This window comes from Mixophyes fleayi, chromosome 11, assembly GCF_038048845.1.
Source record: "Mixophyes fleayi isolate aMixFle1 chromosome 11, aMixFle1.hap1, whole genome shotgun sequence".
NCBI classification, from domain to species: domain Eukaryota; kingdom Metazoa; phylum Chordata; class Amphibia; order Anura; family Limnodynastidae; genus Mixophyes; species Mixophyes fleayi.
Genome location: NC_134412.1, coordinates 10,337,146 through 10,409,234, shown reverse-complemented (window position 1 = coordinate 10,409,234; position 72,089 = coordinate 10,337,146). Strand labels below are relative to the sequence as shown.

At 38.7% G+C, this 72,089-nt stretch overlaps 2 protein-coding genes across 3 annotated transcripts in view; one reads left to right on the top strand and one right to left on the bottom strand.

Moving 5' to 3' along the window:
* The window catches only part of LOC142108029 (B-cell receptor CD22-like), a 19,389-nt gene extending 10,172 nt beyond the window's left edge, over positions 1-9,217 (top strand). For both annotated transcript variants that reach the window (XM_075191719.1, XM_075191718.1), the window contains exons 6-11: positions 691-951; positions 1,844-1,937; positions 3,489-3,543; positions 4,067-4,149; positions 6,555-6,618; positions 7,665-9,217. In XM_075191719.1, the coding sequence (XP_075047820.1) occupies positions 691-951; positions 1,844-1,937; positions 3,489-3,543; positions 4,067-4,149; positions 6,555-6,618; positions 7,665-7,784 (677 nt within the window). In that variant the 3' untranslated portion in view covers positions 7,785-9,217. The remainder of the gene's footprint in view (positions 1-690; positions 952-1,843; positions 1,938-3,488; positions 3,544-4,066; positions 4,150-6,554; positions 6,619-7,664) is intronic.
* An 8,556-nt stretch (positions 9,218-17,773) lies between these two features.
* On the bottom strand, positions 17,774-55,298 carry LOC142107826 (phospholipase A2 inhibitor and Ly6/PLAUR domain-containing protein-like). Its single transcript, XM_075191449.1, has 5 exons — positions 54,604-55,298; positions 40,712-40,843; positions 39,408-39,554; positions 31,302-31,445; positions 17,774-20,883 (listed from the first exon to the last, which is right to left on the bottom strand). The coding sequence occupies exons 1-5, from the start codon at positions 54,644-54,646 to the stop codon at positions 20,696-20,698; spliced, it is 654 nt and encodes a 217-aa protein (XP_075047550.1). The 5' UTR covers positions 54,647-55,298; the 3' UTR covers positions 17,774-20,695.
* Positions 55,299-72,089: the final 16,791 nt, after the last annotated feature.

Here is a 72,089-nt window from a genome sequence, read left to right as displayed (position 1 = left end):
GCAGTGGACCAATGTATCCCACAGTGCTGTAAAGAGGACATAGCACTTACAGGGTCTTCTAAATATTTACCAGGCCTGGAGAAATAGTAAGAATAAGGAAACTGATCACAATAGCTTATAATCTGTATTTAAGATAATGGTATCTATGTCTTAATGGCAGGCTGATCGCTGTCAGGTACAATGGGCTCAGATGTTGCCTGCAGGAAGCCAGAAAAATTAGTCACCCAATAGCCCCAAGTAAAGAGCTTGTCATAGTAAATGCACATTACATATGGGAAGCTAGTTGTGCTGGAATGTTCACCTGATATTATGCCATCCGGCTGTAGCAGGGGCATGATGGGGTGGAAAGAGAGTCAGATATTATACTCCACTCTGGCAAATTTCTCATGCGTAGAGTCCAACAAAGTGGAAGGGAATTCCAGAGGAGTGATCCTCACTGTTCAGGCCATTTTTGCCCTTTAGTTCTAGAAAATTTCTGTCCCTAAACTTCTACTTTACAGGAATTAATTTGTCGGACAAGATTTTTATAGCCGTTTATTTAAATACTTGGTAAACGCACAACAAACCCTTTCAAACACCCTTATTAAAAACATTTATTTGCCCACTATCTATTTATATTTAAAAATAGATTCTCAGTTTATAAAATTTTGATGAAACACTGAACCTTCTAAAAGTATTGTCATCTAACAGATGGACCAAAGAACACCACTATATCAATAGTTGAGAACACAAAGACCAAGGAAGGAGATAATGTTACTTTACGGTGTACAAGTCAAGCTAATCCTCCGGTAACACATTACATATGGTACAAGATTGGAAAACCCAAAACTTTATTACCAGAACATGAAGACAAAATAACCGTGCGGAACGTGACCTCAGAGAAATATATCTGCTCTGCAAGTAATGGAATAGGAACAGCAGATTCCCAAATGTTTGAGTTTACCAATCAATGTGAGTACTAACATAGCTATGTGTGGCTAAGTAAAGTAGATTTTCAAGCATTGACAGATGTTGCTGTGTACAGTATAGGAATATATGATAACTCAAGAAATCAAGGAAATATATTTTTTTGAATAGAAGAGGAGGAATTGGATAAATTGTTAGTAGAGGAAGATGAGAGTAACAATTTGGCAAAGAGCAAAGTTCTTTGAATTTTTATGGATTCAGAGCCAGTTAATCACTCTGCCAAGTTCATGGTGACAAAAATTATGTATTGAGCGAAATTCTCTTTTGAAATGTCATAGCTGAACAAAATTGTGTTATTAGAAAGTTACATAAAAAATAACTTTTGTGTCCCTCAATCAACTTTTTGTGTAAATCATACATTTCTGAATCGATTAAGCAAAAATATAACTATGAGAAAACTATTAAAGCAGTCCTAATGGGAATGTGTCAGTTACTAATACAACAAATTATAGTGTGAAACCCTACTCAGCCCAACTGAAAAGAGTGCTTTTTATTTTTTAAAAAAATCCTATCTATCTACTAGAAACATACATAGCTTCATGTCCACATTCTTCTTTTGGGAATTACATCTCTAAAATAGACTTTGCATAACCATATTCTTCCTGATTAACCCAAACTCTATACTGTGTGCTCCGACCTTAAACCTTTGATAAATTGAGTGAAACAATAACAGAGCTAAACACTGCTTGATAAATAGACTCCTTTATCCCATTAATCTATAGTGTAATGATAACTATGGAGATATGTACAAGGTTTTGCTCAAAACATTTCCTACCATATTTATTTTATACAAACATAAATACCTTCGTATTTACCTGTTGAACGTTAGCACGTGCAATGCAATTACTAAAAAGAACTACCATATGTTGTATTACAGCTGGGAATGGAAATGACTACTTACCCGTGATTATTGGAAGTGCAGCTGGACTTGGTTTTATAACATTGGTGATCCTCATTTTCTGCATTTTTAGGTACAGTATATATATAGAAAATCCAGTAATAATAACAATAAAGTTATACACACTTTAATTGTAAGAAACACCAAAGAAGAATGCATGATGTAAACATTCTAAATCAGAAAATATATATAACATATCTCACTATAATAAATGATATGTGTAAACAGTTGTATTAACAAATGTGAAGCACGCCATGTCTCTGACATCACTGGTGATCAAAGATAATAATACACTACTGTGGCCACTTTAGGACATATCTCACCCATCCCAGATTGTGACGAAGATAATATACTTAACATTTGTTCATACATTGTGTTTGAACAATACTCTTAGGTTAACTACTTCCTGTCTTCCTCTATCAAGTTTACTTCCGCTAGATATGACATTGACAGTAATGCACACAGCTCCAATCCCATACCTAAACAAGTACTTGTTATATCTAGAGATGCTCGCTGACCCCCGTGAACTAGTTTTGGTTTTGGATCTGAATTAGCTTTGTGTTTTGGTTTTGGCTTTGGCAAAACCACCCTCATGGGTTTTGGTTTTGGTTTTGTATTTTTTAGAAAAATCCTAAAATATGCAAAAATTACATAATTTTGCTTTTTTTTTCCCCCTACATTATTATTAACCTCAATAACACTAATTTCAGTTTGCAGTCAGTTTTGACCACCTCACAGATCCTGATATTATTTTCATACACTTTCGAACAAATACTGCAACAACCTGAGTGGATCTTAAGCGACAGAGCAATGACACAAACACATGGCAGTTCATAGCACATCTAAGACCCATTGGCACATAGCAGTGGCAGAAAAGAAAAATGGTGCAAGATGGAAGTGTCCTTGGGACCCCCACCGTTATGTTGGATCTTAAAAAGGAATCCAAAAATCACGAGATCCGAGATCCGACGACGTAACAATGATGTTTGCCTCGCTTTCAAATCCGAAAAAGCACGAAGGGGCTCGGTACTCGGATCCCCTAAGTTCGGGTGTGTTCGGTTCTCGAGGAACTGAGCCTGAGCATCTCTAGTTATATCCATGTCAATCAAGTGTTTGGTTATTCCAGAGACATCTCAGCCTCTTCTGATGATGCACTTCTCTTCCAACATGGGATTGCTGATCTGTAACTGAGGGAGAATGGAATTCTTGGAGTAACTAACATCTATAGCTAGTAGTCAGATAGATAGCAGTCGGAGTCAGGAGTTCGGATCGGGTCATTCCCTTGTCACCCAAAGCACTACTGGAGAATCAAGTTTGTGGTCACAATGTGCGTAATCTTTTTTCTTTTTGCATCCTCAGAAAACCCAAATTGAAGTACAATTATTACACATACTATTTAGTGTATATATATATCGCGATTTTGGAAACCAAATATTTTAAGCAAACATCTCTACAACATTGCATCCGTGTAGCAGAAACATGTTTACCGAAAGGAAAGTTGCGTAGAAACTAAAAATCACTGGAGTAATTTGAATGTACTTTGGATAAATGTAAAAAAAAATAATTATTTTATATACTAATTAAAATAAACGTGTGTCCTAAAGCCTACAATCTGCTATTCTAGAAGGAAACAAAACTCGTCTGTTTCAAAAATAACGAAAACAGCGAAAAGCATTGAGGTAATTTCATACATATACTCTTAAATCTTTGAATGGGCGATAAGTTGGTTGACAATTATGGTAGTAGAATTTTACCAACCAAATTAACAATGTAAAGCACATAAATCTTAGTAATTCAGCAGTAGAATTAGAGTCAAGGTTTCTATCCCTTATTTGGCCAAGCATTCTTTGAAAGGTTACGTGGGTTCTACAAGGACTATGCATCATTAACCAATTATTTTATATTAATAAACCTGCATTGGCTTCCATGTGAGACTTAATTAAAATATGAATATTTAATAAAATGGTACAAATAGCACATATGTTCTGAGACATCAGACAGTATCTCCTTATTCTATATCATCCGTTGTTATTGAAAGCTAACATGTATCTGCATGTACCTGCGATTAGTGCTCAGTACAGAATCGTATTCTAATTATCAGAATGTTTTTGGAAAATATTAGTGATTTATTTTAATTGGTGGAGCACACTGTACAATGTTTTTTTAATTGTTCATTAATTATTGCACAATTTGATGGTCCAGGAGGAGATACCAATGAATGACCACTTCTATGGGAATGTGTGTATGCAGAACAACAAGGACATACCGGAAGAACTTTACACCAGGTCAGATTAAGTTTTAATAAAACAATGTTGTCTTCTTTTTGTCCATTGCTTATTTGTATCACTACACAGTACAGTCTTTAATATACCTCTCGATCTGAGCTTCATTAGCTTTATGTGAGTTCATCCTAAATTTACTCCTCTTACTTTTCAAATCCAGTTATCCTATCTCTATCCCCTCCAAGAGGAATCTCGAGCCTTGCTACAGAAATTACTTGGAGCTAGTTTATAATAGAAAGATTTGTGTACTGCTGTGTATAGGTGGCCCACTGCCAAAGAGGCTATGGTCACACAATGTTGGTGGCATGACTTTGTGTCTTTTGGGGTACCCAGCATGTGAGAAGTGCGAGAATGTCCCCTACTCCCCTACAAAAAAAATCTTCTCCCCCAGCCTTATCATGCCATCTCCAGCCAAATCATTCCATCCCCAGCCACAACATGCTCTTCAAAGCCACCTCAAGCCACCCCTAGCTACATAATGCCCTCTCCAGAAACATAATGTACTTCCCAGTCAAATAAAGCCATCCCAGTCAAATCATGCCACCTCCAGCCACATTATGCTTTCCCAAGTTACATAATGCCCTCCCCATCCACTAAGCATCATCATGCCCTCCCCAACTACATAATGGGAAACCCAGAGACCTAGGACCATCTTCTGTCCACACTAACAGGCCTAATGATACCAGGAGTGATCCTAAAGCTTGTGATGAGGGGCTAAACATGTGTATGTCATTCATTTTTTCCATCTCAACGTGGCCAAATTAGACACTAATCCTGACAGTTGGCACTGGCACCAGGTGGCAGGATTGCTCTGTATGTGACTAGTATTTTTGTTTCTATATTGCATCTGCATGTCACCTTAGGAAGACTGGCTATAATATAAAATAATAACACTTGCCTACTAAACGGAGATGAGCTTCTCCTCATAAGTGTACGGTATAGCGGCTTAGTAAACAGGAGTTTTAATCATATCATATCGTATTGCAGCAGGGTTACAGCTATCATAAGATAAACTGAACTGCTTGCATTAGTTAGATTTAGGCGGCGAAATGACAGGGGTGGCACAGACAGAGACACTTTTATGTTAATTCAGCATTGTAAGAGACTACATCTGTCACACCCCTTCATGATGGCTCTAGTGGTCAATCCACTTGTGACACTTCAACTCCCAAACAGCTAACAGCAAGTTCTATTACAGGTGTTGAAAATTTGGGCTCCTGTGTTGCACTGCACTCTGACTGACAGAGTTCAGTGTAGGATACGTAATAACTATATATATATTAGAAGGGGCACATATATGGTCATGCATATCAGACTGAGTACCATATATTAGTCCAGCTCTGCATGATATAGCTCTGCATGATATATCGCTCAAGCATTGCTTTGTATAGTAGGCTTGGTGCTAGATATGACTTAGCATTTTAGACTTGGCACAAGAATGACTCAACTTTGTATAATTGACATGAGATATGGCTCTACCATTGGTGCAGCAGATGCAGTGCACCGGGGCCCATGGAGACAATGGGGCCCGCTGCATTGCAGATGCAGACGGCCGGGGGCCCCAGTTCCCTCATCCCCGCCTCCCTGCATCGGTGCCCACAGCTCTCTAGTTCCGCATCTAGGCTCAACATTCCGTAGGTGGCAACAGGCATTGCTCAGCACATTACACTTGGCAATAGATACGGTCTGGTTTCGTACACTTGGTCTCAGATATAGCCCACTGCCTTAGATCTAATAGCAGGTAGGGCTCAACATGTGGCAGCTTCTATTTGTACTGGCTCCTAGATTTTGGACATATTTGTTGAGACCTGCTCTTACCCTAAGTGCCTTCATAGCCTGTTATACTAGTTGTTTACTGACCTGGTGCTAAACCAGTAAGATTCCGGGGAAGCATTTGCAGTCAGCTTCAGTTCAGTGAACATACAGAAAGGACGGCTCCGAGACGTGCAGATGTGAGCTGTAGCAGTGATTGCTGATCACTGTTTTCATGCAGTAAACTGCAGTAATCCCCCTACATAAATAACAATGGAGTTCTGAGCATTGGGTGGTCTGTGCAGGGGATCTGTATAATGTAGCTGGCAGTATGAAACTGCACCTGGATCTGGCAATCACCAAATATTTGTCTTGCAAAACAACCTTATTTTACATGGCGCCTGACGTCAGATGTCGGCCCAAACTTTAATGACACACCTTGTGCACCAATTCAATAAAAAAATTTAAAAAGCACACATATGACACATGAAATCTTGTCTGCTGTCCCCGTTCTCCAATAACTTATTTAGTACATGAATGAGGCTCCAATGATCAGTATTTTATAGTATTTTTAAAAAAAATTGTAATAAACTATAATTGTAGACATGGAATAGCCCTGAAAACTATGATCTATGTGTAACATTCATATGTTATAGGGATTCTTCCCATGGAATCTATGATAATGAAATAGAACGAGCCAAAAATACGAGACAGACCAAGGTAAGTATAATTTTGTGATTATTGGAGCTGTATTTAAACACTTGCACGTATAGGTATTTTACACACCTACAAAGTCTGTATTTAAACAGAGACGACTGCACTGTTATAATATTATTAATGTACAACTGATTATGGGGGCATCCTATCATTGCTTAGCCCCATTACCACTGCACCCACTATTGTTAAGCCCCTGCTTGTAAACATTTTAAGATAGGAGGGTTATAGGCTGTAAACACATGCCTTTTTTGTGCATATTAAGGAGTTTTTGCTTGTATTGTTGCTAATATACACATAAACTCCTGCCAATAATATCTGTATATATGATGACTTCTAATGCCATTGCTTATAATTGAGCAGTTATGCTCTTAGCATTTCAGTGTTCATTAGAAAAAGTTGTGTATTAGAAGAAGCAACACACCCCATCTACAAAATCTTACAGAGAGGAAAAGTTCCCTTGAATATCTTTGTCCTTTATAAAACCACCTGGCCTACAGCCTTAAGCCTTTAAATAGTGGCTAGATTCTTTGGAGATGGCTAATATGCTTGGGAATGTCCGTAGGGGAAATATTATCATATATATATATATATATATATATGATAACATTTCCCCTTACGGTCATTCCCGAGCATAATATATATATATATATATATATATATATATATATATATATGAATCATGATGTTCATTATATGAATGACAAATATGATACTATGCTACATTTGTATGGTGTCTTTGGACCTTATCAAGTGTCAGTTTTCAATATTTTTTAAATGGCTTGAACCCTACCCCAACCAAGAAAAACCAAATAAGTTATCTAGCGTATAGGTTGAACTGTGAATGACATTGGTGTAAAATAAACTATTGGCTTAATCAAAAGACATACACAGATTAGCAAATGGTGCTAAGGTCCTAGATTAATATATGGTAAAACAAACCAGTGGACATTCGCTCACCTCTATCCCAGCAACACAGGGACAGGTACAACTCTCTGTTGTTTTTCTATGAATTAGAGATTCCTATTCAGCATTTTTTTTTATTTTTACAGGATAATCAAGATGAGTCAGATGGCATTTTATATACTTTAGTCGAACTTCCTCCACCAAGTCAAGGTCCGAAACAGGCAAAAAAGTTTGAGGAAATGGAATACTCAGTTGTAAAGTATTAGATTGTTGTTTTATATATATATATATATATATATATATATATATATATATTTATAGAATGGTCGGGCCTGTTTATAGGCACCTTTCATCCTTTTAATCCCTAAACATCTATGGAACTGGGCTGCAGATAGGTGTTCAACGTGCCTCTGCTAACCTCCCAGAGCGCAGTCTGTCGTCTGGTTTGCTCAATTGTTTTGAGGTTGTGGTAGCTTTTTCTTACCAGCAGAGGCAGTAGACCTCTTGGAATACTGGAACAAAACCCACCTCACATTAATTGGTATATAAATTCCTCCAATCAGAAGCATTGACACTTGTATATGTCTTCCTGATTGATTCAAAGCTTTGACCAATTAGTGCTGAAAGGATAATTCTGCAACTTTATATTTAATACACTTTTGAACCTCATCTGCCAGAAATGCATTAGGATTATAGCTGGAAACCAACTTGCTTTAGGACTGTGCTTCGTTCGATATATATCTTTGCTGTTTGCTAAAGAAACTCCTTCGTAAAAAAAAAAAAAGAAAAAATGACGTCAACATGTTGAAGACATTGAATTCTAAGTAGAAAATCAATTTTGGAAATAAATTCTAGAATTTATATATATTACATTACACATAGCACACACACATTTAAACATATGCGTTTGTAAATATAGTTTTCATTTCTATTGACACACAAAGCAAAAGCGTGTTTGGTATAAGTCTTATTTTTGTTGTTCATACTTGTTAGAATAATTATCATTCTCATTAAATTATGAAATTCTAGATTTGTATTGTGTATTGTTATAATAAATGCTGTTATTTATTGGCTCCACATTCCATATTATATTGTACTATCTTTCCTTTTGTACTACTGCCATCTACTGTACATCACGCACTCTTGCGCCAGGGAGATTTACCAACGTTTTATAAATGCTGCTAGACAAGCAAATGTTCTCTCTTGATTTTTCTAGGACTTAATAATAGACATCATTAAGCTGTGTTAGCAAAATCTAAATATTAATATTACTTGTATTGTATATGTATGCCCAGGCATACAAGTGGATCTTAGCATGTGGATATTTTAAATTGGATGCGTGCATAATGTAGATTTGCGTGTGAAAATTATTACACCTTCATAGGTGCAATCAGTGTGTCTCCATGGTACGTATCACTAGCCTCCATACTTTGTAATCAGAGAATGGGCTGTATAAATTAAACATGTCACCAGCGATGGGTTCCGTTTGTCACAATGACCAATGAGCACTGGGCTCTGTGTGTTACAAGGGCCACCAGTGACTGGTCTCTGTATATTACACTGACTACAAGTAAATGGGCTCTGTATATTACCAACAACCATGAATTTTTAAGACAAAAGGAAATTCCATTGTATAATTAATGTGTGAGTGACAAACTGTTGTTACATAAGAGAACAATAAAAGCCAGTTTTTAATGGATACCAGTTATGTTATGCTTTAAACTCACACCAACCGCTTCATGAACACCCCAAGTTGCTGGTGGCAGAGAATTTATAATACATTCCGAAATCAGGAATAGATCAAATCCATCATACATTGTACTCCAAACTGTTCTGCTTCATTTACAGTGTTGGGAATATGCGTAGCTTTCAAACCGATCTTAAAACAAAATAAAAAGCGTTTCTACAATTTGTTAACACAAAGTCATTTCAAGATAGGCAATTGTCTGCAAACACTTGTTATTAGCTGAGACCGGTGAAGATAATGGTAACCTTCCCAACCAGTCATCCTATAATCAGTGGGTTCCTTCTGCGGAATAACTAGACAATGGTCTATTTTGATTTGGGTGGATAATTTCTAAATTACTGGACTGGAATGCATGAATGGAGATCTAATTACATTCATGGGATTGTGGTATGTTAAACATATGACTTAAACGCCGTCTCTATTTTTTCCTCTTTCATTATTTTATTGAAGCAATTAGCGCTGCACCATTCAAAGTTCAGATAAGAAAACATAAAACAGTCAATTACAGACATTTCATAGCAAAGCCACAAAGTCAGGAAACATTTTAAAAGAAAATATTATTGTTTGGCTGCTTGTGCGCACGCGATCAAACGTCTCCCAGAACCTAGGCACGACCAAATCCCCAAGAGATTACAAACACTTTGCAGTTAGTACAATAAGAGCAAAATATAGCTGTGAGCCTGCACTGGAATATTTCCAAGTAGGAGGAAGGTACACTTAGTCCCTTGGCGTATAAAAATAGTACACACACCATGTGAGCCAGAATCTGTCCCCGGCTTTCCACTCAGAGAACATATTGAGTGTAAAGAAAAAAAACCTGTATCCGGATAAAATTTCTCGCCCCCTAGCACAGATGCTAAACTGCACCCTATACTATCCAACCTTGGCATGATCAAATTCATCCTGCATGTCAATGCTATGAAGCACAAAACACATCCCCCTGTATCATCCGATGACCGCTAAAACATCTAACTAGGTAATGAAAAGCTGTGAATAGCAGAATATTTGAAGCTAAAACCAGGCCTGTGACGCTGTTCTACTGTAGTAAGAAAGAAACTGATGGCATTTAGAGCCCAACACAGTTAGTCTAAAATTAATGGTCAGCAGTGATCAGGTCCTTTCAAAAGTATAAACATAAGAAATGTGAAGGAAAAGTATGATTAAAACTCAGGGCCTGATTCATTAAGGATCTTAACTTAAGAAACTTCTTATTTCAGTCTCCTGGACAAAACCATGTTACAATGCAAGGGGTGCAAATTAGCATTCTGTTTTGCACGTAAGTTAAATACTGACTGTTTATTCATGTAGTACACAAATACTTGATAGCTTATTTGTACACTGAAATTTAAAGTTGATATTTGTGTGCTACATGAAAAAACAGTCAGTATTTAACTTATGTGCAAAACAGAATGCTAATTTGCACCCCTTGCATTGTAACATGGTTTTGTCCAGGAGACTGAAATACAAAGTTTCTTAAGTTAAGATCCTTAATGAATCAGGCCCTCAGTCTTTATTAACGTTACTTTCTATTGGAATGCATTGGACAGTTGTTCGGTGACATTGTAGGTTGTCCAAGGTTTTAAATCATTCATTTTATTCATTCAATAGATATAGTTACAGTCTCGCTATACAGGGCCATCTTAACAACATTATGGGCCCCCGGGCAAAGGAGTGCTCCGGGGCCCCTAGATATTGATATAGATATATAGATGTATACAGATACAGATATAGATATATAGAGATAGATAGATTTTTTTCTTTTGCAGTATTATTTATTCTCATTAAGAGCTGTGCCTATGGAGCCCCCTTGCCTGTGGGGCCCCCGGGCAGCTGCCCATCGTGCCCAATGGAAAAGATGGCCCTGTCGCTATACTACCATCTATATGGCCTATTTATCAATAACATTATTCATTCAAATCAGCTGCTTTCGAGGGACAGACGCATATTTAAGTGTCCTGATAATTTATGACTGGGGCATTGCAGCAGATATTGAAAATGATTGCTGCTGTCGCTGTCTCTTTGAATTCAAAAGCAATCACCATAGTGTTCTATGGGGTTCGCTATTCTGCTCCATTTAAAAATCAATCAAAGATTTTTCGAAACTTGTGCCCTATAGCTAACGCCATCTGGAGAGAACATTGCGGGAGAGGGATCTTCGGATTCCTCACCGCATGTTACCTGCTCTCTCCTCTGGTCACTATTGCAAAGTGCCAGATTTGCGATAGTGACCGTAGAAAGACATAGGACATAGCTAAAATGTGTGTTCGCCGGGACAGGCGGTTAACGTGACTGCTGTCCCTCTAGAACACTGTCCCGGTAGAACACTTTTAATAAATGCTCACGATCTATCATTCCTTATCATTGTGATACAGAATGAAAATGATTCCAAAGAGAATTCCGCACAACTCCTTGGCAGTTTTGCGCAGTGATGGACTACAATGGGGGCATTGGGTGTGGCCCAGGACTTAAAGCCTCTTCCCTCAAATATAGTGATGTAAATATGACATTGACAAGAGTAACTGAGCTGTATTTTCTGATCAATTTAAGGAGATATTTTTGCTATTTTTTTGTAAGATCCTTGGACTACTCGGCTTACAGTAATAGATTTGTGGTTGAGGGCTTGCTGTATATTCTCACGAAAACTCAAAAGCCGGGGTCTGTTTACTTAATTGGAGCCTACAAGTTAAAAACACATCCTTTTGCTTTGTTACATATGTTTTAGATGGCATGTTCCACAGCTTCACTGGTCCTGTCACACAACAGAAGGTACTGAATCTACCCCCTTCAACAATTTAAATTAAATTGTTATTATTATTATTATTATTACTATTATTATTTCAGAGAATGCTTAGACATGGTATAAATATACATAATAGAGATCAATGACTTCAGCGCTGCTATTGGTAATGTGGCTGGTTATGTAGCCAGTCATAATTCATCTCTGCCTGCAGAAATGGAATTACTGGGTTATAAATTTTAGTACATTTTAGAGACTAAAACAAATAAATAAATTGGTCATGGTTCACCTTTACAGACATAAATGTTGTGGATATAAAATGTAATATTCTTGTAAATCTAACCATGTGAATAAAAGTTCCATTAACCTTAAAGAACAAGTCAGTTCAAGAATTAACAGCTGTGCCCACACTGGAGCGATGCCCGGTGTCTACGTGCTCAAAAACCTCACACCCCATAATAAATCAAGGTTTATGTACATCTTTCAACACGTCTGTTCCTCTAACTGTGGAGATTTGTTCCCATTCACATTATAACAGAAGCAAAGTGGACCTAACATTTTCTGAGTAAATGGTGCATTGCAAATATCACCTATACAAACATTTAATAATTATTTTCCAATTAAGACCTATTTTTTCATGGGGGATTTGGGCCTGACTCAGCATCTTGCCTAAGGGTCCCACAAGGTCTCAAATTCACAGCTTAGTTTAGGTATCATCTGGCCTTGCGACTTGTACCGTGCACAGCTTGTTAGATCAGACTGATGCCCCCCTGCCAGGCTCACTTGTCTAATTAAATTTAAGTAAAGTCAGAAAAAAAATATCCAAACTCTTCAGCATTGGTCTGTGTAGCACTGGGCCCTTCCCGGAACCCTTAGCTGCTGGGTAAGAGGGTAAAATTGACAAAATAGAGTGCAACTTATTGTGGTACTACTAGTGTCAGCAGGCACTGACTGTCCATGAGAGTTATTGCGTGCTAGAACTTGTAGAACTACAAGCACAAGCATGCACATGACTGCAACTGCATGTGTACACTTGTAGTGCCGTAAGTGTGCACTCTAACAGATGTCCCTTTAATTAAATAATGTTTGCTGCCCCTCAATTAACAAATCAATGTTGCCTCATAAGTAATAAATAAATATTCTCCCACGAGTAATAAATTATATATTGGCCCATAATTAATAATTAAACAATGTCCTATAAATTATAAAAAAAATAATGCCCCTATAAGAACAAATACATTTGCTCCCATAATTAATAATTACATGCGCACATAACGCAAATGTTAGCATTATATTTTAGGATTTTTAGACAAAATGATGGACACACGAGGTGAGTCTGGCTAGTTAAGAGGCAGGCAGCTAATCGGGAGCAGTTTCAGGGTTCGTGGAATGAAGGGATATAGGAAGTTGGGAGGTGGACTTACAGGGGAGAATGGTGGGTTTATTAGGGTTACAGAAATGGCTACATTTGATTTATCATGTTATGACATATGCAGTGCAGGTTTGATATCTTACTTTTTCAAACCAGCAGTTTAGTAAATATACCCCTTAGTGTCAGAGTGTGCATGAGCAAGGAGATAGTCGGGTGGAAGCTAGAAGGATCTCCTGAATTTTATCAATGCCAGACCACGGGTAAGGACAATTTAACAGGGTGAACTCTGGGCGAAGGATTATAGCTGGGAGGGAGGATAGGGTACAGGAATAAGCAGTTAGCTTCCTTTTACCGTCTGTCAACCGATAAGCGGATTAGTAAATCATCTGCCTAGGGGGGTCCAGAAAAGGTCCCCAGGAGTAAAGTTGCATATTGAAAATAATTGTACACAAATTAGCCATTATAAACATTACAATATTTAAAATACTACATTTTTGTGCTCTTTCCTTGTTATGCTTTATACCTAATAGGTGGATGTTTGGTGTGGTTGGACAGGGATTGAGCAGTAAGGTCAAATAAGAAACGCACACAACAAGAATTTTATGTATGCATTTATGGTCATTTACTCTACGTATAACTGATTGTTTGTGAGTGTAAAGCTTTTTATTCCATTGCTTGGCGTGTGCCTACAAATGTGACTCTCTGAAGAAGTCCAAGTGCAAAGTGCAAATACTTCTCTCAGACTCTGCAAACTTCTTGAAAACCACAGTTCTGTTCTGAAAATTGATCTGTATTCAAGGAAGATCAGGGAATGCTCTGTCAATTTTACTTTTTGGAAATGTCCACATCAGTGTATATGGAAGTGAAGGACCAGGCTTTTGTCCAGAGTGATCAATTCCATTAACAAACGTTTTCTCTATAAGGCGATAGACATGAGGCCCTCCATCTATTTCAAGTCGCCCATCACTGTTCTAGAATGTACTAAATAAATGATAGCTAGACTATGACTGGTTGCTATGGGCAACACCTCTAATTTTCCTTTTTTGACGTTTTAGTAAATCTACTCCGTCTTTTAGTTTGTTTTCTTTTGTTTTTAATAGAAATATGATTAATGTACAGAAGGTCATTTACCTGGAACTGACTGTTTTCTGCACTATAAATATATGCATCAGGAATTGAAAGTTAGTTGGTCTATTTCCTCTTGTGCATACACAGACCAGAAAAGAGGAACTTGTTGTTCTCAGTGAGGAAATCACATTGATCAGTGAAATAGATGCTAGGATGGGCGCAGTTAAATACTTCTGTGAGCATGTTTCTTTAGAAAGATTTTAAAGGTCTGATTAAATCAAATGAGCATTATTGCCACCGTGGGCTCTACTACCAACACATATCGTAACAATGTGTCTTTGCTATCCTAGATCACAGTCTGCGTAAAACTAAAAAGCAAAGCTAAGTTCTCCCAAATGTGAAGATTCCCACGTCTCTCCAAATCTGGAGAAAAGATAAACTTGCATAAAGAGATTTCTTATGTTTTCAAAATAAATTGTGCATTTTTTCACCCTCTCTTTATAAGAAGTTTTCATCTTTAGAGACCACTCAACCCAAAAAGTGACCTCCCAAGTATTGCAGGCAAGAATTGTGCATCCGTTATGAACCTCCATTTTGCTTAAAGGATTTCACCAAAAACTAAAAATACTCTTTAGGTTCCAATTCTCTTTGGGTTCCAATAAAATAGGTAATGCCTGATTGGCTGGACTCCCGTCCCATTCCACCCAGCAAAGTTAACTCTTGCTATACCCAGTACTTTTTTTACGTGCACCCTCAGTGTTTATGTTACTTCGGGCTAATCATCAGCCCTCTGTTATCCTTCTTGGTTTTAAGCAAACACAACATGGTGCTACCTCTAGCAGCTGCCAGTGATTCTAAATTTTAAGATAAGCTTTCATGAATTTTAGTAATGTATGAGTTTGTATCAGCAGAATATTAAACTTACATTTGCATATTGCACCATGAAGTAGTGTCTGGGTTATATCTCAAATGATTAACTGGGACCAGTTGTCGAAGTGGGCTGGTATCTGGTGATGTGCCATACCACCACTTCTCCTACTGCTTTAATTGTAAAACTATAAAATTCCTTCACTCATATTTTTCATGCTGCCATTTCTACATTTCAATACAGCCACTTCTAAACTACACCATTTCTAAATTTCTATTTCGACCACTAGCCGGGATCATATCCTGGCTGACTGTAAAGCTCTTGTATCATTGCATCAAATAGCTCTATCAAATATGAATTAAATGCACACAAATTAGTTATTTTAAGCATGACATTTGTAAAATACTAATTGCATTATTTTTTTGTTTTAATTTATATTTTAAATGAATTATAAGAATATATCAGAACTTTATTATATGTGTTTTTTTAAACATCTTCATTCTTGGTCTGATCTTTGAATTTTGTAAGTGAGCCTTAATGTATTTAATACTAACGTTTCGGTAAGGTTTATGTTAATTTATAATGAATGCTTGTAAATGTTTTCAGGGAGGGGCCGGCAAATTTTAGCCTCGGGGACAAGACTCGATTCAGAAGCCTATTAGGAATATTTTAAAGGAGAAAAATGCAGGTGGCCCAGTGATCCAGCCCAAGGTAGCCCACTATGAGACCGGCTCGGGGAGCAGATGCCCCCCTGCCATCCAGCCCACCCTGCCCCTACATGTTTTATTGTCAAGATGAGTAAAAAAATCATTTTTCCGTATTTACTCGAATATTCTGCTTAAAGTCTGCCAACTTGTGTGTCAGCTGGAAGTTAACCTCATTATCATTGGTAAGAGGTTTTTAAATATTTTCTGTAAAACCAAAAGTAAGGTTGGTAATTTATTTTATTAGGTGATACTGCTAGTTGTTTCTAATATATATTATTTTAATTAATCTATGTGCGATTTATGATGTTGTTCATGTCTTGTATAGCCTACAGGTGTCACTATTGTAACTACAATCAAAGGAAATTGCAAGTTATATAACACGATTAAATTTTAAAGTTGTACAGGAAATCCCTATGTAATCATCTGACCTTTTTTCAGGATAAGGTTAATGCGCAGGTGGTGCAGAAATTTCTACTTATTGACTTCAGTTATATTAGCTTAAATCGGGAGATTATTTTACCTGAATCTTCCTTTCTTCTCAGTCTTTGCAACATTCTATGAACTTTGTAAGTAAACTAAGGGCTAGATTTACTAAGCTGCAGGTTTGAAAAAGTGGGGATGTTGCCTATAGCAACCAATCAGATTCTAGCTTTCATGTATTTAGTACTTTCTACAAAATGACAGCTAGAATCTGATTGGTTGCTATAGGCAACATCCCCACTTTTTCAAACCCGCAGCTTAGTAAATCTAGCCCTAAAAGTTTTCCAACAGGTGCATAAAAAATGTCAAGCAGCCTCTACTAAGGCCATAACAAACTGGGTCAAGGAAGAACTTCAAGCAGAATAGTTCATTCATGAACAGAGCATTTTGCTAAGTGAGGGGCCGTTGATGATTTTACATGTCAGTGTGTTATGATTCAGATTGTTTATTTCGGTGTAAACACTGTCAGTGTTAAAGCACCATTAATAGGTACTACACCCGTAAAAGTAAATTATGGTAAGACTTTGATTATAATTTTTCAGGCTTTTCTATATCACTTAATTTAACCAAGGTCAATTTAATGGGAAACCAAGTATGGAAATCAGAAGTTAAAAAAAACCACATTGGAGGGAATTATCATAAATGAATTAAATTCACAGGATGGCCATGTGTTTTACTAAGTTTTACTATGTTAACCATTTCTTTTTCCCGGTTGCAGAGGAGCACAGTTAGGCGGGAGAGCTCTTGCAGTTGGCGACAAATTCATACGGTGCTATCGCTGATTGGCCGAATGTCACTGCCCCCTTCGAAGCCCCCACGTTCTTGGTCCCTTCGTGTGGGGGTCCCTTTGACCAGCATTGTATGGCACATCATCGTCGTGAGACCAGAGGGGGAGTACTCACAATTACGCAAGATTTGGCCTATTGTAGGGGACTATGTCCTGGTACCAGTGGTAGTGCCTGTGGCTGTACGCTGTTTGGTTCAGCTTTTAGTTGTTAGCTGACTCCCAAGTTGCTCTCGCGGCCGTCAAGTTTATATAATCATTAATATTATTATATATATATGATATATATTATATTATTATTATTATTATTATACCAAACTAGTAGTTGTCAGTGTGTTTATTTCATTAGAGGTTAAGAGAATTTTGATGATGACTGTTGAGAGTTTTTTGTGCGTGGAAGAAGTGAATCTTCAATATGAAGTTTATGTGCTTGAATCTTTGGCAAGTAATTATACCCTGTAGTACTGATCATGAAATAATTAATAAACACTATAACAAGGATTATTATTTTACTGAAATAAATAGGTCAGACAAAAAAAATAGATATAATAAGTACAAAATTATCACATTTCAGTTTTAATGTTCCACAGAGACTGGATATAAATAAACAATATCATTGTCAGTACATCTATATAGTACAGGCATTGACTATGTGACTTGTGCACTCACTAAAAGTAAATAAGTTTGTGTGCTGCCGTTAATTGTTTTACAGTTATTCTAGCTGTAGCTATACCATTACATTGATGTGTACACCAGAATTACAATAGTCATACTTTATTAATGAGCAAACTAATATGGATATGTTTTAAATTGGTACAACTCTACAGATGTAACAGAGGTTCAAGTATGGGTTAATGTTGAACAATTATTTGGTCATTTTCTATGACATCCAACAGGAAATTGTGAACTAGATTTCCTATACATGCTGTGAATGTTTGTATAGTATGTGTATTCAGCTTAACTCTTGTAAATAGAAAATATTTGAATTATAGATTGAAAGGAAACCAAGATCATTGCTTAGGTAACCTGAAAATCACTCTGTATTTCTACAAAGCAAGTCTGCTAAATTGTCAGTCATTCTCTGTCTGTTCAGTTTGCAAAGCAACGGCTTTCTAACATTGCAAGTTGTGGTAGAAAAGTGAGAGAGAGCATGGTGCTAGATTTAGTTTCAGCTCTTCAATTATTTTATGTTCAGTATTCAACTCGGTAGTATACAACATTTCTTACAAATATAAATGTGAAATAGTGGATTTATTTGCTATTTTGGAAGAAGGAAGTATCTAGTGATGCTGAAAATTGTTTCAAATTGCTTTGTGAAATGTTCTGTCGAACTGGAGCTAAAATTTGAAAATGTACAATAAATTCTTTAACTTTAGACTACAACATTTAAATTCAAGCAAGGTGAACAGTTTTAACTATGTTCGAGCCGGTTTGAATATGTGCAAGCTTGTTTGAGCTTAAATGGCTACATTGTATGGTATTTTTAATGTTTTATTACCTGTTAATTCAAACTTCTAACTGGACCTTGAACACACAGTAATATCTGCTGTTTGAATTAAAAAACAAAAAAAAACAAAACCTAAAATGTTGTCATTTAAGCCCAAACAACTTTTAAAATGTTTAAACTGTCTCTAACATGGTTAAACCATTTTGTAGTTAATTTTAATGTCTTTTAAGTGCGAAATGCAAACTTTGAGTTTAAACTTCCAATTCAGGTTAACATGGTAGCTTCAATAAATTCCCACCAGGGTGGTCAGACCAAAAATTACTTTTAATCACAAGTTTAAGGTGGTCAAACTAGGCTGGTTGTATCAAATTTCAAAGTGACTTGAATAGTTCATTCATCTCTAGTGGTATCTTGTACATATGAACATTTCTGGTAGGAAATGCAATAATAATTGACACAGAGCAAGTGTAAGTGAAAGCCATGACTATAGTATTACATAGAGGTGGTGCAGGTAAGTATAACTGTGACAGTATTTTAAATTTGACTAGATAGAATGGTAAACATAGTTTATAGCATGGTAGATGACATATTACTTGTCCCATGAGAGGCATGATATTCCTTATGTACAAACAGCAACAGTGCCAAATAAACAGGGATGTAGTCAAAATATCGGCAAGGTAAATGTTGACATTCAGACAGTCGACATGTTCGTAAGGTTGACAGGGTTTAAAATCTTGACATTATGAGCACTGATAGGTTGTAAAGTCGATTGTCACTGTGTTGACATAAAGCAGTAAACTGGCAATACTGCTGACAATACAGACAAAAAAAAAAGGCAGTAAATATAAAAATAAAGTGTGCCCCCAAACAGTTTATCCAACCCTAGTGCTGCCAGCCTAGACTGGTACTATCAAAATCAGGGGGACAAAAGGCATGGAGTCCCCCCTGACTTTACTTCATTTGTCATATATCCAAAGGATCCTTGCGTGGCAGAATAAAAAAACCCAATTACATGACGCTAAACTAGTTCTAACAAAGTGAGATCTTAGACAAACTGGTTCTATTTATAACAAAGGGATTTGAAGTCAAGTGGCCATGGGAATTTCCCATGTTATAAATAGAACCAGTTCGGCTAAGTACTCACTTTGCGCAGGGAGCTCATTAGAGTTATTTTAGCTCTGTGTAATTTGTTTTTTTGTTTTGTCAAGCAATGATCCTTTGGATGTATGACAGATGAAGTAAAATCAGGGGTACCCCACGCTTTTTGTCCCCTCTATTTTGCTAGTACTAGCCTAGACTGGCAGCACTTGGTTTGGTTAAGCTGTTTGGGGGAAGGGAGCACACATTTTTTTATATTTACTTATGTTGCTTAATTTTTTTTCTTTACTGCAGGCAGTATTGCCAGTTTAAATTTAATGCCTTATGTCGACATTGTCAACTTTACAACCTGTCGACATTCACAATATCAACATTTTAACCCTATCGACCTTATAAACATGTCGGCATTCTGAATGTCGACATTTTCATACTCAACATTTCATACCCAACCCAATAAACATAATTATATTACATTGACACTTCAACCTGTTCCTACATACAGATATTCACATCCTTATTTATCTTGAATAAGGCATCTATCAGAGGTACGTTAAGAGAATTGAGTTGGAGTGATAACCTTGCCTCTGCCATCTAGAGTATTGTGCTGCCATGTTCTAACCTCTCCACAAGGGAGGAACAGACCAGGAACAAACTATGTAGATAGATTCTGTTGGGACAATGATGTTAGAATTTCAGTTCATGGGTCTAATGGGAAATTGTTCACCTAGTCATACAAGTGAGACTTTAAACTCTACTCTCATGTGCAGTAAATCTCTTTGTCCGGAGCTATATAGGTGTAGTATGTAAGGGCATAGACAAATACATTGCAAACATAAAGAGACACTTGGTATATAGAAAAGTCATTGTTTTCATTGTGCAAATATCCGGATGGTTATCACAGCCAGTGATGGTAGCAGGAATGGGTTGTGTCTCAGAGACTCTGCACCGTTTCTGTTCTGCATCCCTTTCACACTAATAGAGGATCCCTGAAAGGCAGCTCTCCCTTGAGACCTCTGCATGCTCTCCGAAGCGCAACCAGCCAGAGTGATGGTGGACCCTGCAAAGAAAAATAATAGACTACTATTCAGAACTTTATATTAATTGCATAGGTGTGTGGGAAAATATCCTGGCTGGGTTTTTATAGCGTTATTGGCAATGAACTTCTGTGAAAGAGAAAGGAATTGCCTAGAAGTTAAAGGTTTGGGGGGAGTCTGATAGAACATGGGAATGGTTTCCAAAGAGAGTGACAGTAAAACTCATTTAAGAAAGTGCAAAATCCCAATTGAAATGCTGATTTGAGACATTACACAACCATTTTCATGCAAATGAACCCATTTTTATGGTAAGTTCATGGATTTTCAAGCTAAAGATAACAGTGTCAACAGGGAAACAACATTTAGCATCTTCTGATGGGAGAAGCTGGATGCATTGTCACGTTCTGAGTGTGGACCTGGAATTTGGATTCACCTATTTATACACTTGTATGCAAAAATGCGATTTTATTTTGTGGGGCGGAGATTATTTAATAATAGCAAGATAATGGGGTGCAGAAGGTGGATTTATTGGACCAATCCCTGTTTCGTGGAAAGATACACAGTAAGTTTCTCTCCTCCCAAGTACTTTGGTTTTCTAGGTTGTGAAGTTTAGGCTGCATTCTGTATTTTGGATGGTGAACATTTTTCACCTTTTAGGTGTATTTCAACCAACACAACAAAACTTTGAAATATGCAATAGAACCATATGTAAGTAATACACCCTCCCTCCCATGATTCATGTAAAGACATACATTAGGTTAAGCGAAGCACTATTTTATGAGGGCAATGTTAGAGTTTAAATGATTGAATCAGAAGTGCCAAAGTGTTAGTAGGTTTCATTTTGAATCAATGTTTTTGCTCTTCAAATGTGAGTATTTTCAGTAGACCTGCAAAATTATGTCCCCCCCCCCCCCCACCCTTCCTTTTAGAAGGGAACATCTGAGGAGCAGGAAGTGGACATGCACTTTAAATTGCACTTGGTGAACAAACTGGTGCATTTGTGCAAATAGTAGTCAGCTCTGCCTTCTTGTGTTTGGTAAATGATCCTATGTTTGTTTCAGAGACTAAGGGAGATTTTAATGAAGGATATCTGCAATTTTCAAAGGCGAGGTGCACTTCTAAACTTGTCCATATCAGAGCGTATCATCTTTCCTTCTCCCAGAGTCACAACCTCTAATCAAATCTTCCTCCCTGTCAGTTTCCTCCCAAGTTTTGATGTTGCCCTTGACTCCACCATGTCCTTTACCCCTCATATGTAGTCTCTATCTCAGAGCTGTCTCCTTCATCATTGAAATATCGGTTGAAAACATCTTTACTTATCCAAAATTCTTAAACATTCTCTCATCATCTCCCATGTCAATCCCATCTATCCCCACTTCAAACAATCCTAAATGTCGCATCAAAACTAATTATCCTCTCCTGCACCCCTCTGTATATCCCATTACTGATTTCAAATATCCTCCAGAACCCAATTCAAAATACTCACCCTTACCTATAAAACCCTCAACAAAACCATCCTTTCAAACCTCATCTCAAAATACTCTGCCTATTGTCCTCTAACATCCGCCTCTGACCTGCGCCTCACCTTATCTCTGATAACCACTTATTACCCACCTATGTATTTACCCAATTCCCTACCACACCTTATCAGACTCTCATCAGCCTTAAACTCATTAAACACTTCTCTGAAAACCCAACTCTTCGCTATAGACAATTCTACTCGTAGTACTCATATTGGTACATCCTTACTGCTTCTCATTCTCCAATCTAACGACTCTTGTGCCAGTTCTGTCCTTTTACCAATGACGGAACAAGATGGTGAACTGCGAGAGTTTGCTGCATCAACGAAGATCGGGGAAGGGTTTGATAGTATAGTTTTAAAAATACAACTTGATACAATCAAGCTGAGTCATGTGCCATACATAAAGTATTGTATAATGTATTACATGTTATTATTATTTGTTTCCTACACTATCCAATAATGTTATTCAATTTGATTACATCCTGGAGATAAGTGGTTACTATTATGTCATTCCAGAGATCACCTTCATTCAGTGACTGGGAAGGATACATGTTTGGTTAAACTATGAACTTATGCTGGTAGCCTGGGTAACATGGAGACCTATTGAGACATGAACAGAAATAAAGCAGAAACACCAACCAATAAAGTACATGACAATATGTGTTGTTATACATGTTACTGACTTTCAATATATTATTTTGTCACAATTAAGAGACTCTTTTTGGGTACATGGTTAATTTGTGTTATTATTGTTCTCCAGTGATGTGAAGGGCGTACTTGGAAGACCTATGTAAAGACTCTTGTGAATTACCTTACTGTAGCTACGATTAAGGGCAAGCTTTGCCTGAAACACATAACCTGTTGTCAGTAAAGTGATTTAAAGATGTAAATGAAATAAAAAAGTAACTTTTTATCTTTTTCAACTATGCTGTTCATGTTCTGCTTTCTTGGAGACACGAACCCACATGGAATTCCTGGGGCACAATCCTGATTTTATTGCTAACAGATGGTGACTTAGAACAGTTTGTATGTTTATTTGGAGAGACTTGTTACCACTTGTATTCTTGCCCATGATAAGACTGCAAGTCAATGTGACGAAACCCAAATACAACCTCCTTATCTCAAACAACCTGGGATCTCCATTTAAGCACATGAATCCCAATATGACCATATACATTTTAAGTCAAATCTGCCAGACCCAGTAGTTTAGTCCTCTCTGATTAAATCCAATTTAATTGTAATATTTCAAAATAATCGTTTCGGGGACCACACACAAGCCAAGTAACTAAATTGACAAATAAAATAGCTATGTATAGCAAGCGTAAGGCTTATCAGCCCCACAGGACGCCCGGTCACATGAGAATTTTTACTTATATTCATTAGAGAGAATTAAATTAGACAATATGTGAACTTTGAAAACATTCAGTAAGTAATGTGCATCCTTCTAGAAACTATTTTGCATATACAATTGTTTAAAACAAGTATTGAGTAATCATGACCTACACACTTACATCACAGGCTTCGCATTGAGTTTGTATATGAATAACCTAGTAGATTTTCAGAGAAATCACTAGATATCAATGTACTAGTAAAGCTGGGTACACACTACACTGTTTTCGTCCAATAATTGGCTCAAACAGCCGACATACGACCGCTCGTACAAAAGTCGGGTCAGTGTGTGCAGTGACACAACAGTCGAAAGTCTGCCCAAATGGACGATTATCGCCTCATTTGGTTGGTCGTAGCGTTAAATATTTTCGTTCCACTCTCGTTTCCGCTGTGTAGTGTGTATAAACTTCCGACCGATCCACAACAATGAGTACGAAATTACAGTCATTGCTCACGACAATATGGCTGTAAAAAGTCACTAAAGGGACGTCCACTCTTCCCTTTATCGTCCTAAACAAGGCTAGTGTGTATGCAGTCCTTCCCCAGTTCCACCATTCACGACGTAGGCAGTCGGAAGTCATTTGTGTTTGGACATGAATTTTGTGTTTCATTTCTGAGCATCCGTCAGAATTACATTAATCTACTGCAGTCTTTAGGGTGTTAGAGGAAACCTGAACACTCTGAAGAAATCCACGCAGACACAGGTAGAGCGTGACCTCATGACCCCAGTGACGTGAGGCGGCAATGCTAATAACTGTGCTCACCTACAAACGCTATTACTAATGCAAATACCAGTTATACAAAACAGTAATAACATAGCAGCACATTTTAACATAACCAGATTGGACGTATAATTATAGTTATCATTAAACATATTTGTATATTGCATCATAGTAAGTCTATATATAAGCCCCAAGGAGATAACTTGTATTGTTTGAATGTGACCTCAGCCAGGGATTACATAATAAAAAGTTCATGTTCTCAAACAAAGCAAACAAAAGAGCAAAATTGCTTCGGGATAAACCACGTTCCAGTGCAAGGGGTTTATTCGCATTTGTTTATTCGCATGCATTTGCTTGTTGCACAAAAATACTGGGCAACTTAATCTTTACACTGCAACCTAGATATGAGCTAGGATATGCCCCCTTCATACTCTAAATCATACTTGTCAACTTTGGAGATCACCCCTCTGGGAGATCTCCAAAGTTAGCTGTGTTTTGAGGGTGTGACCACGCTAATCACCTCATTAGGCTCCACCCCCTGTGATACAATACCATCTTGGACCCATTACAGCAGAGGGTGGGGCCAGGATGATTCAATTAGCCCCGCCCCTGCCAGCTTCACCAATGAAGCAGCAGGATTCGGGAGGTTGTCCTGCTCTCTGGGGAGTCTAGGAGAGCTCCCCAAAATTTAGGAGTCTCCCAGACATTCCAGGAGAGTAGGCAACTATACCCTAAATATGTCCACACATTTTATTCCCCCCCCCCCCCACTGCAGTGCAACATGGTTTTGCCTAGTTGCAAATTTGCTCCTTTTTTTGTTTTGCTTCTAACTCTAAATTATGTCTCTTGAAATATGTTCCCTATTATTCATTTTCTGATCTCGATATACAAATATCATCATCATCATCATCATTTATTTATATAGCGCCACTAATTCCGCAGCGCTGTACAGAGAACTCATTCACATCAGTCCCTGCCCCACTGGAGCTTACAGTCTAAATTCCCTAATATAGACACACACTCACACACAGACACAGAGGGAGAGAGGGAGAGACTAGGGTCAATTTTGATAGCAGCCAATTAATCTACCAGTATGTTTTTGGAGTGTGGGAGGAAACCGGAGCCCCCGGAGGAACCCCACACAAACACGGGGAGAACATACAAACTCCACACAGATATTCATGCTTCTAAGAGGCTTCACAAATCAGAAAAGAATATAAAAACAAGGGTCAGCCGCTGTCACTTCTAGTCATCTCCTCGGAATAATATATCACATCCTTCTGTCTCTCTTCCCTGAACATACATATGTTGCAAAGAACAATATTAAAAGCTGTATCTGTTGTGTGATTAGAAGATAAGGCTTAGAAGTGGCTTAAGAAGACCTGCATTTTCTAACAGGACCGCCAAGTAAAAGTAATTACCCAGAAGTCGTACAGGGTGTATTGAAGCATGCACCTCTGGCTTAAAAAAATGTCTATCTGTAGGTAAATATTTTCTCTTGGCACGAACCATTGACTTGTTCTAAAAGATCAACAGAAACAAGGAACCATGTAACTGGCATTTCCCAGAATTCTATTCTTCTGGACAGGAATGGCTTTGGTGCCTGTTGATTTTAGGAAGTAGCTTAAAAATCTCCCTAACACTTCCCGTTGTTTCAGTGAGACTACATTTGGTTAACAATCCCGGTGTTTATCCAAGAAACAAACTCACTATATCTGCACTACTGACGAAAACAAAACAAAAAAATGATTCTACCAAAGCAATGTTGAAATAATACTTTCGTGTGGTGAAGATAATATTTTGCATGTAATGTTAAATCAATAATAACAGAGCAGAGCTTATAAATCAGGCTAATTGCTTGTTTCTTAATAGATGATACTGCAAGTTTAAACCTGGATATTTGAACATGTTTGCACATTGCATGTGAAGATAGGACTTTCCCAATCCGAGAATGTTAAATATGCTTAGTTCACATATGTGAAAAATTGTAATTTCTATTTTCTGTTCAAACAGACTTATTGGCATTATAAACAGCTTCACAAGAAGATCAATGGGTGCTAATGTTCATCATGATCAATCATGGCGTGGCAATGGTTTATGAGGACGACAGCCATACTTTACTTGCATTTAACATTTACTTTCTTATTTCCTTTTCATTGTATATAATGGGAGTTTTCTACTTACACAAAACGGTCTTGTTATATTATGGGGCTTGTGATGTATTTATTGCTGAAAGATTTGTTATGTATAGATATTATCTTTTGATAGATTGTGCTATGAAATGTGACACTTACTAGACATGTAGCTATTGCATATACCATTTATGGGTGATGAAAGTACAAGTGTTGAAATAGTCTCCTGGTTTGTGCATGACAGTTAGTGAATGTTTTATTGAAAAATAACTATTGCATATGAGACAGAAGGTCAATCTATAAGATTAATAACAGTCTCCATGTTAAGAACGGTTTCTGGCGTTTGGAGCATACAGTTTGAGAAATCCGTTCCTCTGGTGCAATAGCCAATTGGCAAAGAAACCCGTCAGGGCTGTTCCAATCAATTGTAAAATGCTGCGGAATTTGCTGGCGCTATATAAATAAATGTCAACAGCATGAAGATACCGATGATGTTGGATTCTGATGGTGAGTATATAACTACATACCTTAATGTAGATCTGCACCATTTTCTGGTGCCACAAAACCTTATAGAGGCGTGGGGTAAAGCCATTACCGCCTCAAAAGCGGCAATGGCACTATCATCAAGGGGAATGAAGTGCAGCACGGTGGCGTAGTGGTTAGCACTTCTGCCTTACTGCACTGGGGTTATGAGTTCATTTCCCGACCATGGCCCTATCTGTGTGGAGTTTGTATGTTCGCCCCGTGTTTGCGTGGGTTTCCTCCGGGTGCTCCGGTTTCCTCCCACACTCCAATAACATACTTGTACGTTAATTGGCTGCTATCAAAATTGACCCTAGTCTGTCTGTCTGTGTGTGTGTGTATGTTAGGGAATGTAGACAGTAAGGTCTAATGGGGCAGGGACTGATCTGAGTGAGTTCTTTGTACAGCGCTGCGGAATCAGTGGCGCTATATAAATAAATGGTGATGGTGATGATGATGATGTGCTTAACACACGCCAACTTGTCTTGCATCGCAATTCTCACATGCCGGCTACAAGAGTTACCGGAAATGGTGCAGATCTACATTAAGGTATGTAGTTATATACTTATCATCGGAATCCTTGTCATCGGTATCTTCATGTCGATGACATTGTTGTCAGTCTCAGAAGCATCGCATATGCGTTCCCCACCCAAATAAATGATGATGATGATCAATAGGATTTCCTTTTACAAGAACACGCCTGCAGTGCATTCTAGTCCAACTGCTTAAACTTTAATAACGATTACAACGGTGCAATTTACTAGTATACGTTCTCGATAAAATATGCTTGGGATGAGAATGGACTATTTCAGTTGCTGCCAGAGGCCACAGAAGAGCTAGGTCCACCCGATGCAAAATGTTCCTTGTATTTATTTCAACTGTGAGAATGCTTTCACATGAGAGAAGACTAGCTCTTATGGGTGGATTAGTATCAAGCTTGTAACTTTATCATGACACTCTCAGTGTTAATTTTTCCATTGTTCTTTTTAATTTAATGTCTGTGATGCATTTTCCATTGGAAAATCAGGAAAGGAAGTGAAGTCTCTTAGGGTAGTGTTACACGGGTACTTTAACGCACTCAAAGCAATTTCTAAACACTTCAAATTAGAATCATTTATTTATAGGAGCAACATGAGAGCAAAACACATAAGCAGTTTAATTGCTCAAGCGGTTTTTATAAGCACTTATTCTACGTTCTGGGCTGTACAAGATGGTACAAAAATGCTCTAAAATGCTCAAGTTTGTTTATTAGTTATATATACCCATGTTTATTTTTTATATAAACGTTTGAGTTGGTAGGCAGTTTAAGTCCTTTTAGTTTCTTTTATCTCCCCAATGATTTTTAGTTGGTAGAGCCAGTACATGAAACATTAGAGGGTAGATGTTTTCAGAGTTATCCATTTAGCTAATGTTTTAAATCATAGCTCTTATCATGTGCCAGAAATCTGGGCGCCCGCTCTTTAGAAGTGTTGTCTGTGGCCTTCAAAATATTAGAAGTGAAGAATGATAAATCTTTTGTCAAAACACAGGGTCGCATTATTAAGTGAACCTTCAAGTGACATTAGACCAGTGTCCGCCTTTTCCTATAAGACATCAACAGGACCGTTTTTGTGCATAAACACATTTCCTACTTGGCAATATTTGAAACCACATCTAAATTGCAAAGAACAGATTAGGCATTTAATAAATAAGCACGTAACACAACTTAAAAGCTGTAAACACTGTGGGGAATACTAGAAATATCAAAGAAAAGCTAAAAATAATGTGGATAGCGACAGCTCTTGTAAAAACACATTAGTTAAATATATATAAATATAGTATACTAAGAAATAACACTAATTAATGAAAGTTTAGGAAATCAATTAATAATGGAGGCTGTTAAATCACAGATATAATTTTTCCCAGATATATGTGCCCTAACTTACACAGTGTACACAAACTGTTCCATGGGGTATATTTTAAATATACTTGTATGTTGTAGCTGCTTAGGTCAATCGCTATGAATATAAAGAATCAGATTCATGAAGGAACACAGCTTGTGTTTAAAAACGTAATTTGCACGTCATTTTAAAAACATTCAGCAAGCAATGTGGGGCCTTCTAGAAATTCTATTTCATATACAATTGATTAAAACAAGTATTGAGTAATCATGATCTACACACTTACATTGCAGGGTTCAGATTGAGTTTGTATATGACTAACAAAGCAGATTTTCAATGATATCATTAGAAATCAATGGGGTTTTTACTTGTGTTATTCCAGAATGACAGGTTTGAGTAACTCAGTCTTGCTACACGCCTATTAGATACAATATGTATCTGTGTTGCAATTGTATCTTACAATATTTCTGTTTTTTTATATATCTAGACCAGGGTTTCCCAAACCCAGTCCTCAGGGTTCCCCAGCAGTGCAGGTTTTCCATATATCCTTGCTGGAGCACAGGTGTATTCATTACTGACTGACACATTGTAACAGATCCACAGGTAGTTCTATTTATGTCACATGTGATCTGGAAAACCTGCACTGTTGGGGAGCCCTGAGGACTGGGTTTGGGAAACCCTGATCTAGACTGTAAATAAATGTATTATGCATGTCTTGAGAAATGGCAAAGGGCCTGATTTGTTTTCAAACGCAATGTGAACGATACTGAGTTTAAAAAAAAACCGCAGTTAACTTGTGAACTCGGCAGTGTTTGCATAGATAGACTGCATACGATTGACGATGGTGGTGAGATGTAGCCATGGAGAAAAATTACTATATTTCATTAATGGATTTATTAAATAATAGTATAAATAGCACAACCATGTACAAATATTAGATACAGTAGAGTGATATGGATTTCAGCATGTGTGCAAATTAGGCTGTGAGCGATTAAAGGGGGATCTAACTTCAGACACATAACACAGAATGGATCAGCACAGAAATAATTATAATTGCATTATGGAAAGGGAATAGCAAAAATAGAGGTGGAGGTGGGAATTTCTAGCACACACATTTAGGGGAAGGTCTTTTATGTACAAATTTTTCTATAGCAAATTCAGCTATTCCAACCATTGCTTACTGGTGTATAAAATCAAGCAATACAACCATGGCATCTCCATAGACAGACATTGGCCGTTCTCAAAAGCTCAGTGACCGACATAGGATGCCACTTTTCCAACAAGTCATTTTTTAAAATTTGTGCCATGCTACAGCTGCCCCGGTCAACTTTAAGTACTGTTATTGTAAAATGGAAATGTCAAATTGTAGGGTACACAAGCTCAGAGAAAGGGATCACTGAGTGCATTAAAATCATCTGTCCTTGGTTTCAACATTTTTTCTCAAGTTCCAAACTACCTCTGCAAGCAATGGAAACCCTAGCTCTCTGGGACTTCACTAAATTGGTTTTCATGCAGGAGCAACTGCACACAGGCCTACGTTGGCCATGCGTAATGCCAAGCAGTCGCTGAAGTGGTATATGAGCTATGGAACAGTGAAAATACCGTCCCTGGAATGATTGATTTGATGGATGCAGTGGTGGATCTATGGGGGGGGGCGATATAGGCGATCGCCCCCCCCAGCAGGGGATTGCTGCTGGTGGCTGCACACACTATAGTGTGCAGGTCCGTTCGGCAGAGACAGGCAGAGAGAGTGTGCTCACCAGCCCCTGGATGGATGTCAGAAGAAAACTTCCAACCTGAATGCATAGTGCCAAACGTGAATTTCAGTAGAGGAGAAATAATGGTCTGGCGCTATTTTTCATGGTTGGGGCTAGACCCCGTTATTCCAGTGAAGGAACATCTTCGGGATAAATTGGAATAAGACTGGGACCAGACCTAATCGCCCAACATCAGAGCCCGACTTCACTAATGCTCTTGTGGCTGAATGGAAGCAAATCCCTGCATCAATTGTGCAACATCTAGCAAAAAGCCTTCCCAACACAGTGGAGGCTGTTATAGCAGTAATGCTATATAAGTACCCATGGTTCTATAATAAGATGTTAGATGAGCAGATGTCCCAATACTTTTACAAATGAATTTATTTCTGTATAACTTAAATAGATAAATCATATTGGAAAGCATTAAAAACTAGGTTATTGTGCCTTTAAGCAGCGAGTGCATTAACTATAGCCAAAGTAAGCCCTCGCTCTCACCCAAAACAAAGAAGTTTCTTACCTCCTTCTCTTGATGCTGAATACTGTACACAGTTAGTCTCATCTCCAGAACAATTCATAGGTACTTTCACATCACACGTTGCAGAATTTCTAGCAAAACAGGATTCACAGGTCACGCCATTAAGTGTAGAATTTGGTTGTTTCCCTGAAATGAAAAAGCAAAAAATATTTTAAGATAATTATAAAAACACATATACGTATACATATAGTGTAATGACATACTATATACCATCTAGCAATTCAAAGCCCAGTTTGACATTTTGACTTAATGGGCCTGAGTAATTAAGAAGAGAAAGGCACAAAAATGGAGTACATTTTCTCCGGGACAAACCATGTTACAATGCAAGGGGTGTAAATTAGTTTATTATTTTGCATGTAAGGAAAGTACTGTCTATTTTACATGTAGCATACAAATACTTGATAGCTTTTCTTTAAACTGAAATGTAAAGTTGATCTAGGACATGCCCTACCCTAACTATAAATCTATCCCCACATTTTAAATTTACCTCCCCCTCCAATGCAACATGGTTTTGCCATGGTGCAAAGTTACTCCTTTTTTATGCTTTGCTCTCCTTAATGACTCTGGCCCAATATGTCTGTAGTAAGTTGGTATCCTGTTCTGTGTTGATAAGACTACATAGTTTAGTATCATTTGCAAATATGGTCGTGGAGCGTTACAGTAATTGTACTGGTTACTTCAATAGGAAAAAACAGTGATAAAGTACAACTGGGAAGAAACTGATTATTGTCTACATACTGACAGATAAATGGAGCTGCCTAATGAGTATGATCTGTGAAGGAGTAACAATAGACTGTGGCTGTAGGTCACTGTAGGCTGTGGTTGTGGGTCACTGTAGGCTGTGGCTGTTGGTCACTGTATGCTATGGCTGTAGGTCACTGTAGGCTATGGCTGTAGGTCACTGTAGGCTGTGGCTGTTGGTTACTGTAGGCTATGGCTGTAGGTCACTGTAAGCTGTGGCTGTTGGTCACTGTAGGCTATGGCTGTAGGTCACTGTAGGCTGTGGCTGTAGGTCACTGTAGGCTATGAGTGTAGGTCACTGTATGCTGTTGCTGTAGGTCACTGTAGGCTGTTGCTTTTGGTTACTGTAGGCTATGGCTGTAGGTCACTGTAGGCTGTTGCTGTAGGTCACTGTAGGCTGTTGCTGTTGGTCACTGTAGGCTATGAGTGTAGGTCACTGTAGGCTGTGGCTGTTGGTCACTGTAGGCTATGAGTGTAGGTCACAGTAGGCTGTGGCTGTAGGTCACTGTAGGCTATGAGTGTAGGTCACTGTAGGCTGTGGCTGTATGACACTGTAGGCTGTGGCTATTGGTCACTGTAGGCTGTGGCTGTAGGTCACTTTAAAAACATGAGTCTATAGGACTTTACATCCCCCCCTCCCCCCCACACTCGGCCACATATGGAAGGTTCATACCACCAGGTGGCAAAACCACACAGACTACTGAATATTTTTGAGGAATGGAAATTAATGTCAAATCAGCAATTTGCTTCTATCATACTTGTTCGTGTTACACAATGAAAGCAAATGTTTGATTGGTCCCTATAGGTTTTTTCACAATTTTTTTTTTTTTTTTTTTTTTAATAAAATGAACTACATGTTATAGGCAAAAAAGTTGAGAATCCTTGCTGCTTAGTCAGAAAAGCTGATGTACAGCCAGGGACCAGCTTGGCTACTTCACTAAACAGTTGCTCAACTTCCTCTGTAATGCTAATTCCCTATCACCACAGAGATCCCACAGAGCCAGAGTTAGCAAACAATTGCTTATGTAACATTAAAGGCAATGCATATTTAATGGTATATTTATATATTTATAAAGTCAAAAAAAGAGCAACAGGATTAATAGTTGTGCATACCATTATCCACTGCTTGTTATAGACAAATAAACTAATCTAAAACTTTTATTAAACTTTAATAAAAATACACCTATAGTACTGTTGTTTGCCTATAAATAAAAATACCAAAATAAATGAAGAGTCCTTTAAAATCATACATGTGTCATCCAATAGATATGCACATATACAACACCAATGGGTGATAGAAGTATAGTAGGAAATCTTGCTCCCCGTATGAATCTCATCTGTTTACTCCAGCAGACACCAAATTATATTGCCACTATAAGTCCATCATTGAAATAAATTAATGAGCAAGGCAAAATGATGCCAGGCTATGTTAATACCTGATATACAGTGTCAGTAAAGAGGATTTTATTTGCAGGAAAACATTTGAGCCTAAGGAATGGACAGTGCATGCTGGGGGTAACCTTGCTCAAGAGAAAACAGAACTCATTGAGCAAAAATATGCAAAATACGGCACGCATCGGCATTTCCGCTCCTTAATAAATCAGGCCCCCTGTATTCAGAACCAGTAAATGTTTAGAAACATCTAGGAATCTTGGTAATAAATATTTCACTAATGAACAAAAACAACATTGTTGCGCTTGGGTCAGAACTTGCATTTGTGTTTGAAGCACAATCTGGAATTTGGAATTTGAAAACCAAACACAAATGTGTTTCATATTTAGTCCATTGTTGATGGCTTAGCCCTGATGTAAAGTTTGCATTGGACGAGATTGAACATTTTTTTTAAAATCAATGTTATTCCCAGCATTTCGGAGAAGAGAAACACAATAAATCATAAAGAGGAATTTGTGCTGAATCAAAGGGCATAAACCTTTCTTTTTCCAGATGCATCAGCATTCTGTTAATAAAATGCTGTGTTAACTGAACAATTGTTGTCAATATCTCACTTTTATATAAGAGAAAACTTTTTTCATAGTTTGTCTACACTTCGAACATGTGGAACCAAAAAGATCAAGTCGTCTATGCCTATGACATTAAACGGAACAGATGTGATTTATCGACACTGTATAGAAAGTGTTAATGTAATTTCGATTCTAATATGTTAAAGGGGTGGTGAGTCCACGGCTACTTTGGAACCCCCAGACCGGTACCAGTAGAGAATTCAGCCCAAGGTCCTTCAATGCCATTGGGAGATAGTTCTGTGGCTTGGGGTGGGGGGTAATGGAAAATACATAACCTATTTTAGTGTTGTGATGGATGCTCTGTCTAGCCCAACTCTAAATAGACGTTTTAAATAGAGCTGGTTGGTATCATTTAGAGTTAGGGGTAAATCCAGATGGAAGATTCAAATTTGCACCTAGACAGAATCATGTTTTGCTGTATAGGGGAAAAATGTACAGACAAATTTAGAGTTGGGAGGGATCGTGTTCTAGCTCAACTTTAAATTTATGTGTTGTGATAATGCTACCCAGTATTTGTGCAGAAATTTGTAGCATTCGAAAAAAATGTTTACTTTCGTAGCCCCCTGCAGTGCAAAATTGTTTACTCCGCTGCAAATTCTATACCTTGGCAAAATTTTCACATAACTCTAAATCAGTTTAATAAATTTTCATCAACAGGCTGAGACAGCTTGGTGCTGTTCACCAGGTTCTGGTACTAGCAGAAGCTGCAAATAAATTTGTGTTCGAAGCTAGTAATAACCCATATCCTGTATATTATTACCGTTACTACTTTTTAAGACTTTATACAGGGCTAAGGGTCATCTACAAGCAGGGGCACGGTTAAAATGTCCTGCAAGTGACAACTAAAAAGTCTATTTGTGGATATTTTTGCAGAAATGCATATAGATGTCAAGCTAAGTACATAATATTTAAAGGAACTGTGTGAGGGTCATTATTATGTACAAGGTGATGTGAGGATTATGATGAAGTACAAGGGGATGTGAGGATTATGATGATGTAGACGATGATCTGAGGATTATGATGATGTAGACGATGATGTGAGGATTATGTTGATGTAGAAGGTGATGTGAGGATTACAATGATGTACAGGATGATGTGAGGATTATGATGATGTATAAAGTGATGTGAGTTTTATGATGATGTACAAGATGATGTGAAGATTATGATGTACAAGGTGATATGTGGATTATGATGATGTACAAGGTGATATGAAGATTATGATGTACAAGGTGATGTGAGGATTACAATGATGTAGATGGTGATGTCAGGATTACGATGATGTACAAGATGATGTCAGGATTATGAGGATGTACAAGGTGTTGTGAGGATTATGATGATATGGGGATTATGATGATGTACAAGGTGATGTGAGGATTATGATGATGTACAAGATGATGTCAGGATTATGATGATGTACAGGATGATGTGAGGATTATGATGATGTACAAGATGATGTCAGGATTATGATGATGTACAGGATGATGTGAGGATTATGATGATGTACAAGGGGATGTGAGGATTATGATAATGTACAAGATGATGTCAGGATTATGATGATGTAAAAGGGGATGTGAGGATTATGATGATGTACAAGGGGATGTGAGGATTATGATGATGTACAAGGTGATGTCAGGATTATGATGATATAGAAGATGATGTGAGGATTATGATGATGTACAAGGGGATGTGAGGATTATGATGATGTACAAGGGGATGTGAGGATTATGATGATGTACAAGATGATGTCAGGATTATGATGATGTAGAAGATGATGTCAGGATTATGATGATGTACAAGGGGATGTGAGGATTATGATGATGTACAAGGGGATGTGAGGATTATGATGATGTACAGGATGATGTGAGGATTATGATGATGTAGAAGGTGATGTGAGGATTATGATGTACAAGGTGATGTGAGGATTATGATGTACAGGATGATGTGAGGATTATGATGATGTACAGGATGATGTGAGCATTACAATGATGTAGAAGGTGATGTGAGGATTATGATGATGTACAAGGGGATGTGAGGATTATGATGATGTACAAGGTGATGTCAGGATTATGATGATATAGAAGATGATGTGAGGATTATGATGATGTACAAGGGGATGTGAGGATTATGATGATGTACAAGGGGATGTGAGGATTATGATGATGTACAAGATGATGTCAGGATTATGATGATGTAGAAGATGATGTCAGGATTATGATGATGTACAAGGGGATGTGAGGATTATGATGATGTACAAGGGGATGTGAGGATTATGATGATGTACAGGATGATGTGAGGATTATGATGATGTAGAAGGTGATGTGAGGATTATGATGTACAAGGTGATGTGAGGATTATGATGTACAGGATGATGTGAGGATTATGATGATGTACAGGATGATGTGAGCATTACAATGATGTAGAAGGTGATGTGAGGATTATGTTGATGTAGAAGATGATGTGAGGATTACAATGATGTACAGGATGATGTGAGGATTATGATGATGTATAAAGTGATGTGAGTTTTATGATGATGTACAAGATGATGTGAAGATTATGATGTACAAGGTGATTTGTGGATTATGATGATGTACAAGGTGATATGAAGATTATGATGTACAAGGTGATGTGAGGATTACGATGATGTACAAGGTGATATGAGGATTACAATGATGTAGATGGTGATGTGAGGATTATGATGATGTACAAGGTGTTGTGAGGATTATGATGATTTACAAGATGATGTGAGGATTATGATGATGTACAGGATGATGTGATGATTATGATGATGTACAAGATGATGTGAGGATTATGATGATGTACAAGGGGATGTGAGGATTATGATGATGTACAAGGTGATGTGAGGATTATGATGATGTACAAGATGATGTCAGGATTATGATGATGTACAAGGTGATGTGAGGATTATGATGATGTACAAGGGGATGTGAGGATTATGATGATGTACAAGATGATGTCAGGATTATGATGATGTACAAGTGGATGTGAGGATTATGATGATGTTCAAGGGGATGTGAGGATTATGATGATGTACAAGATGATGTCAGGATTATGATGATGTAGAAGATGATGTCAGGATTATGATGATGTACAAGATGATGTCAGGATTATGATGATGTACAGGATGATGTGAGGATTATGGTGATGTACAAGATGATGTGAGGAATATGATGATGTACAAGGTGATGTGAGGATTATGATGATGTACAAGATGATGTCAGGATTATGATGATGTACAGGATGATGTGAGGATTATGATGATGTACAAGATGATGTGAGGATTATGATGATGTACAAGATGATGTCAGGATTATGATGATGTACAAGGTGATGTGAGGATTATGATGATGTACAAGGGGATGTGAGGATTATGATGATGTACAAGATGATGTCAGGATTATGATGATGTACAAGTGGATGTGAGGATTATGATGATGTTCAAGGGGATGTGAGGATTATGATGATGTACAAGATGATGTCAGGATTATGATGATGTACAAGGGGATGTGAGGATTATGATGATGTACAAGGGGATTTGAGGATTATGATGATGTACAGGATGATGTGAGGATTATGATGATGTAGAAGGTGATGTGAGGATTATGATGATGTACAAGGTGATGTCAAGATTATGATGATATAGAAGATGATGTGAGGATTATGATGATGTACAAGGTGATGTCAGGATTATGATGATGTAGAAGGTGATGTGAGGATTATGATGTACAGGATGATGTGAGGATTATGATGATGTACAGGATGATGTGAGGATTATGATGATGTACAAGGTGATGTGAGGATTACAATGATGTAGATGGTGATGTGAGGATTATGATGATGTACAAGGTGATGTCAGGATTATGATGATGTACAAGGTGATGTGAGGATTATGATGATGTCAGGATTATGATGATGTACAAGGTGATGTGAGGATTATGATGATGTACAAGGGGATGTGAGGATTATGATGATGTACAAGATGATGTCAGGATTATGATGATGTACAAGGGGATGTGAGGATTATGATGATGTTCAAGGGGATGTGAGGATTATGATGATGTACAAGATGATGTCAGGATTATGAGGATGTAGAAGATGATGTCAGGATTATGATGATGTACAAGGGGATGTGAGGATTATGATGATGTACAAGGTGATGTGAGGATTATGATGATGTACAGGATGATGTCAGGATTATGAGGATGTAGAAGATGATGTCAGGATTATGATGATGTACAAGGGGATGTGAGGATTATGATGATGTACAAGGTGATGTGAGGATTATGATGATGTACAGGATGATGTGAGGATTATGATGATGTAGAAGGTGATGTGAGGATTATGATGATGTACAAGGTGATATGAGGATTATGATGATGTACAAGGTGATGTCAAGATTTTGATGATATAGAAGATGATGTGAGGATTATGATGATGTACAAGGTGATGTCAGGATTATGATGATGTAGAAGGTGATGTGAGGATTATGATGTACAGGATGATGTGAGGATTATGATGATGTACAGGATGATGTGAGGATTATGATGATGTACAAGGTGATGTGAGGATTACAATGCTGTAGATGGTGATGTGAGGATTATGATGATGTACAAGGTGATGTCAGGATTATGATGATGTAGAAGATGATGTGAGGATTGTGATGATGTACAAGGTGATGTCAGGATTATGATGATGTACAAGGTGATGTGAAGATCATGGGCACCAGAAGGGATGATAGTGAAGTGCTATAAAACAGCAAGAGATATTTAAATTAGCTGTCAGGAGTGAATATTGTGCATATATGATGAGGATCTTGAGTAACCATATTACTTTTAAGCTATGACCAAAAACCCAATGTCTCAGAAAACACATGCTGAAAAGGTCGTGACTCTGTACACTCTACAGATTTCTGCCTACACTGCTCGTAGTGACGGTGTGCACATTCGCCCGACATGGTTCAATCATTCTATCGTTTAGCAACTTCGGAAGACCAAATCAACAGATGCAATGTGCGTCGGCATAATAAAACATGATTGTGGGAGACACACTCTTTCAATAGCTGACCAACTGGTCGCTTTTCGTGTGACCTGCTCGATAATTGCATAAGTATGTCCCTAGCTTTACTGGCACCATCATAGAAACTAGGTAAAGTGCTATAACAAATTACTATGATATTGCTACACTTTAAGCGTCCCGCTAAAGTTTGGTGCCAAATACCACACATCAAGTACATCTTTGCCTAAAGGATTTTTCATTACTATAAGTTTTAAAAAAATGTCAAAACAGAAAAATCCATGAAAGTACATACAGTCCACGGTGCTGTTGTTGCAGTAGTCCTTGTCGCAACACTTTGTGGTCACTCTCACCCGGAACTCCATGGTAGTTAGGGTGGCTGGATGACTACAGTCATAGGCACTTCCACAAGATTTCACCAGGACGGCACTCCATACACCCCCTAAGAATCGGAAACAGGTTATGGAAAATGAATTTTTGTAAGTGGAAAAAATGACCAAATACTTGTACAATCTATTATGATTTAGTAGATGACTACACTGGAAGTAAATGAAAGTTCTCAAAGAGATAAGGAAGCTCTACTAGAAGATTATATATAGGATATTGTACTTCCTATTGTAAATTATAGGGATATTAGAAGTCTGGAAGGCCAAGTGCTCTTATACAGGCTAAATAAGTCACAGCTTTCAAATAATATCCATAATACTTTACATAATGAGGTGTCATATTCCTTATAGCACAAACATGTTCCTAATGCTCATTGAGAACTCACTGATTATAAGTGATGACACCATAACTCCTTGTTTATAGAAATATTATTTACAGGAATTTATACATATAAAAACATCACGTGTGTATTATAAATTAATCTGAGGAAATATAAAGAGTATAGTGTGAAAAATAAAGCACGTATTAAAATAAAGATTGCTCTGATTAATTCTAAGATAATTCTGCATCCACAGGTAACTTTGAGGGTGTAATTTGGGCTGCACACAATCAGTTTAATTATTATTTTAATTTATTAAAAAAATCTCAAATAGACCTCTCTCCTTTTATATACTGTATATTTTTTATTATATTTCCTAAACATTCTTGTGATTTGACATCATGGGGTAAATGGATCAAACTGGGAGTTTGAAAAGTGGAGATCTTGCCTATGACAACCAATCAGATTCTAGCTTTCACATTGTAGATTGTAGTAAATAAATGACAGCTAGAATCTGATTGGTTGCTATAGGCAACATCTCCACTTTTTAAACCCGCCGGAAACTCGCAGCTTGATACATTTACCCCCAGGAGTAGCCCAAAATCTGGTTTGCTTCGAACCTCACATTTGCCATGCACTATTAATCATAGGTCATTTGGGATTTCTGAAGATGACAAGACATAAATTAAAAGGGGCTTAGGTCAAATATAATGTATAGAAGTTTCAAATGTGTTAAATCTTGTGTGGGTTTTAAAGACTCAAGATAATTATAATGCTTGTCCTTCTGAAATCCAAGCCATTGTTGAGACTGTAAGAAAAATGAAAAGGTCTTTCATAGTTTACAATATAAACTAGGTTATAATGTGTAGCTTTCAAGTCAAATGATCAATTACCTATAACAGGACCAACGGATGACTCGGTGAGTGTTACCATACATTGGCTCTGCGGAGATTTGCAGGTCTCGTAGTGGCCGGAACAGCTGTTGGCGTTTAGTGCAGAACACACTTCACACTTCAGAGCAGCACCTGAGGACATTGATAGGATTTCATCGTATTCAGTGTCAACAACTAGCTGATTTCATGAATGGACATACAATTATTTTAAACCAGCATAAGCTCAGAGCGTAAAAATACATCTTTACACACTATTTAGTGTTTTTCTAAAGTATGTACTTTATATACCAGTGGTGCAAAAGAGACAGTTGATTTATTTTTGTGTGTGTGTGTGTATATATATATATATATTGTAACAGAAGACAGGCAGGGCGCCTCAATGTGTATTATCACTAGTATACTATAAATGGATGTAATATAATGCGTACCATGAGGTATTAGTAGGTCGTCTAGTCAGAGAGGGAGAATCCTCCTCATAGGTTGTTCCTCCCATTGGATCAAATAACGGACAATGCAGAAAACAAAACACAGCATAGAGTAGTATTGTCAAAATGTGCAATCACACCACCTGTGAGTATATACACCATATATATATATATATATATATATATATATACATATATATATATATATGACAGCCGACTTAACTACAAGAAGACAACTTCTGTGGTCTTGAGTCTCCTCGCTGCGCTGAATGAGCATTTGCTCCTGGCATTTGTACAGCATTGAAATCTGTTAGCTGCACTTACATCATCATCATCATCAGCTATTTTTATAACGCCACTAATTCCGTAGCGCTGTACAGAGAACTCATTCACATCAGTCCCTGCCCCATTGGAGCTTATAGTCTAAATTCCCTATCATACACACACGCACAGACCAAGAGATACTACGGTCAATTTGTTAGCAGCCAATTAACCTACCGGTATGTTTTAGGACTGTGGGAGGAAATCGGAACACCCAGAGAAAACCTACACAAACACAGGAGAACATAAAAACTCCACACAGATAAGGCCATGGTCGGGAATCCAACCCATGACCCTATATGGAGACAGCATTGTATTCGTACAGCTTTCCCTGTTCATGCAAGCGGCTGCAATTTGACGTATCAATGTTCATCTGATTGTACACGTGCTAACTGCAGATTGTGCTACTAAGCACAGCTAAGATTATAGCTCGTCCTAACCCAATAATGTGTGTGTTTTAAGTGTTATAATCTAGTTATGTATTAGCTGATCTTCAGTTTTGCAGCTGTCAAACTGTTATGGCTTTTATTAGTGATCTCTTGCAGAGCCAAAATACATAAAATCGATGCTTTATCTATAATCTATGATGTACACTAATGTATTTACCCTAAACTGTATTGTGAAGACTATATAAAACTGAGACCCACATTAAATGTCTCTGTTTGTCAGTTCAGAGACCCATGCTGCATGTTGAAATAAAACCCAACTTGTTATTATTTGATTCTTGTGAAGAGAATTTCATTTGCATGACATATAGAAGACATTCATAAAGATATAAATGCTATTTAACAAGTATGTTAAAATATTGAGACATTTTAGATATGACAGTTTGGGTTTGGATTGGAATAATCCAGTTTGATTCAGCAAATGTTTATACAGCTACACTGTAACTTTTTGTCATCCTTTTTAGCCTTTGTACCAGAACGTAGTGGTCTGACAGCTGGTAGTCGCATTTATTACTCATTTGATAAACAATTAAAGTAGGTAGGCTGTTTGGCAGTTTTGTTTTGTTCTGAAAGATACAGAGACCTATTTATATACCTTAAATATTGTTTAGTTTAAAAAACGTTTCCCACATCACCTGAACTCTGATCTTCTAGGTTCCAAACCAATCTAACTGCTCAATATGCTCTCTAATTACACCAGAGATACAGTTTGTTGAATTCCAGTAAACCTAGATAATCGTACAGAGGTCTAGAAATACCAGAAAAGCTGTTTTATTTATTTTTTGTTGTACGTTTGTTTATACCCCCTGTGTTTTAATAAAATTGTGTTATGTTTAAACATTGTTTAAATTTGCACTATGCTTTTACATTGTTTATATTTGTGTTATGCTTTTACATTGTTTATATTTGTGTTATAGTTTTACATTGTTTATATCTGTGTTATGATTTTACATTGTTTATATTTGTGTTATAGTTTTACATTGTTTATATCTGTGTTATGCTTTTACATTGTTTATATTTGTGCTATGCTTTTACATTGTTTTATTATTTTTATTTTTTATTTTTATATTTAAATATTTTACACTGCACTTTATGGCTGTTAGGATTCATTCCTATAATTATCGCCATGCTTTGGGAAACAGGTCTGAAATAATCGGAACAAGACAATCTTCCAAGAACTACAGGTAAGTATTTTCTATATTTATTGGTATAAGACCATACATGTATGTAAGTGTTGAGCACCAAGTCTAATGTTCACCTATTTGGGCAACTTCAAAACTACATCTTTTGCATTATACTATTATAGTTGGTCAAGAGCCTGGACATTAAGTTTCACCCTCCAGGTAAAGTATACGAGCACAGTCTTTTATGTTCCTAAATGTTTTAGGTCAGGTAAGGATATCTCCGAATTACTCTTCTAACATCGGTTTAATTTCCGTTTCAAAATAAATACACCTAATCCAGATTTTCTGGCACAATTCAGCTTGCGGTTTATTTATGCATTGTTTCAGATAGGTTTCCACAAAACAAACCCTTCGAGTGCCCGTTGCAACATGAGCAGACTGGAAAGATTTTCCCAATGACAAATTTATTGTACAAAGTTTCAAACAATACAGTCACACACGTAGGCACTATTTCTGGCAAAACATAATGTTACTTTGACATAACTAGAACAGGTTTGGGCCAGCTGTCACTCTCCAGTATTGTGGAATTGTGAGTCCCATCAATGTCCTGACAACTATAGGCTGTTAGGGAATCCTTGTAGTTCAATAGCAGCCACGTTTCCCGAACTTTTTGATAGGTTCTCCTGTAAGGCTGGGCACATACTATACAAAATTTCTCCCCATGTGAAAATCCTTAACGATTTTTGTCTACGACTGAAAAGAAAAGTCCTGATCAGCAGCCGATTCATGTGTACACACTAGACACGTTTTACTGGATTTACCGTCAGATCTGTGCTCTTCATCTGTCATAACCATTGGCTGAAAAGATGGTGACACACTCCATAAAGACTTATGGACACTGCCAGGGCATGCACACTGCAGAAGCGGAACGACATAGTTCCATTGTTGAACAAGATGTTTAAGTGCAGTTTAAAAATCAAATGAAATGATATCATGTGCTTTGGAACGATAGTCCTTCATCATTGTACACTTTCTATTTTACTGTTAATGTCATTCTGTAGTTCTCTAGGATGCTCCCTCTAGTATATTTAGTACCTAAATTGCTAAAACAAAAAAAAAGAGATACTACTTTTGAGAGACACTCCTATTCTATAATAGAGTGTATAACTTTTTGAATCAATAACTGGATGAACTAGATAAGTCCAATCTCTCCATAAAGGAATCTGATCATTCCATCTGTATTATCCAGAACAGGGGGTTCAAAAAAATAACAAACGCTCTTATATAACGTTTATTTAATATCACTAAAATAAATATTGAAAATTAAAATAAGCGAGAAGACTCTGGGGGATAATATAGTCACTCCCTATAAATCTTATTGTATTTAATCGTACGTATTTTATTGAGACTGATTTGTTTTCCACACTAGGTATCAGCCTTGCATTTTAGTTGTTATCTATCTGTCTTGAGGCCAGTGTTCAACTGGTAAGTATCAATTATCAATAATAAAATGCGTCATTTTGGCCCCGCCCCAAGCGACAAATATGCCCTTTTGTCGCGGGGGACGGGGCCAAAATGACGTGATTTGCCGCAAATCGTGTCATTTTAGCCCCGCAATTGCTCGATGCAGGAGACTTGTCAGCTCTCCAGGGAGTCCGTGAGACCAACCCGAATTTCGAGAGTCTCCCGGACATTCCGTGAGAGTTGGCAAGTATGACATAGATTTCTTTTGGAGTGAAAAAAACAAAACAAAAAAAACATGCATGTGGGTACTTTAATGCTTAAACCATTATTTAATATGTGTGCAGTACTAATTCATCTATGCACAGTCAATACAATCGTTTGTATCCATACGTTCCTTTTATACCACGGTTGTTTTCCCCAGAAATCTGAGATAACATTTGTACGAGTGATATAACTTGTGTACTGTATGGCTAACACATAGCCATGCTGTGGGGACATTAGGGATACACATAAACTGGCTATTTAAACAGTGCACAGTTAAGCAGCCTAGAAACATATATGATAGTCATATTAAGCAATAAAGTCTATATAAACAGCATAACATTAGACGTGTCTTACTACATATCAGCGGAAAAAGAAGTCTCAGACTTAAACACAATGAATTAATTAAATGTGGTATGAAAGGAATGTATGGATACAAACAATTGTATTGACTGTGAATTGATGAATTCGTAATGCACACATATTAAATAATGGTTTAAGCAGTGAAGTACACACATACATGTTTATTTTAACTTTTTTTTCACTTCAAAAGCAATCTGTATGAACAGCAGAATATACAGTGCAGTATGTTCTACAATGGAGAGCCTTTGATTTTAATCTGGAGCTTAGTTAAAATAAGTTCTAGGTGTATATATCCCACACTAGCAGGTATGGTAGAAAACATATGACGGGGTACACACTCTCTGGTCTGATTAGGACATATGGGGCCTAAATCATTAAGGAAAGTAAGGCAAAAAAAGGAGTAAATGTTCTCTGTGACAACCCATGTTACAATGCAAGGGGTGCAAATTAGTTTATTATGTTGCACATAAGTTAAATACTGGCTGTTTTTTCATCTAGCACACAAATACCTGACAGCTTTATTTTTACACTGAAATTTAAAGTTGATCTAGGACATGTCCTACCCCAACTATAAATCTGTCCCCACATTTTAAATTTATCTCCCCCTCCAATGCAACATGGTTTTGCCCAGGTGCAAAGTTGCTCCTTTGTTATGCTTTGCTCTCCTTAATGACTCAGGCCAATGGAGTACACTTTGTTTAAAATACAAACCAGGAGCCTTCATATCCACTTAAATTGCTATCTGACAATGTTTTTTTCAGCCCTGCCATCCTCTTGGTTCTTAAGAGGGATACAATGAGAGCAAGATGAGGGGATATTCCTAAACACCAAAACACTCTCATTACTTCTGTCAGGAATTGACTTCAAAGTGAGTGGCACCTTACTTCACTTACCCACTCACTATTCACTTTAACACCCTGCAATTGAGGTGTCTGGCTGTAAATTCTCACCTAGCATTAAATTCTTGCTCTGCTGTTGACGTGCTCTGAACTTCCCGTGAGTTGGGCAGGGCTGACTTCTGGAAGTTAATAGTTCAGCTTGCATGTGCCAGGAGAGAAATTATTTCCACATGTGTCCTGAGAGCAGTATCAACTCTGAAAAGCCAACACTGAATTGTATCAAGGTGGAAATGAACAACATATCCTGTCCGACTACAAGCATTTATCCATGGAGCTATAAACGATTTTCCACAAGTGATACACCTTTGCCAACCACGTACGTGAATACTTATGTAAATAAGATGATTGGTTGCTGTAGATTACAGCGCATTTTAATATTTTTTTCTAATTTGAAATAAATCTGTTTTTGATTTATATTTTCAGCCAAATGTTTACTCATAAAGCAACTTTATAATAAGTAGAGTAGACTTATTATTTTCACAGTACATTGAAAGTGCACAAATTTGAAGTTACGTTATTTGATCTGCTACACGGCAGGGTGGTGGATGACTTTAAAATTGCCACTTGCCTCGTCTGCGATGCCTTATTTCAACTATGCAGATCTGGGATTCAACTGAGGACAAGCGGCCAACTGGCATATTTGCACAGAGAGTGTCCTGACAATCTATTGGGTCACGCTAGAGGGTCCGGCCTTGACACCCGCTTTTCAGATGCTTCTGGTCTGAGTTATGGAGTTTGCATTTCAGGCTTTAGAGGAGCCCAGAAGAGCATGAGGCATCAACATCTGGTGAGTCTGCACCTTCATGTAGAGGCATCATTGTTTTTCTCCCAGATACCATCACCACTCGTATGGATAACACAGGGCCAGAGAGGCATAAGAAGCGACAGCAGGAGTCAATGTTCAATGTCGTGCACACAGTGCCATACACAGAATGTTCCATCTGAGGCTAAGTGTTATCTAGAGGTGAGCAAGAGCTGTGCAAACCGCAAGGTCTTGTATAGACATTCCTGCACGTATCGCCCTAAGGAACATATCCCGTTACAGTTGCAGGTACATAGGCAAACCGAGGGGGGTATGCCTAGTGCCTGGAAACCCCCTACAAGCCTGGGGCACTGTATAATTGAGGTGGCTGGACCCTGCCCCTGCTTCACACGGCTCTGCTTAAAAAGGGAGAGCTGCGTGCACTACTGTTAGGTGTCCATGTATATTATAGGGATAGGAAGAGTTGCAGAGCAGCCAAGCACTGACTAAAATTATAGCCACGCCCCTGTGTATGCTGGTCACGCCCACTGGCAGCATGGTGTGGAAACCCCCCTCTACAAATCCTGCATTTGCCCCTGAGGTGGTCACTCTAATTCCTTTACATGCAGCTCTGTAGCCTTTTGGACCTTCTGTTCCTGAATATCAAGATCCTTCATCCAATTAACATTCACCTTGGATGGCATTAGACTTCATTCAACTTATTTCTCCTGCTTTTCATCATTTTCCTCTCTGATCCAGCTGTCAACAATGTTGGGAGTTCATACCAAATGGAGACTGCAGGTCTGTTTATACTAATGTACCAATGATATTAAGATTCCAATATGGTACATGGCACCTCATGTTTATTTTTTGTTTAGGATGTGGTGTGAAGTGTACTATTACATTGCAGTGTTGTATTAGATGTTACACAATCCCTTACTTCGCCTATCACTATTTCCTCATTGCGCCAGCTTCTGTTACTTCCCCATATTCCCACACATATCCCTTTTGTTCTAATTAATTTCAACATTTTGCACCATTAGGCAAATTGACGGCACAGTGCATTTCCAATGGAGATGTCTGATTATTTTAGTTGGACCCTCAAAATAGACACCTATGGTAATGTGAAAGGTAACCCTGAATAACAATAGCAATGGCCATTTGTCTTAACGTGAAGTGTATGTAACATGTTCAGACTCAGGCTGTGTATGATTAGTTGAAGTGAAAGCTAATTTGTGCACCAGCAATAAAAATGCTTTGCACATTAGTAACATTGTATACTGGGGAATTTGGGGAGGATCTCTGACAGCCTTGGAGATCGTAATGGCCAAGAAAATTAAAAACTATAAACTCATCATCATCATCACAACCACCATCACTTTCAAAGTTTTTCCCGATTATCAAAAATATAAGTAGATTATACTGTATCTGCCACCCTCTTGTATTATCTCCCTCTCCTGACTAGGTAGATTTCTGCTACAAATGTTCGACAGTAACAGTGAAGTAGCTGCATTGCTTCGAGTTTAACTGCTTATATTTTAGTCAACATCTCTTATCATTTATAACTTGGCCTGCAGTTGCTCCACACTCTTTTTGTTCCGTCTGCGTATTTATTTGATGTAAAATTAATTGTTAACAGAGACAAAAACCAATATATGTTGCAATAGGGGGCTGAAACACTGAACGATGACTTCTTAATATTACATAATTGTTATATTGATTAATAAGTGTGTTTGTTGGCTTCTAGCCAATGAACAAAAAATTAATCTACCAAAATCAAGATCAACTGTTTATTTTTGGCTGCAGCTGTACTTCCTCCTCCTCATTATTTATTGATATAGTGCCTCTAATTCCACAGCGCTGTACAGAGAACTCACTCACATCAGTCCCCACCCCATTGGGGCTTACAGTCTAAATTCCCTAACACACACACACACACACAGACTAGGATCAAGTTGTTAGCAGCCAATTAACCTACCAGTATGTTTTTGGAGTGCGGGAGGAAACTGGAGCACCTGGAGGAAACCCCACGCAAACACAGGGAGAACATACAAACTCCTCACAGATAAGGCCATGGTTGGGAATTGAACTCATGACCCCAGTGCTGTAGGGCAGAGGTGCTAACCACTTAGCCACCGTGCTGCCCACACCTAGTGAAGTACATTTGTATGTTGTTCTCTGCTGGTTCATTGCTAAATTACACAGTACACTGTGAGCACAGAACACACAATGACTGACAATGAAACAGTAGTGATGAATTAAGAGTTTGACTACCTGTGATGTAGAGACACACCTTTAGAAGTTGGTCAAATACAAACTAAATGCAACAGAACAGTGTACACACAGAGATCTAAATAGGTATGTTATTAGCCCCAGGATTTTTCACTGCGCCAACAAAAAATAATTACAAGTAGTAGTAATATTAATTGTGGCACAAACCTCAATTGAAAGCAACGTTATGAATCTTAATTGCTTTTCATCCGAACTGCGGATTTCCCTGGAATCCTGAACTGGTGTTGTACTAAATTGCACAGTGCTGGGCACATGACCTTGTACACTCACAGTCTGAAAATGTATACATGTAGAATCTCAGCAACGTACAAGTGAAACGGATCACAGAGCAGCGATAGCTGCAATATTGATTCTGGAACAGGTACAACAAATCAACATCAACTTGTGTCAATCAAAATTGCTTTATTTAATATTCTTATGATGCTTTCGCAATTTTTAACCAGAAAGTCATGTTATAAAAAAATTTGGTTATGGGATCGAGGCTCCAAAAAAACATTTTTAACATCACCCAAAGGAAAAACAGACAGTTGTTGTGCAATTCTAATCCTATCTCTAGTTTCAGTTTGACCCAAACAATAACACAAAGCAGAACAAAGTAACTATTATCATGCGCAGCTCTATTTTTTATTAATTATAACTAATATAAATGTGTCTCCGCATTAACAAACTTGATAAATAAAACCTCCGGAACAAGCCCGTATGAAACTGCCGTATAATAATATTCCTTTAACCATTTAAATATTTTCTGCCTGTTTGGCTTGAATACCCTAAATAAAATAATTTACAAATATATCTTTAATCTGCTGACACCAGCAAAAGTCATAATAGCCCATACATGGCTTGTTGCAGATTCCCCTGACTTCCAAAAATGGCGAGCTCTCGTAAACGATGTTATGGGTCATGAACGCTACATGTACACGGTTAGAAATGCCAATGATCAGATATAGTTCGGTGGTACAACTCCAAGTATAGAATACATTCTGGAGATGGGGAAGTTTTTGTGCCTCCTGCCTAGTATATCCACAGACTTCTCTTTCTGGGCCCCTGGTTGTAACTGTCCTACATATAAATCTATTTATGTGTTGTCCTGAGCTATGTTATTTTATGTACAGAAATTCTGTTTTATTTTATGTAATATTCTGTTTTATTTTATGTAGAAATTCTGTTTTATACGCTTTGTTAGTTTGTTCACTGACACAGCTGTATATGTTTCAAATCTCTGTACTGGAAACGGAAGAGAGGGCTGGCAAATTTTAGCCCAGGTTACAAGACTCGACTATTAGGAACATTTTAAAGGAATAAAATGCAGGTGGCCCGGTGACACAGCCCAAGGTAGCTCACTATGGGACCGGCCCAGGGGACAGATACCCCCCAGCCCCCCAGCCCAGCCTGCCCCTGACCGGAACAACTGCTATTATATCAACCCTTTCATCAATGATTGTTTATATCTTACAGTTAACCATTCATCTAACTTGTTACTCTATTTTTCCTTGTGAACTTGGATAAAGAATATGTCAGTTCATTGATTAGATTAGCAACTTTGTCAGTTATTGATTTTTTAACTTTTGTTTGTGTAATAAAAATCTTTCAGTAAAAAACATGTGATTTAAAAAAAGTTAGCATTCAGCACACATATATTTCAAATATTGATAAATAAACTAATTAAGATTGTTATTATTATTATTATTATTATTATTATCCTTTATTTGTTAGGCGCCACAAGAGTTCCGCAGACAATAGACAGTACAGGGTAAAATATTACTGAGCAGTAAACAAAAATACCAACAGTTCAGAAGCTCCAAGCAGGCTAATGCAGAAAGGACGGAGCAGAAGAGTAGGTAAGGACACAAGAGGGAAGAGGGCCCTGCTCAAATGAGCTTACATCCTAAGGGAGGGTGAGCAAAACTCGGGTACAAAAGGGGCCAGTTGATGTAAAGGAGAGAAGAGGGGACGGGAGGAGGGAGGGGAGAGCGTGTTAGGTGGAAGGATGATAGGCTTTGAGGAACAGGTGGGTTTTTAGTGCCCGTTTGAAGGAGCTTAGAGTGGGAGAGAGACGGACGGAGCGAGGGAGAAGGTATTTGCTTATGTAGCACTCTGGCGGGGGTATGAGTACATCTCTTTGGTACCTATATCAGCAACTTTTTCAGTCTTTACTACTTAGGGGTATATTTACTAAACTGTGACTTTGAAAAAGTGTAGATGTTGCCTATAGCAACCAAACAGATTTTAGTTAACATGTATTTAGTACATTCTACAAAATGATGGCTAGATTCTGATTGGCTGCTATAGGCAACTTCTCCACTATTTCAAACTCACAGTTTTGTAAATATAACCCCTGGGACGAGCTCAGCTCCCCCTTCTCTCAGGGTGCTGTGTTTGGATAAGTGATCGAGTGTCCTTTGCATGCAGTTTAGTAACAAGACAAATGTTATGCAGACGTCAAGTTAGTATCACAGTACAGTCTGTTGCTATTAAAGTAATTGTCACCCAGGCATCTCTCTTTCATGAAAGAAACTAAATATCTTAATGTACATCTCCTCTCTCACTTCAGAACACTTCCTGGTTGAAAAACGTTTTAATAAAGTGATCACATGTAAATTTTCTGCCTACTAAATTGCAGTAAGGTTCATTAGTATTGCAGGTTAGGGAAATTAAATCCCTGTCAAACCTGTTTGTCTCCCACAGGCCCAAGGGCTCTTTTTCTCTTGACTCGTGGCTGCAAGATGAACCTTACCCCCATTCTCTCTATCAGGGAGGCATCTGAGGCGTGGCACGGCCACCAGCTGAATCTTTCGGCTATCAATTGACCGCTGGCTACCTAGTGAGCCAGAAGAGACGACATGTCTGGTCTCAAGTCCCAGCACACACTCTCTTCAGCTGGAACTCTAAAGTCTTTTATGGACATTGTTCCATCCATCTCTCTCTATGGCTATGCCACTAAGGCATTGCCACATCACTCGATACATTGTACGTTGCCAGGACATGCTGGTACTTGTAGTTGCACACACTTAAATAATGCTTTTCTAACAGTTTACACCACCACCACCAGGTGGGTCGGGAAGAACCCCCGTGATATTCAGCATAAGACCTGTTTTTCAGGGGGGCTGAATGTTTTTTGGCCAGACTGACCAGGCTGATGCGAATGCTCATAATGACAGAGGACCCCACATAACAGACCTCCTTGTTATAATGTGACCAGTCTAATCTGGCACAGTTTGCTGTTGATTATGCCAGTGGATCCCAAACTTTCTCAAATCTAGGCACCCTTAGGGTCTCCATAATTTTTTCAAGGCACCCCAAGCCAAAATAATTAACAAGTATTCTCCCGCTGTGCTTGCCACCGGCCACTGCTACCCTGTGAGGTCAAGGTGGCACCCAAGGGAGCCATGGTGCACAGTTTAGGAACCGGGGACTTATTATTTTTGTAGTGGCTATGCTATTTTTTTAAAAAAATTTAATTTAAACATTTTTTATTAACTAATAAATATACATGCCGAGGATCATCAATATATATCTTTACACCACAACTCCGATACCTCTCGTTTTATGCTTCCTGAGTGGCCTACCTGGAGGCTGCTTTTCCAAGGGACATGCCACACACATGTTTACTGTAAACAAACTGTCCTTGCCTACCCTCAATCCACCTCTTCAGGGTTAGTGGACCACAAGTGCCACTTGTACTTCACTCTAAATTCCACTTTGTTCTACTGTACATGCACGTGGACAAAGGACGTATCTCCTACTGTAGTTGACTATACCTCTTGGTATAATCACTTACAATGCCAAAGCCCTAAACGTAACTCTAAAAGCAGCCCCTGGACCAGGTATAAGAATTTGTGTAGAGACTCTTTGTTTCTTATAGAGGGTGTTTTTAGATGAGTTTCTATGTATTGTGTACGAGTAGCTTATCTAACCCACCAGCGCTAAAGATGGAATTTGCTCTAAACACTTAACTCTGAGAGTTTCAATTATTTTCACTCTCAGTAACTATCAGTGTAATATAGATTCCTTGCTCTGCACAAAGTCACAACGATGATTCAGCAGGGAAAGAATTATTTCCTTCTCCAGTACTTGTAAGAAAAAGTGATTAAAAATTTTGAAATATGACATTTGAAATGAATAGTTAAAGAACTTTTTGTTATGCAAAGAAAAATAATATTAGCTAAAGGCTCCCAAAGCATTTTAATAGCACCTAAAGGAAAACAAGGATTTGATATTATGCCCTCAAACTTAACTATAACACAGATTTTCCTGTATTCAAAAATATGGGATCCTAATTAAGCTAATCCTCTGTTGTCCTTACTCTTCACACCGTGCATGTCTATGTCGTTTAATGCAGGGAACTAAAGAAAGGTGGGTACTTTCTGAAAAGGTAAGTACTCACATTAAGTAATTTGTGTTCAGCATTAACAATCAGAAGTGCAAGTGCTGAGAATACAAAGCATTAAGGCCATCTTCCCAAAACATTTAGGGACTGATATTGAGTTAGGACCAAAGCAGAGGAGCAACTTCCACATGGGCAAACCATGTTACAATGCCAGGGGTACAAATTGACTTATTTTTTTGCACGTAAGGATAATACTGGCGTTTTTTTCATCTAGCACGCAAATACTTGATAGCTTTATTTTTACACTGAAATTAAAGTTGATCTATGACATGCCGTATGCCAATTATAAATCTGTCCCTACATCTTACATCTACCTCCCCCTTCAACATGGCTTTACCAAGTTGCAAATTTGCTACTCTTATTTGCTTCTATGTTAAAATCAGGCCCATAATGTATGAATCAGCCGCGACTAACCTTGGCGTTAAAGCTAATACTGTTAATACGGTAATTTTAAGCCTGCTTTCTGCCGTGAGCAAAAAGGAAGCGTTGAACTTACAGTATTAATGGTTATTACTCGCACTATTACCGTAACATTGGTAATAGATTGCAGGCCACGTTACTTTTCACAGTAACACGGCCAATTCCCCCCTAGGTGTGTGGTAAACATTGATTTCTATGACAATAGCATAGACCTCTTACTTAGGACAGTAAGTACAATGCCGTTTATATAAACAAATTATTGACTCTATCTATTTAGCTCTCCTCCCTATCCAACTGTGCCAGGTGATGCCCAAGGTGTCTAATAGTTGACACTGCTTGGGAAGTACTTGCCTTTAAAACCTGTGTGCGAGTAAAACTCAACCCAGTCAAAAGGCATAGCAATGACCATGTTATAATTCAGAATGAAGTCCTGTTTATCTTTAGCGTAGAACTGGCCAGGACGGAAAGACTTTGGCGTGAGTTGGTCAGATAAACATATTGCCACTTCAAGAAAAAAGATAATTAATTTATTTTAATACTGAATCAGATAATTTGTAACATTTATCTTTACGCCATTATAAATGACCAACAAAATATACAAAAAGTATATACAAAGCTAAGAAAAATAAATAACCAATTAAATATTAACTTGTAACTTTGGAAAATGGGAACCGACTAACCTGTGATGGAGACATTATACAGGTTAGAGTAATTGACTTCATAATGAAACAACATTATAACTCATTACCTGCTGTAAGTAGAGCAGAACAGACAGCGAGGATGAACATCATATTGCTTTCTTCCTTCCAAAGCTGGTATAGGCACAGACAGCCAACAAGATCGCAATGAGTCCCAGGTCGTCTTCACAGATCCTTAGACACGGTTCCCATGTGTCAACCTGTTCACATAACTTGCTTATCCTTGTGCTTCCCACAACAAACCAGTTTTTTAAGCACAATACAGCTTTTTTTTCTCCCTTAATCTCTCTGGCGACGCTGTTACTCGTTCTTGCTTTGCAGTTTGTAGTTGGCAAAATCTCTTATGCTGGAAAAATAAATTCCAAGTCAATTTAAAGTGATAAAGATGTGCAAGATTTGACTTTAAAAAAGCAGCTTTTTGTGTCTTGAGCAATTGCCAGGTGTGTGTCAAGGACTCCTAACCCTATGATATACTTGAGTTTTGAAACCTAAAAATGAGTCACAGTAAGAAATCCCAGCTCACACCCTTCATAGCCCAGAGCTTAACTCTGCCAGGCAGTAACTTTGTGCTCTTTGAAATTCTCCAGTCCCCAAAACAATCCTTTAAACAAGTGCCCCATGAGGAAAGAAGGAAGGAGACTCCGAAGGTTGTAGAAAATTGTCTTTCAGCGTAGGAGATAATAACTGTGCAATTCTGTCCTCTGCTTTAGGAAACACACACACACACACACACACACACACACACACCCCTGTCTGACAGAGGAAGCTTTCATGTGCCAGAAAAGCACGTCTGAGCAAGCTACTGTATTATGTTGCATTAGTTTAGACTTTTACAATGACTAATTACAAAGAAGTGCTTGGCTGTGGCTTTCTTGAATGGTATAGAAAATAAATGGAGCATTAAAGAAATTCAATTCATGTTACGGACTTACCTTATCCCCGCCGCTCCGTCCAGCCGCACTTCCCCATTCAGGACCATGTGACCGCACCCGGAGGCGGTCACATGACCACAACCTAGAGGCGGGGATTTTGAATCCCCTTCTGCATAAAAACCTCACTCTGACACTCGCTGAGTGTCAGAGCAACACTTACCTGTTCCTGGCTCCTGCTCTTCGTGGATTGCAGTGTCTTCCTGTTCCTGTGTCTCCTGTGTGCTGATCTCTGCCTGTTTGACTTCCCTGGCTCTCCATTCCCTGTGTACCGACCCGGCTTGCTGACCATTCTCCTATTCTTGTGACCCGTGTACCGAACCTGGCTTGTTGACTCCGAGTTGCCTTCTGATTCTGCCTGACTCCATTCCTGTGTACCGAACCGGCTCGTTGACTCCGCTACCACCGCTTCACTCCGCTGTACTACATCTTGAGGCGAACCTGGGGACCGCGACCTGCGACTCCTGGCAGCGAAGCCCACCCCGCCTTGCGGCGGTTCTTGGTGAACACCGGGGAGATCGTTAGACTCCGCACCTCAGGTAAGCCAGCGCTAATCAAGATTAGTAATATAGTATCCAGAATCTGTTACAGTTTGCTCTGACCATGGATACCACAGCTAAAGATCTGTTGGAGCATTTAGTAGGAAGGATGGATAAACAAGAAGCTAACCAAGAGCAACTTTTAAAATTCCTCAATAGTCTATCCACTCGCTTGGATGTTGTCCAGAACACCCTAGTGGCTGGTGGATCACCTGGGCCGGCAGTGGCCCCTGTACCTCAGGCCGCAGCAGCAGCTTCTTCCTCGCAGCTACGGTTGCCTAACCCACCTAAGTTCGATGGAGACCCTAAAAATTGCAGAGGTTTTTTAAATCAATGCTCCATACAATTCGAGCTTCTACCTGGGAACTTCCCCTCCGGAAAAACGAAAGTGGCCTATGTGATTTCGTTATTGTCCGGTCAAGCTTTAGCATGGGCTTCCCCCTTGTGGGAGAGGGACGACCCCATTCTACATAACTTCAACCTCTTCTTGTCCACCTTCAAGAAAATATTTGATGAGCCAGGAAGGGTGTCCAATGCCGCTTCCGGCTTACTACGTCTCCGCCAGGGAAACCAGTCTGTGGGGCAGTATGCGGTCCTCTTCAGAACCATGGCCTCTGAACTTCGCTGGAACGATGAGGCTCTAGTAGCTACATTCTGGCAGGGCCTTTCAGACCGAATCAAAGACGAGTTGGTATCCCAGGAACTCCCTACGTCTTTGGACGACATTATCTCCCTCGGTGTCAAAGTTGATTTGCGTTTCAAGGAACGTAATTCTGAGAAGGAACAGTCGCGGCGTAGCATGATTCGCTTAGCCCCCAACTTCCAAACCCCTGTTCTTCCCCCTGAAGAGCCCATGCAACTTGGGAGGACCCGCTTATCAGCCGAAGAGAGGGAGAGGAGATTTCGGAACAAGCTGTGTTTATATTGTGGAGAGAGTGGCCATCTTCTGAGTTCTTGTCCCAAACGCTCGGGAAACGACAGGGCCTAACGAGTTCTGGAGCTGTGTCGTTGGGCCTCTTTTCTCAGTGTCAGTCAGTTCCCAATAGTAATGATTGCCTGTCTATTCCCATTTCCCTTCAGTTAGGACAAAAGACCTTCCCGCAGTCGGCTCTTCTAGATTCCGGAGCCGCAGGAAATTTCATTTCCGCCACAGTAGTTAAACAATTCGCTATTCCCACACAAGCCTTGGAACAACCCATCTCTCTGATGGCCATTGATGGGGGAAGAATCCCTGAGGGGTCCATCCTGGTACGCACTATTCCCCTTCTACTTCAGATAGGAGCACTTCATCGGGAGAAGATTTCTTTTTTAGTAATACAAAGATCTACCAACCCAGTCATCTTAGGACTTCCTTGGTTTCGTGCCCACTCTCCCACCTTGGACTGGAAATCTGGTCACATATTGTCCTGGGGACAGTCCTGCTTCTCTCGCTGCCTACAGAGAGTGGTTCCCCCGAATAGTCCCAGACGTACCCAAGAATTTCCTGTGACTCTCCTGCCTGAGCCATACCAAACCTTCTCTGATGTTTTCTGTCAACAAGAGGCCACTAGACTTCCCCCTCACAGAATCTGGGACTGTGGCATTGATCTGATACCTGGTAAACCCATTCCCAGGGGCCGTGTTTACCCCCTTTCCCTCCCGGAATCTAAGGCTATGGAGGAGTACATCCAAGAAAATCTAAACAGGGGTTTCATCCGCAAGTCTGCCTCCCCAGCTGGGGCTGGCTTCTTCTTCGTAAAAAAGAAAGATGGGGGCCTCCGCCCTTGCATTGATTACAGAGGCCTGAATGCCATTACCGTTAAAAATCGGTATCCACTGCCACTGATTTCTGAACTATTCGACCGGATCAAGGGTGCCACCATCTTTTCTAAACTTGACCTCAGAGGAGCGTATAACCTTATACGCATTAAGGAGGGGGATGAATGGAAGACGGCGTTTAACACCCGAGACGGCCACTTTGAATATCTGGTCATGCCTTTCGGGCTATGCAATGCCCCAGCCATATTTCAGAGCTTTATGAATGAGCTGTTTCAAGACCTCTTGTACCAATCTGTAGTCATCTACTTGGACGACATTCTCATCTTTTCTCAAGATCTAGCATCTCATCGTACTCATGTATTGGAGATCCTCTCTCGTATCCGAAAAAATCAGTTATTTTGCAAATTGGAGAAATGCACCTTCGAGCAGAAACAAATTCCCTTCCTGGGATATATTATTTCGGGCACCGGTCTACAGATGGATCCCACAAAATTGAAAGCCATACTTGACTGGCCCCAACCTTCAGGCCTTAAAGCCACTCAACGCTTCCTAGGATTCTCCAACTATTATCGTCAATTTATCAAGGGGTACTCCTCTCTCGTGGCTCCCATCACAGCATTGACCCGCAAATCTGCTGATGCTGGTATTTGGTCCTCTGAGGCTATCCAAGCCTTCATATTATTAAAGTCTCTCTTTTCATCCGCACCCATTCTTCAACAGCCAGATTGTTCTCGTCCCTTTGTCCTGGAGGTAGACGCCTCTTCTGTTGGCACAGGAGCCGTACTATCACAGCGAGGTCCTTCTGGAAAACTTCATCCCTGCGGATTCTTTTCCCGTCGCTTTTTACCTGCTGAGAGGAATTATGGGATTGGCGACAAAGAGCTCCTGGCCATCAAATTGGCTCTCTCCGAATGGAGACATTTACTAGAAGGAGCGCAATTCCCTATCACCATATATACCGACCATAAGAATTTGCTTTACTTACGCACTGCCCGATGTCTAAATCCTCGTCAAGCAAGGTGGTCCTTATTCTTCTCACGCTTTGATTTCAACATCACTTTTCACTCAGGATCTAAGAACACAAAAGCAGACGCCTTATCTCGCTCTTTTGATCCAGCTGACATGGAATCCTCGGAAGATAAAAAATTCATTGTAAATCCATGTCAAGTATTGGCAGCTACACACCTAAAAAAGGGTTGTCCTCCAGGCAAAACATTTATCTTGCCACATCTACGCACCCGGCTCCTTCACTGGGCTCATCACTCACTCTTCTCTGGGCATGCTGGCATTCGCAAGACCTGGGACTTATTGTCCCGAAGCTACTGGTGGCCTTCCTTGCTGGAGGATGTGAAGAGATTTGTTGCTGCTTGTTCCAAATGTGCTCAACACAAGACCTCTAGGAAGAAGCCTTATGGATGCTTGCTCCCATTACCCATTCCTGATTACCCTTGGTCACAGATCTCCATGGATTTTATCACGGACCTTCCCCCTTCCAAATCCTGTACTGTAGTGCTTGTGGTCACGGATCGCTTCTCTAAAACAGCCCACTTTATTGCTCTCAAAGGCCTTCCTTCTTCCTCCTCCTTAGCCGATATTTTTATTAAAGAAATATTTCGCCTCCATGGCTGTCCTCAACATATTGTCTCCGATAGGGGATCACAATTCATATCAAAATTTTGGCGGTCTTTTTGCAATAAATCCGGGATCAAGCTTGACTTCTCTTCCGCATATCATCCCCAGTCCAATGGGGCTACTGAGAGAACCAACCAAGAATTAGAGAAGTTTCTAAGAATATTTATCTCTAGTAACCAAGACAACTGGGTGGACCTTCTCCCTTGGGCCGAGTTCGCCCATAACAACCATTTTCATGAGGCCATCTCTAACTCCCCCTTTTTTGTCCTGTATGGCTGCCATCCTAGACTACCCACCTTCTCTCAAGTCTCATCTTCTGAAGTTCCAGCAGTGGACTCTCTGGTTCGTAACTTCTCTGATATTTGGGAACAAACCAAGACAAACTTAAAACAAGCAACTACTCGTTCCAAAAAATTCTACGATAAAAGGAGAAGAATGACTCCAAGTTTTGCAGTTGGTGACAGGGTATGGCTATCCACCCAGAACATTCGTTTAAAGGTTCCCAGTAAAAAATTTGCTCCCAAGTTTATTGGCCCATTTGCTATATCTGAGATGATTAATCCCGTAGCCTTTAGATTGAGTCTGCCTCCCTCCTTACGCATACCCAATGTCTTCCATGTCTCCTTGTTAAAACCGATGGTAACCAACAGATTCTCCACCTCATCCAGAACTCCTCCTCCTGCTGTGGATCGGGATCAAGTGGAATACGAGATTAAAACTATCCTAGATTCTCGTAAAGTTCAAGGTGCCATACAGTTCTTGGTGGATTGGAAGGGTTACGGCCCTGAGGAGCGCTCATGGGTAAGAGCCATTGACCTACATGCTCCCCGTCTACTTAAATCCTTCCATAAAAAATTTCCTTTGAAACCCTATTAGGTGTTCGGAGTCCACCTTTATGGCAGGGGGTACTGTTACGGACTTACCTTATCCCCGCCGCTCCGTCCAGCCGCACTTCCCCATTCAGGACCATGTGACCGCACCCGGAGGCGGTCACATGACCACAACCTAGAGGCGGGGATTTTGAATCCCCTTCTGCATAAAAACCTCACTCTGACACTCGCTGAGTGTCAGAGCAACACTTACCTGTTCCTGGCTCCTGCTCTTCGTGGATTGCAGTGTCTTCCTGTTCCTGTGTCTCCTGTGTGCTGATCTCTGCCTGTTTGACTTCCCTGGCTCTCCATTCCCTGTGTACCGACCCGGCTTGCTGACCATTCTCCTATTCTTGTGACCCGTGTACCGAACCTGGCTTGTTGACTCCGAGTTGCCTTCTGATTCTGCCTGACTCCATTCCTGTGTACCGAACCGGCTCGTTGACTCCGCTACCACCGCTTCACTCCGCTGTACTACATCTTGAGGCGAACCTGGGGACCGCGACCTGCGACTCCTGGCAGCGAAGCCCACCCCGCCTTGCGGCGGTTCTTGGTGAACACCGGGGAGATCGTTAGACTCCGCACCTCAGGTAAGCCAGCGCTAATCAAGATTAGTAATATAGTATCCAGAATCTGTTACAATTCAATGCTTTCAGGTTATATATTGCACTCTCAGGCAATTTTTTTTGTACCTTAAAAATAACAAATCCTTAGCTGTACTCTTTCCTTCGCTTGTATTTATTATTATAATTACTATTAACTGTGACTGTTATTATTAACTCCTTTTTGTGGGTGTAAGTAGTTATTGCTAAGACCAGCTAAGAGATATCCAGCCCATCTATTTACTTGTAGAAATATTTGGTATCAGAATGAAATTAGTTAGAAGAATAGCTTATGTGCAAAATTGCACAGTTGCCATAAGGTATTGGGATGGCAAGTTATTCTCTAATCTGAGAGAGGGACTGGGGATCTGTGATTATAGATATATAGATATTATAGATATATATAGATAAGATGGGAGGTCATGAGCAGACATTTTGCAGATATGTTTAAAGGACATAGTAAACAAAAAGAAATGTGCTAACTATTACACCACATAAGTATAAAGATAAGTTGAGCTTGCAATAATCTTATATTATAACTACTAGTGCTTAAAGCTTCAATGAGTTGATTTGATGAACTCCTGTGTGTGACAGATCAATTCTCCAGCACTGACCAAATCAGAAGGGATCTTTATAGGTGACAAAGTCTGGTTCCGTTAACAGTGTTGAAAATATCCTGAATGTATTTTCACTTAATTTCTTTTGAAGTTTGGCAATGAATTGGACCTATATTATTCTGTAGAGAAAATATTTTGTAAGATAATTAGATCTGTTAATTTGAGAGGGTACTACTAATTTTCTTGCCAAGGAGACGTAAAATTAAATAGCATAGTAGAGAGACTTTACCACTGTTAGGGAGAAATTCAATTGGCCGCGAGGTGCCGCGATACGTCTCTGGAACAGACCGAAGAGACACATTGCGTTTGAGTTTTTACTAAAATCTTCCCTCACGTCCCATGGAGATGCGAGGGAAAATGAGATTCCGTACCGTATTTACCGGCAAAAAGCACAGCCGGACATCGACCATCGGCCAATTGATTCCCCCCCTTGGAGAGGGTGAGAGATGGATAAGGGCATCACACACAGCAGACAGTCAACAGTCTTATAGAGCAAGCTGCCATAGCACAAACGGAGCTTCTACACTAATAGACAAGGTAACTAGACTAGTGAAGAAAGCTGTCAGTCTGTCAGACAGGGCTGCAAGCCTGTCAGAGCTAAGTGCCATTAGATGGGAGTGCCAGTCACAAAGAGGGGTCTGCTATACCCAGAGATTGTTATTAGCTTAGGTCAGGACACCTTGCTTTCGCTAAAATAAATATTGCGGTAGGTGAGGCTGAAATTATTATATACCAATTATGATGGAACGTTTTCTGGATGTATAGCAAGTGTTAAATTATAAATACATTTTACTTATGGGGACAACACTATACAGGACGATTACCTGCAATAAAGAGTAAGAAAACTTGAATAAAAGTTATCTTTAGAGAGATCATGTAATATTTGGGGTAATAATTTATTGCGCTCACTACTCTTTTTCTTTGTTACCGTCAAAGATGAGATAAGATGTATGAATTTTTTTTTTTCACACTTTCAACAAATCACCCCAAACATTACAAGTGGATTAAAATCTAAAAATGAATACTGGTGAGTACCTCTCCTTAGCACCCATTCAAACCAGCATTATAAGGAGCGTTATTGCGTTCTTACTGCACTATGCCTATTCTTGCTCACCCTCTCCCTCCCTCATTAGAGTGCAAGGGGGAGAGTAGACTCTGACGTAAGTTTTTCTACTGCGCATGCGCAGCCGTAAAACACACTTTTTTCCACTTACAAGTCCGACATAAGTCCAACTCTTAATGACTCCCATAATGTCAAAATGGGTAAAGTGGTTGCAAAAACATTTTGACTGATTCACTCATCTCTCTTTAAAACTTGCTTCGCCTTGTGATGCTGTAGCTTTGTATTTCTTAGTTACAGTATAGCTTTTTTTATCTTAATAAAAGCCAAGTGTTCTAGGCAATTACAACCCCAACTTGTAAAAGTGCAAAATTGAGACCAAGTCCTACCGCGATCCACCCGGACTCCGCCATTGTTCACATAAACGCTTCCCCAATCTACTCTACCACGGGCCTGGCCAAGATGTGACATTCCAGATGAAACTACAAGCCCCAGCATGCTTTGTCAGTAGAAAGCCAGTTGATATCTGGCAGGGCATGCTGGGACTTATAGTTTCCAAAATAGCTGGAGAGCCACAGGTTGTGTTAGGGAATTTAGACTGTAAGCCCCAATGGGGCAGGGACTGATGTGAGTGAGTTCTCTGTGCAGCACTGCGGAATTAGTGGCGTTATATAAATAAATGGTAATAATAATAATATTAACGCACACTGCCTGATCAGCCTCTGGTATTTTGAGGTCTGACAATAAAAGCAGTGTTGCAAAAATTGGGACGTATGTCACTTTTATCTCTGTCACAGGATAATTTGATAATCACACAGAATTTAGAAGAGAAAACGAATACGTTTGAATAGCAATCATGGCATGATACTCTCACTTCTTGTTATTTTTAGGATTTCCAGCACTTAGTCAGCAGATTCGAATAGTTCATTTTTCCAGATGTTGCAGAAATGGGTAGATTTGGCTGCTTGACAGATTCCTGATGCATATGAACTATAGCTCTTTAACCTTCTTTTATCTTCATTTCCTAAAATCATATATAAATATAGTAATCTATAAGGAATACATTGTATGTATTTTAAAGCAGAAGCAAGCAGAAGAAAAAGTTTACAGATGTCAGTGTAGGTTAGCTCATTGCCACACAAACAAACACTGCATCGTACCCAGGTTGGATCATATCAGAAGACATTACAAATCAGATTGTTAAATAACAAATATATCTGTCATTTTAGCAGAAAACTACCATATCTTAGCTCTTCTACAAAGCTCAAAATGATCATTGATGATTCTGAAATTATTTGTAAAACTCAATGATATAAATCAGGCATAAAACAGTTAATTAACACTAATCCTAATATGTCTGGGACCACAACTCTGTTCCTGTAATAATACCAGGTCCAGTACATAAAAATTAGACAAGTGGCTCCTGCTAGCTGGGGCTGATTTTCTATATGATAGGTAAATTTAAGGGTAGACCCCTTTATATTGAAAATCACAGCCCCAACTTGTAGCACAGGACTGATGCTTCTATTATAGAGGGATGGGATGGCCAAAAAACTAGAGGCAAATAATCCTGGAATAAAAAGAGAGTAGGGGTCTGGATGTTAATAGTGAATGATTCTGAATCCAGGTTTGCCAATAGTAAGGCTCGGACAAGCCACTCGTTGATTCTCAAACCAGTTTGGCAAATTTTAGACTAGGTTAAAAAATATCTAATTTTGAGAAAGACTAACTGGTTTGACGACATTCTAGACACTTCACACACAGGCTAAAGTTGATATATTTTGGTATAATTTAATTGTGAACAGCAAACCTCAAACAGGAACTGCAAACTGAACAGAGAACTTCAAACTCATTGGTGTTAGAAGTTGGATTGAAACAATTTTGAAATTACTTTTTAAATTAAAAATATGTGTTATAGTTTTTTAAAAAAACAAAAAACAAAACCGTAAACACCATAAGTGAACCTAAACTTCCATAAAGTGAACACAAGCCAAAAATTTCAAACCACAAAGTCGAATCAGGGTCTATTGATGATTATGGCTACTGAATCAATACAATATGATTGAACAGGTTAAAAAAATTTGAGCATTTCTTTTCATTTATATTCAAGAGGCTCATGGGACAATTGAGCATTTCACATAAAAGGTGTAAAATAATATAGCATGAACACATTTTTCACAAGATAAATTAAAGTTGAACAAAGGACAGTCCCACTTGTATGAATAGTGCTTGAACACCATATGAATAGTGCTCAGACCTGTCTTTTTCTTTGTGTCAGTAAGATTACATTACATAGCAGATTTCAGTAATAAACTTGACTGCCTCTCAGGATCAAGTTGTAATATGTGAGTCAGTAGGAGGGAGGGGACTGTCTAATACAACTTGTATGAAAGCCCAAAAAGGTACTTCACAAATTTGATTATGAAAAAATCAGCTGGAAGTCTAACTTCAGAATAGCACATAATGTAGGTTTTAATAATTCAAAATCCCTAGGGCTTTCCAGTTTATGTAATACAATGGGTCTGATAAAACTGGTTTAACCCGAAAGACATAGTTTCAGCACACATTATTTTACAAAGGAAGCACTTCTACTTAACAAGTGGCTTCAGTGTGAGCTTGACACAGTTTTTTTTACTATGTAAGTTTCTGATTTCCTATAAGAAAAACGCTTTTTTCATTTTAGAATTATGCTTGACTTATGACTTCTATGATATTGTTACCATACATTTATTATTGTGTATCAAGCTTCTCTAACTTTATGAAAAACTATATTGGCAGTTCAAGTGACAACTGCTGTCATGGAATGGCGATTCGCAACATTTTAACAATTGCATCAGTGCAATTGGGGCAAGGCCAAAATGATGCGATTTGTGATGAATGAGGCCTCCCAGCCCCGCTCACAACATTAGGAAGTAGGCAGGATGAGGGAGTGGGTGGCCTGCTGTCTGAGAGGTTCAGAAGAACTACCCATAATTTGGGACATTTCAGGAGAGCAGGCAAGTATGTTGTATATACAGTCATGGCCAAAAGTTTTGAGAATGACACAAATATTATTTTTCACAATGTCTGCTGCCTCAGTTTTTATGATGGCAATTTGTATATACTCCAGAATGTCATGAAGAGTGATCAGATGATTTGCAATTCATTTCAAAGTCCCTCTTTGCCATGACAACATTTCCACTGCATTTCAGCCGTGCCACAAAAAGACCAGCTGACATCAGGTCAGTGATTCTCTCGTTAACATAGGTGAGAGTGTTGACGAGGACAAGGCTGGAGATCACTTTGTCCTGCTGATTGAATTAGAATAACTGTTTGGAAGTTTTAAAAGAGGGGTTGTGTTTGAAATCATTGTTCTTCCTCTGTTAACCATGGCTATCTGCAAGGAAACATGTGCAGTCATCATTGTTTTGCATAAAAAAGGTTCACAGGCAAGGATATTGCTGATAGTAAGATTGCAAGTAAATCAACCATTTATCGGATCATCAAGAACTTCAAGGAGAGAGGTGCAATAGTTTTGAAGAAGGCTTCAGGACACCCAAGAACGTCCAGCAAGCACAAGGACCGTCTCCTATAGTTGATTCAGCTGCGGGATCGGGGCACCACCAGTGCAGACATTGCTCAGGAATGGCAGCAGGCAGATGTGAGTGTGTCTGCATGCACAGTGAGGCGCAGACGTTTGGAGGATGGCCTGGTGTCAAGAAGGCCAGCAAAGAAGTCACTTCTCTCCAGGAAAAACATCAGGGACAGACTGTTATTCTGGAAAAAGTACAGAGATTGGACTGCTGAAGACAGGGGTAAAGTCATTTTCTCTGATGAATCCCCTTTCAGATTGTTTGGGGCATCTGGAAAAATGCAAAAGGTGAGCTCTAACATAAGTCATGTGTCCTGCCAACAGTAAAGCATCCTGAGACCATTCATGTTTAGAGTTGCTTCTCAGCCAAGGGAGTGGGCTCACTCACAATTTTGCCTAAGAACACAGCCATGAATAAAGAATGGTACTAAAACATCCTCCAAGAGCAACTTCTCCCAACCATCCAAGAACAGTTTGGTGATGAACAAGGCCTTTTCCAGCATGATGGAGCACCTTGCCATAAGGCAAAAGTGATAACTAAGTGGCTTGGGGATCAAAACAGCGAAATTTTGGGTCCATGGCCAGGAATGTCCCCAGACCTTAATTCCATTAAGAACTTGTGGTCAATCCTCAAGATGCGAGTGGACAAATGAAAATCCACAAATTCTGACAATCTCCAAGCATTGATTAGGCAAGAATGGGCAGCCATCAGTCAGTATGTGGCCCAGAAGTTGATTGACAGAATGCCAGGGCGAATTGCAGAGGTCTTTAAAAAGAAGGTAGATCCATAAATTGTTGTTGGCACATACAGACCGACGGACACTTCTACTATCCACATTTTACTTAATAATTTCTAATTCTCAAAACAGATATTTTATTGCAAGCTTGTCAAAACATATTTAATTACATTTTTAAATGCTTACAGAAGGTTGCTTCATGAACGAATATTTCCCACACCCCTTTTAGATTATAAGCTCTCACATATAGGGACCTCCTTCCTGACCCCCTCCTCCCACCTAAAAATGTGCCCCAACATCCCACCCAATTACATACAACCCATGCACTGTATCCCTGTCACTCGTTCTCTGTCTATCCTGTCGGTCAGTCTTCTCTTCCACAATTTCACTACCATGTTATATTTTTTGCCATTTCCCCTTTTTGTCCCACCTAATATATGGCGCTGTGGAACCCTTTTGGCTCCATATAAACAAATGATATTAATAATAACAATGATAAATTTCCAATCTAGACTTCATGCCCACCAGTTTTAGCTAATTATTCTGGACGATATGAATAATATACTGTTGTTCCTAATATATATGTGATGGGGATAGTTTTATTAAGGTAAAATTATGTATTAAACACATAAAGGTAAGCAGTAACATGGCGGTGTTTCGATGAGTCCGATTCACACATGCATTGTGCGATGGGGGTTGGACAGTGTAAGCTCTTGTTTAGGAAATTTTGTTGGAACAAAAGAGGAAGGAAGCATAGGTCCTGTTGGAGTTATTTACACACAAACACAGGCTGTTTGTATTTGTGAAGTTAATTATTATATTGATCACAGTTTGTCTTGAAATGCGTTTTTCTGTTGCAGTGAAACATGAAGGCGCAAGACGGGACCTAATCTCCGCAGACTGTTCTTACTTTGCCCAGAACCTGCTTTGTTCTCTATTAATTACCTCTACTATATGAACAACTGTGAAGTATTTTGTATATCCAGATAATGTATATATATTTATATATATATATATATATATATATATATATATATATATATATATATATATATATATATATATTAATATTGTAATATTTGATGACTGGTAGAATAGTATAGCCGATAGCAGCTAAAGTAATCTATGTTTAACTGAAGAATGTATTAATTAATAAAATGTAATTGAGAAATGAAAATTTATAATGAAAACTTTTTTTTTTCTTTCAAAAAAGGACATTTGCTGAACAAAAAAGTACAAAAAAGTAGTACAGTGACACTGGGTAACATTACATTTCACCTCCAAAATGCTACAAATGCCCCATCGATATATGTATGGATTAACTGATTACCTTAAAATACAGTAATACAATTATACATTAAATAACATTGTATTAGTACCATTATATTTTGATGTACACCGATAATGATTGACTGAATTCTCCACATCGATCACCCGATTATCACTAGTGTGTGCTCAAGCGATGATTATACACTCGGGGACACAGGTTTATATATATATATATATATATATATATATATATATATATATATATTGGACTTTTTGAAATCATTTTAGAAACATTTTTTTTTAACCCCATACAGTTTCGGATTAACTTGAGTAAAAACAAAAATCAAAATGCTGACTAATATTGAATCATTCACACGTGGTTTTGACAATAATCTGACTGTTTTCAGTAACATTTCAGAGTCTCCCCAGATGATTCATACAGTATTTTTTTTTTTTTTCTCTTTTACTCTAGACTTGAAACACTCTCTATTTTTAGAAACACGTTACCTAATTTCCGCCCAGAGTTCTCTAGCCCCAGAAACATTAACTCATTATGTAAGTTAAGACTCAAATACCTCTACAGACACACAATGTCCTCATTGACATTACCAGAGCTCTCTGTAAGGTGAGTGAAGTGAGAATTTCTAACTCTTTAATCGATGATTTTCTACTCAGCGTCAGTAAATTGAGGTATGGAGGTAGCAGGAATGCTAGCGGTGTAAAAGGAGATGGCTCATTTCATTGTAGCTTTATAAGGGTTTCATCATCATCATCATCATCATCATCATCATTATCATCATCATTTATTTATTTACATAGCTCCACTAATACCGCAGTGCTGAGAACTCATTCACATCAGCCCCTGCCGCAATGGAGCTTACAGTCTAAATTCCCTAACACACACACACACACACACACACACAGACTAGGGTCAATTTTTATAGCAGCCAATTAACCTACCAGTATGTTTTTGGAGTGTGGGAGGAACCCACGCAAACACGGGGAGAACATACAATCTCCACACAGATAAGGCCATGGTTTGGAATCTAATCTTAGAATGGATGGATCTCTGTCCCATTTTCCAATACACGTTTGTGGATCAAGGTATGGTCAGGACATGTGTGGATGGTTATGATATCACACACAACTGATTATTATGTTTATATCATCAGGATCAATGAACATTTTATTATTTTGGGTGATTGTGCAATCCCACCCAGTGATTTTGAGTTCAGTTTGGTATAAATTAGTCTTTCCCAAACGTAGTCCTCAGTGACCCCCTAACAGTGCAGGTTTCCATGGTCACAGGTGAAATAATTAGGACCACCTGTGCACCTGTTACATTGTATCAGTCAGTAATGACTACACCTGTGCTCCAGCAAGGAGATATGGAAAACATTAACTGTTACCGGTCCCTGAGGGCTGGGTTTGGGAAAGATTGGTCTTAATCTTCCAAATTGGCCAACAAAATCCTCACTATCATGGCTGTTTTTAAATAAAAACAATTACACTTAGGTAAAGTGTTATTACAAGATATACTTTTATTTTTCATATTAATTAAAGTGAGGCTGCCATTGCAATGGGCACTAAAGTAAAGGAGGCAATTATTACCCTTGCATCCTGGTCACTAAAAGCTCCTGTTACCCCCCACCCCCACCCACCCAATTCCTTTCCAGCTTGTGCTTTACCCTGCAGCCATTGCATTTGTGTTATCTGGCACAGTTCCTCTACCAACATACCAGTGACAGCAATGATAAAGCATTGCGTGCAGGGAGAATCACAGGCAATTGTTACACTGAACTTGTTCTTGCAATAATACAAAGCTGCTCAATGACTGGGGAGGGAATAGAAAGTGTATTGTTTTTGTTTTTTTGTTGTCAGATTGGGAGTGGTCACTTGCCTTGAGTGCATAAGGGGTTGTTATATCCCTGATATAACCTTATATTTTATTTATAATGTGATAAGAGGTGATAGCAGTCAACTTTAAAGAGGTCAGTTAGAAGACTGATTCTACTTTCGGAGCAGTTTATTTGTTTGCTAAAGTTCACTATGACCTACTTGCAGAGATAGTAATTGATATTGTAGCAATGTATTTATAAATTAGTTGAAGATTCTAAATTAAAGGCTGTGTCCATCCACAGGGTTAAAAGACCTGGTATTGTATATTTTACATATACTGCTTATGAATTGTGAAAGAACATTTTAAAAATGAGATGACCGACAGATGTGGGACTGCAAATTTATATCAGGCTTACCTACGCTCCAGGAAAGTCCGTGAGAATGTAGAATTTTGGGTAGATTTCCAGAACCCCCGGAAAACATGCCTTTATCCCGGATCCACCCATGCATTTCACAGTGAATCGCATAATTTTGTCCCTGCCCCAATGCACATTGCTGGAGCGATGGGTTTGATTCTGACCATTGTATTATCTCTGTGGAGTTTGTATGTCCCTACCTTGTCCACGTAGGTTTTTCAGTTTCTTCCCGCAGAATAAACATATACTGGTGGGTAAATTGGCTGCTGACCCTAGTTTGTATGGTGTAGAATTTAAACTGGGAACTCCAATCGGCCACGGACTGATGGTAATGTGATATGACCATAAAAGTGCTGATTAATATAATATTGCTGTATAAACAAATGTTAATAATCTGTAAATATAATTGTAGCAATATTAATCCTTTCACAATACAATGGCTTGGGGCATTTCCTAACAGCAAGGAGTATGAGTGACATATTTGGGATGTGTTATGACATCATTAAGACATAATCAGGACCAGAGAAGTCCAAAAATATGAGAGCAAAAATATGATATTTAGACAGACACAACTGCATAAGTTTTCTCATAGCCTACATTGAGAGATCCCATAAACTTATGTCTATTATGTACTTTAATTAACCGCAGTCTCATCTGAAACATGTTGAGCAGGTTTTCCACATAAATCACCAAGCAAGTGAACATCTAGTCTAAACATTGTAAATGTTGATTCAAGAGAATTCTGTCGGCCTTATTTGGAATGCAAATAAATTTATTCTCCATTGTGCCAAAAATAGAAGAGCGTACGATAGAATTCAATTACATACCTTTAAAGCTTCAGGGGAAACGTGGAAAAAATGTGTTTATTTTTTCTCTTTGCGATCTATGAATTCTCTCCACAATCATATTTATACTTTTTTTGCTTTTAACTGTATCTCACCCAAGGTAGGATATATTTAATCTCACCATTTCAATTGTCATTGTGGTGTGTTTTTATAAGGTCAGAGTACCTTAACGCTATCCATTTTTATCTCCTGCGGAACTGTGTGACCTCAGTGTTGATGAAGGTGGAGATGGAACTTCTGGAACCAATCAGATCATCAGAGTGCTTAGAGCAGCACAGAGTAATGTGGGAGGCAGTGACCTGTACACTTGTGTGATTATGTAATTGACGACGAGGCTGCCATTGACAGGGGCAATGACATAATGTGAAGAGGGTAATGAAGGCACATAGGCCACAGACTGAGAGTTAGAGAGTGGATTGAGCAGGGTCCTCCAGCAGCACAGAGTAGTTATGTAAGGATTATGTCAATTTAGTGCAGGAAGATTGTGGTGTCTTATTTTAATTAGACATACATTCATGCTACAGTTGGTAGAAGATAGGGATGAACCAGCAGACAGTGGACAATGTAATAATTTATCAGGAGAGGAGCCCTGGGGTGATGGATACATGTGTTAGCATGATTTAGCACTGTCCAAACAGAGGTGCGGAGTCTAACGGTTCCCCTGGTCTTCACCAAGAACCGCTGCAAGCTGGGATGGGCTTTGCAGAGGGCACACTCAAGTCGCGGCCCTCTGTTAAGCCACTAGGCATAACACAGTGAAAAAGAGGAAAGGTAATATGAAAGCAGGACAGCTGGCCAAGGACTGGTACACTGATGGTAGCGAGGTACAAAATCAGTATGCAGAGGGGAAGTC

Coding starts and splice junctions, on each gene's coding strand:
- LOC142107826 (XM_075191449.1), bottom strand. CDS start 54,646: ATGATGTTCATCCTCGCTGTCTGTTCTGCTCTACTTACAGCAG. Junction 40,844..54,603: donor TTCTGCTCTACTTACAGCAG/GTAATGAGTTAT, acceptor CAATGTCCTCAG/GTGCTGCTCTGAAGTGTGAA. Junction 39,555..40,711: donor ATCCGTTGGTCCTGTTATAG/GTAATTGATCAT, acceptor TCCGATTCTTAG/GGGGTGTATGGAGTGCCGTC.